The 72,089-nt window shown below is 39.4% G+C and overlaps 2 protein-coding genes and 1 long non-coding RNA gene across 9 annotated transcripts; 1 reads left to right on the plus strand and 2 right to left on the minus strand.

Moving 5' to 3' along the window:
- Nucleotides 1-7,832: 7,832 nt before the first annotated feature.
- LOC127106979 (uncharacterized) lies at nt 7,833-11,185 on the minus strand. 7 transcript variants are annotated; one of them, XR_007795588.1, is made up of 9 exons: nt 10,933-11,184; nt 10,695-10,790; nt 10,146-10,593; nt 9,835-9,973; nt 9,252-9,645; nt 8,959-9,116; nt 8,562-8,750; nt 8,304-8,350; nt 7,833-8,163 (listed from the first exon to the last, which is right to left on the minus strand). It is a non-coding gene; the product is annotated as an uncharacterized LOC127106979 (long non-coding RNA). The 7 variants fall into 7 exon arrangements; XR_007795587.1 differs by having other exon boundaries at nt 8,304-8,750; nt 10,933-11,185; XR_007795585.1 differs by having other exon boundaries at nt 7,833-8,750; nt 10,146-10,426; nt 10,532-10,593.
- A 28,388-nt stretch (nt 11,186-39,573) lies between these two features.
- On the plus strand, nt 39,574-41,897 carry LOC127107678 (L-Ala-D/L-amino acid epimerase). The gene is made up of 6 exons (XM_051044992.1): nt 39,574-40,205; nt 40,336-40,446; nt 40,521-40,737; nt 40,892-41,225; nt 41,360-41,421; nt 41,500-41,897. The coding sequence occupies exons 1-6, from the start codon at nt 39,708-39,710 to the stop codon at nt 41,571-41,573; spliced, it is 1,296 nt and encodes a 431-aa protein (XP_050900949.1). The 5' UTR covers nt 39,574-39,707; the 3' UTR covers nt 41,574-41,897.
- Nucleotides 41,898-42,016: 119 nt separating this feature from the next.
- LOC127107679 (uncharacterized) lies at nt 42,017-45,221 on the minus strand. Its single transcript, XM_051044993.1, has 5 exons — nt 44,896-45,221; nt 44,402-44,797; nt 42,765-43,179; nt 42,446-42,648; nt 42,017-42,339 (listed from the first exon to the last, which is right to left on the minus strand). Exons 1-4 carry the CDS (start codon nt 45,086-45,088, stop codon nt 42,447-42,449), a joined length of 1,206 nt encoding a protein of 401 aa, XP_050900950.1. The 5' UTR covers nt 45,089-45,221; the 3' UTR covers nt 42,017-42,339; nt 42,446.
- Nucleotides 45,222-72,089: the final 26,868 nt, after the last annotated feature.

The raw sequence follows: 72,089 nt of genomic DNA on the forward strand, positions 1-72,089 counted from the left end.
ATCCCAATACTTGTATCAGATGAAAGCTCAAATCACAATAGCTTGGTTTCAGAAATGTTAGCATTGGCCAAGTCCTTTTGCATAGGGAATGTTGCCTAATTCTAAGTCCAAAGCTCAGATCAAATCCAACAGTCCACACAAACATTTTTTAGGGTTTTTTGTTGTTTATTAAGTATTTTAAGGTCCTAAGACCACAAACACAAACAAGATACACAAACAAATATATACAATCACAATATATGGCTCAAGTGAGCAAAGTGAAAATGGCATAAACATAAACAAGTTAAATGATATGTAAAATGGAAAATGGAATGGTAAATGACTTGAATTTAAATTGCATAAAGTAAATGACTTGAAATTAAAAGCAATAATAATAAAAGTTAGTCAAATGTTAGTTGATTAGAAGTTAGTGGAGTTTTGCTTTTCAATTGATTAAGTCATTATTTGGAGAACACTCAACCCTCTATTCACAAGCATGGATCCTTGAACCAAGACATCTTCCAAAGCAAGGAAAAAATGTCAAGTTTCCACACAATACCATAAAAGGGGGGATACTTACAATCTCACTTACTAGAATGCTATGCCTTTCGGTCAAAATTTAGCGTTATGTTAAGAAATCATAATTGAACTTATGTAGAAGTCACAACTATCTGAGGTCGGACAATAAATTTTTTGGTGTTAATGCATGTTAGAGATATGGTATAATGAACCATATTCCTAAAATATACCACACACAAAAAGAAAATGATCAAAGGATGGACCTAATCTCATTCCATACTTGTATTGGTTCATCTAACATGAAGTTATTGATGAACCAATTAGCCTTAGGATATTGAGACTTCATTGGTCAATGGAAGGGATGAGATAGAATGGGATTGAAGATGAAGAGGGAGGGGAGATGAGATAAAAACAAATTGGTCATGGGAGGAATTTTATCAAATTAAAATCATTCATTCATTTTGGGAGATGAAATGTACATTTGATAATCCAATGATTTTAATCCAACAAAAATCAAATCAACCTTGACCAAGGTCCAAACACATAGTCAAACTTCACAAGTCAATAAAAATGGCTCAACATAATTTCTACACAATTAATCAATTAAAAATCAAATTAAAATGCATTTAAATTAAATTATGTTTGATCAAAAACCTAAAACCTCTTCAAAGCACCAAATAAATGGCCAAGAGATTTATCATAGGTCAAACAAGGTCAAAGGACCTCGGACAAAAATTTTCGTAATTTTTGAAAAGTCAGAAGTATTTTTAAACAATTAAAAATATGCACAAAAACAATTAATTCACGAAAAATATCAAAATTAATCCAAAAAATAATTTTAATTCAAAAAATGAAAGTGGAAAATATTTGATTTTTTTTGGTGAAAGTCCCATATTCGTTGGATTAAAAATAAAATTAATATGAATTAACTAAAAATAATGGATTAAATGAAATATTCAGAAATTCAAAAAAAGGAGAGTCATCTGATCTCCCTCATTAATTGAGGTGGCAGATCAGATGGATGGAAACACGCGTTCCACATGCGCTTCAGTCAACTGTCCCACACACGTGGTAATCAAAAGCAATACACAAGATTAAAACAATCCAGTTGGATCATATGGCTGAGATGCATGACAACACATTACCGGAGCTATGGCTCCGGTCTTCTTCTCCGGTGGACCTCACCGGACTGGTCCACCATCAACCATCACCAAAATGAAAAACAAGGACATGATTTAAAGAAAAAATGCTCAGGACTCGAATCTGGCCTCAATTTTGTCCAATTCCAAGTATATAAAAAGATACAGGGATTTGAAATTTGAGGATCATGAACTGAGTTGCTTCAATTTGACCTCAAAGCAACTCAACCTTCTTGCCTACATTGATAGGACTTCAGACAACCAAAAATCACAAAAATTGATAGAGAATTGAGAGAGAATCAAAGAGATGAAGTTTCTGAAAAATCACCTTCGAGTTGATCCAATTCCACTTGATCTTGATCTGGATTTGATTTCTTTCTATTCCTCTTACTTGCAAGAACCAAATGAGATGAAAAGGGAAGTGAATTTCTGGAGTTTAAACTTCCAAACAGAAGATGAAGTTCAAACTCGATTTCAAGAGAAATCTTCAGAAATTCTATGGAAGTGAGGGTTTGAATTAGTCTAGCAAAGCTTGGGCAAGGTGTTGATGAAGTTCTAATCACATCGCTTCTCTATTTATAGCCAATGCAATTGATTTCTACACACTTCCATTCAAATGCCAAAAATAGCAATTCAAGTGTGCATACTTGCATGGGCATGTACAAAGCCCAAAGAATGATTGGCAAAGGTCCAAAAGTCTTCACATGTCATACTAAAGGTGTTGCATTAAGCCATGCATTGTTGAATTGAATTGGATCATGACATTCTTCCAAATGGTACCTCATATTGCACCCATGCGCAAGTCCTTTAATTTTGATCCAAATGGGATGATCTAGGACTTTTTGGAAAGGTGAGATCAAGGGGAACAACTTCCATGTTGAACACTTTTTAATTTGAAGCTTGGATCATGATGAATTTTGAGGTGGAAGTTTGGGAAATCAAACATATTTGAAAAATTTCTAAGTCCCAAGTCAAATGTTCACTTCTTCCACCTTGCATAACTTTTTCTATGGACTTCAAATGATAAAGGTTCCTTTATCAAAGTTGTACATCTTTAAAACATCTTCAATTTGGTAACAAATTTGACTCATTTGGATTTGGAATGAAGGAGTTATGCATTTTAGAAGTTGAGGAAAATCACTTGTTCAATGGTATTGGTCCAAAGTGACCTATAATGTTTCCTCTTGGCACATGCATTTGCAAGTTGAATTTGCACTTCATCCAAACATAAAAGTTGAGGTATATATATTAAATTTAATCATGCAATTTTAATGGCTTACATCTCATAAAAATTGAGCAAGTTATGGTCTTAGGAAGTTGACCTCCAAACTAGGGTTCAGACAAAATGACCTGTACTCTTTCACCATTAAAAATAACTTTCCAAGCAAAACTATCTATTTACCTAAATATGAAAGTTTTTTGGAATGTCATTTTAAGTAACGTTTCTCTTGGAATTATTTTCATATGACAAAAAGTGTAGGAGATAGGGTCTAGGGAACCCCAGGTTTGATTAGTTGACTTTCTCTGATCAACCACCATGAACCATCTCGCTAGCTTGGTATTATATTGAATTTTGGGACACATGGAGGATCATATATGCATAAGATGATGTAATGTGAAGTATCCCTTGAAATATTTGATCAATTGTTGAAGAAACTTGTTGAAGAAGTCACACAAGATACCTAAATGAACTAGGGTTTCCAAGGCAAACCAACTTCAAACTCTTGATGATTTCTTGATCAAAATAACATGTGAAGATCATAGGGATCCATATATGATTCTTAGAGCCAATGTGAACCATTTCTTGATTTATCTCCTTGCATTGAGGGTCTCAAACCCTATATATGAGCTTGATAAAGCATAGGTGAGCATGCATACTACCTACAAAAGCAACAAACTATACATTGATATATTTTTGGTATTTTGGTTAGTAAATAAAGAAAAATGAAGTATGATACAATCAAATGTGATTGGTGATATCTCCCAATGCAGACCCAATGAAGGAAGGGTAAAGAGGATGTCAAGGTGTGATCCCAAAGTCAATGCATATGATAAGATAACATGAGGGATCTTAGGGTCAAAATTGGGGTCTTACAGATGGGTAATATCTTTTTCATCACTAATTCAACTTCTTTGAACCGATGAGGACATACTTTCTTGTTGAACACTTTCTTGAGCCTATACTGATATAATTTCTTGTGACACAATGCAGTCATACACTTTTTTCTATGAGGTTCAGTTGGTCAAACCTTGTTTGTACCCATTCCGCCTCTTCCAGTTTGGTCTCCATCGGGATTCTCAAGGAGGGGATCTCAACTTCAATGGAAAGTACTGCCTCTTTGCCATATACCAGAGAGAAAGGGGTTACCCATGTAGAAGTATGAATTGAAGTTCTATAGCCATGTAGTGCAAAAGGGAGCATCCCGTGCTAGTCTTTGTAGGTCTTCACCATCTTCTGGATGATATTCTTGATATTCTTGTTGGTTTCTTCTACGGTGATGTTCATCTTTGGCCTGTAAGGTTACGAGTTATGATGTTCAATTTTAAAACTCTCGCATAACTCCTTCATCATCTTGTTATTCAGATTCAACTCGTTATCAGTGATAATGTTGTTGGGAATGCCGTAGCGACAAATTATCTCTTTCTTGATAAACTGAATGATCACTTGTTTTGTCACGTTGATGTAGGAAGCAACCTATACCCACTTGGTGAAGCAATCGATGGCAACCAGTATGAACTGGTTTCCGTTTGCAGCTTTTGGCTCAATCATCCCAATCACGTCTATGTCTCACATAGAGAAATGCCATGGAGCAGACAAGATATTTAGGGGATTAGGCGGCACATGAACTTTATCTGCATAGATTTGACATTTTTGGCACTTCTTGACATATTTGAAATAATCGTTTTCCATAGTCAACCAATATTAACCTACTCTGAGAATTTTCTTGGCCATTGTGTGTCAATTGGCATGGGTTTCTAAGGACCCCTCATGGATTTCCTTGATGAGCATGTCTGCTTCGTGTCTATCCAAGCATCTGAGCAGAACCATGTCATGATTTCTCTTGTAGAGCACATCCCTGTTGAGGAAGAAATTGGAGGTCAATCTTCAGAGGGTTTTCGTATCCCCACTTGAAGCACCTGCAGGTTACTCTTGTTTTTAAGGTAACACTTAATATCATGGAACCAAGGATTGTTGTCAGGCCCCTCTTCAACTGTTGTGCATCATACTGGTTCATTTCTTCGACCTATTTTTATGATCGGGACTTCATCATGGGATTTCACCTCGTACATTGATGATAATGTAGCCAAAACATCTGCCATCTTATTTTCTCCTCTAGGAATGTGGTAAAAGGTAATCTCCTAGAAATTCTCCTGGAAATTCTCCATCAATTCCAAAACTCGATCACGATAGGGAATCAACTTATGGTCACAGGTTTCCCATTCTTTTTTCACTTGACAAATGACTAGTGTTAAGTCTCCATACACCTCTAGGATCTTGATCTTGAGATCTATAACAACTTCAATGCCCATGATACTCGTATTCTACCATATTTTTGTGCAGTTGAAGCATAATCTTGCTGTGAAGAATGTGTAACCATTCTCTGGAGAGATTAAGACAACCCCAATTCCATGCCCTATGGCATTTGATGCACCATCAAACACAAGCTTCCATTGAGATTTCGGTCCAGTTTCTTCGTTGTTACTTATGACCTCCTTGTTATGTATAACCATAATATCTTCATCTGGAAAATCAAACTATATCGGGTGATAATCCTCTATTGGTTAGTGGGCAAGATATTCTGATAATACACTTCCTTTTATCACTTTTTAGGTAACATATTGGATGTCTTATTCAAATAACAACATTAGTTAGCGGGTGATCCTTCCAGTGAGAGTCAGTTTTCGAAGATATATTTAATGGTACCCATATTTGATATCAACCACGTGGTATGGGTCAACATGTATTGTCTTAGGCGTCAGGCGGCCCATGCTAGTGAACAAAAGGTCTTCTCAAGTAGGGAATATCTAGGTTTACAATCGATGAATTTCTTACTCAAGTAGTAAATAACATGTTCCTTCTTGTCGGTGTCATCATGTTGCCCCAACATATATCCTATCAAACCATCCAGCACTGTTATGTACATAATGAATGGTATCCCTGGAACTAGAGGTACTAAGATAGATGGCTCTTGGAAGTATTCCTTGATTCTATTGAGGCCTTTTAAAAACCTCCATTCCATTCAATAGCTTGATCCTTCCTTAGTAATTTGAAGATCGACTGACAAGTGGCCGTAAGGTGCGAGATGAACCTAGCAATGTAGTTCAATCTCCCTAGGAACCTACAAACTTCTTTTTCCATCCTCGGAACTGGCATATCTTTAATGGATTTTACTTTGTCGAGATTAACTTTAATTCCTCTCTGGATGACTATGAACCCCAACAATTTTCCTGATTTGACTCCAAAAGTGCACTTTGCGGGATTCAGATGTAACTTGAATCTCCTCAGATGATCAAACAGCTTATGCAAGTTGACTATGTGGTCTTCTTCAGTTAATGACTTGACAATAATATCGTCGACGTAAATCTCTATCTCTATATGAATCATATCATGAAAGAGAGTCACCATTTCCCTTTGGTATGGTTCCCTAGTGTTTTTTAGTTCGAATTGTAACAGAAGGTTCCCTAGGGAGTGATAAACGTGGTTTTCTCCATGTCTGCGAGAGCCGTCTTTATCTGGTTATAACTAGAGAATCCGTCCATGAATGAGAAGACCGAAAATTGAGTGGTGTTATCTACCAACACATCAATGTGAGGCAGAGGGAAGACGCCTTTAGGACTGATTATATTCAGATCGATAGTCCATACACATTCTGACTTTACCACCTTTCTTTTGGGACTGACATGATGTTAGAAACCCACTATGGATATTTCTCAATGGCTAAGAACCTTGTATCGAACTGCTTTCTAACTTCCTCTCTGGGTTCTTAGCCATTAGAGAGGAAGTTAGAAAACATCTTGGCATATATTGGTATGACCAAGAAAACATCTTTGCATACTCATGTAGGAGTTCTACTAATCTTGTCTTGATTTCCTTATTTAAGGAAGCTTCGACCTTAACCTCTTTCTTGTTTTCTTCAGTTCTCAGATTGATCACCTACATTGGTTCCTAATGAGGTTGAATTACTTTATTCTCTTGTTTCAACAGTATGGCTAACTCTTCAGGAAGCTCACAATCGTCCTCGTCACCTTATTCCGCTTGGTTAACCAGAAATTCGAAGTTGTAAGGAATTGTAGCAGTGTTGTTTTCAATAGGTTCATTTATTAATCCGCATAAGGAAATTTTTTATTTTTTATTATTTTTAAAATGAAGTGCTAGGAATGAGAGTGTATGAAAGAATGTCGCCACATTTGGAAAACTTGAAATGAAAGAAAATGAAGCTCAATTGAAAACAAAATACAATTTTATTGATAAATAAGTCATTGAAACAAAAAAGGCCCCTACAAAGCTTATCCATTTTCCTTGGGCAGAGCATAAGACTTATTATTATTTTATTTAGAAAACAGTAAATTACATTGCACTAGAAATTATCTCAGGAATCTCGACGGACTTCCAATTGTTGAGAGTAGTATCTGGTAACCAATGACACACCAAGTTGAGCATCTATTCACTTTATTCTTCAACTGCAACCACATGATCTTCACTTCCATACCTAACACTGTGGAAAATTTATTGGAGAGTGTAGACCTTTGTCATACCCCAATTTTGACCCTGAAATTTTTTCATTTTTTTTCATTTTTTATTTGGCACTTGGCCTAAAGTTCATTTGCATACATTCATTCCTAAATCCATATTTTGTGATAAACATTGGTTATTATTTAGCTTTTTGATCATGGTGCTTTGTGATTACAAAATGGATTTTAGTTATTTGATTTTAGTTTTCAATTTTAATTTAATTTCAAAGTAAATCTAATTCCAAATTTCAAGTTAATCTTAATTGTGTTTTTACTAATGATTCAAACTCTAATTGATTTTAATTTCCAAATAAATGTTAGAGTTGATATCAAAGTAATTTTAACGAATTATAAATTAATTTGATTTTAATTGGTTTTATTTGGTTTTTTTTATTTTAACTTGACATTTTGATTAGTCTCAGATTATTTCTAAAATCCATATCCATTTTTTATAACCAAGCATGATCCCATAAACATGTCCATATGCATTGCATTACATGAAATTTGGCATTGTGTGAATCATTTTACATAAGCTAAATACTATTACAACTTATTATATCCTAGTGACTAATACATATTACAATAATTGGTTGGAATTAAAAGGAAATATGGAGGAAAAATTCCACAACAAAAAAAAACTCTTCAACCTTTTCCCTCACCGTCTCCCTCCACCATCATCATGCACAAGACTCACCCGTCACTCCTTGAACCAATCTTCAACAGTCCAGAAATATGTAACATCAGCCAAAACAATCCAACACAACAGCTGATTCATTTTCTTCCGACAAACTTCCTGCACAATATTAACCATAACAATATCAGCAGCGAGCAGCAAAGACAACAGAGGAGACATTCAAACACCGACGGCAACCGCAGAAACAGCCGCAGTCATCTCAACATGATATTATAAATAACGGTGTCATTGCTTCTAACCAGATCTCAAATCAATTTGTTCAGCTTTCGGTTGATACACAAGAACCCTGCAACAAAGCCATAGTGAAATCACAGCAGCATCAACCAAAATCATGACCAAACAGGCTTTGAAATTATTTTATCAGATGGCTAATGATTGTGATACTAAGCCTAACAATGTAACTTTTATCTCAATTCTATCTTCTTGAAGTCATTCAGGTTTAATTAAAGAAGGGATACAAATGTTTGATATCATGATTAGCGAGTATCAATTGGTACCAAACTCAGAGCATTATGCGATAACGGTTGATCTTCTTGGTCGAATGGGAGAGTTGAATACGGCTTCGGACGTAATTAACGACATTCCAATGCAAGCTGGGCCTGATATATGGGGAGCCTCACTCGACGCCTGTCGCCGACATCAAAATATGAAGATGTAATCTGCCTTAACCTCTTCTTTAAGGAGTCCTGAGAAATTCAAACTCAAACCATAAAAAAGGAGAATAAGAGGATCAACAAGCAGAAGAAGCAAATTAAAAAAAATTTGAATGGTTTTGAAGGCTGGGTAGATCCCAAAATCGTTTCTAGTAGTACTAGAAAAAAAATCCAAAAAGAAAATATCACAGTGTATTCCGTAAAAAAAGGAAAAGCCACAAATGACTCAGAGGAGGATTACCTTTCGTTTAAGTGATGGGTCGTTTGAATCAGCTTTGAAGGACCTTTAGTTTTCACAATAGAAAGTCTTCGAAGCTTGCACTGCCGACAATCTCTTGTGGACAACCGGTGAAGCATTGAGAATTGAGAAAGAATAACTTGATGCCGTTGTTAATTTTGCTGTCAAATGCAAGACATAATAACAGTACGACAATTTCTCAGAAGCCTACAATTGTTATAAAGGAATTGCAAATTATTATGAAGCTTACAATTCGAATGTGCATCGGGGCATACTTTTCTGGAGATCATGCTTACCGTTGTTGAACATTACAGTGCAATTGTTCCATGGCAATTAGTAGCTCAGAAGGTTGATGGCTCTTTGGTTGACGAAAGACCCTGGTGTTCATCCTGAAACTTACAACAAAAGATGATAATTACAAACATGTGGCCCAACAAAATCAACCAAACAGTTCCAGACTCGCGACAAAAAGTATGTTTTCGAGATGTGTCGGAATGACTTGTTGGTTGGTTCTCAATTTTCTCTAGAAATGAGGCATGGGTTTTGCGGGATTGTTATCTGCTTGTTGTTAATTTAAGAGTGCTAGCAATGTCTCGTGCATTTGGCAACCGTATGCTGAAGCCATTTGCTGTAGCAGAACCTGAGATCCAGGAGCAGAAAATAGAGAAGAAACCGGGTGAGAGCAATATCCTGCCAAAACAACAACAAATAATGTCAAATTGTTACAAAATTAAGGAAACCTCAGTGGAAGAAAGCAATTTCAATATTTTCAAAGAGAACAATTTCGAGGCAAAAAATGTGATCCTTGGAGACAGAGTCCCATTTATTATGTTTATTACTATAATAATCATAAACCTCAGAAGTTGCTGTGTCGCATACCAAATGGCACCAGTTTGGTCCTCATGCTCAAACCATTTTGTTGTCGCAGCAACCAAACTCCAATCTCACATTTGTTTCACTGCCGCCATTGCCATTCATCACTATAGCACATCTCCTCACCAAATTACCCAACCATAACCTGCAAAAAAATTAAACCAAATCACATTGGTCACTATCAAAACCGCACATTCAACAAGTCAGAGTAAAACAACAGGAACGAGCCATCCAGAGGAAGAAACAGGAACAATTGCAGATATAAGATCCTCAAAAACATGCTTTGAATGACTGTTAATCTGTGTAACAGCTGATACCTCAATAGCTGGAAGAATATCAAGTATATGCTCGAAAACTTTTTCTGGCCAGACTTTAATAACAGCAGAAAGCAGAGAAAATATATGGTTGCGGAAGCTGTAATGGTTCATTCACCTACAACAACAGTTATTGCAAAATCCAATCTGGTCGATTATTCTGTTGATAAAAGTGGGCTTGAGACGGGTTGCACTCATGACTCTAGATTACATTCCAAAGGACTTGATAATAGATGGATTGGGATGCCTTTTACAAACTTGTGCTCAGTCAACGAAACTTCAGCCTTCAATACACAGAAGCTTGATTACAACCTTGTCTACGTTTTATCATTCTGAGAGTTACACCAATGGGCTATCCAATTGAGCCATATTCCGTTTAGAACTCGTACCTGTCACCAAAATTTTATCAGCAGCTACATTGAAACCAGAGAAGCTTTTGCTCCAAATTTCACTGCAGTAACACAAATTAATTAGTCAAAGCTGCAGAATTTCGAAAAATTCCCAAATTGGAATAGAGACAAAACTCAAAGAGAAAGTTTGAGCTCAAATTACCTTTTCCAAATTGTAGCATCAAACAGGATAATTCGAATTCTGAGCCCGGAAAGGAGTTCGCAGGGATGCTTCTTTCACCAAAGACCAAACGAAACCCTAAACATAAATAGGAAAAGCGAATCAGTGAGAAAGGGGACAAAAAATTTAGCGGCGAAAAACTTCAAAAGCGAAAACCCTAACCCCCAAACCAGAAAAGAAATCGATTGAAAGAGGCGAAGGAAGGAGATTCGGTCGTTACCTGAGCTACTGATTCACCACAAAGGTGAGCTTTCTTTCAAAGTTTCACGCGATTGGGAGAGAGACGAGTTGTGAGAGGGATTTGGTGTGAGATTTGTAGAGGGAAGCGAGAGAGAAAAACGGAGATTGTGAGTTTTGATTTCGTGAAAGGGAGATTGGGAGAGAGGAGGACGATGAAGCAATTCGTTGCTGTTGCTTTTATTTTTTTTGTTTTATTTTATTTAGTTCAAGCCAAACAAACCTTTAAGTTATTAAAAAGAAAAACCAATTTTTTTTTAATATGTTTAGTATTTCTTTTTTTATATAGTGTATATTAATGCTGGTTAATTTTGTTTAGAGTTCCCAACCCATTAACCTCTAGAACCCAACAGCCAGGTGGCTGGGTTTCTTTTGGGTAATCCAATAGGTCTTTTTATTATTATTTAGTTTTTATTTTTAATATTTTTTGTTCCAATCCTTTCTGGTTTATATACTCAAAGGGTTATGGTAAATAATAACTAATGATAAATGGTCTAGTGGAGAGAGGGTAGTTTCTAGGTTTTAGTGGATTGAGTTCGATACTCGTATCTAGCATTTTATTTCCTTTTGGCATTTTTTTCATGTTTATGTTTTATATTAATTTCTCTTATACTCATAGTTTTTATTATTGTTTAATAACGCAAATTTGATTTCTTTTAATTTCATCATTCATTCAAAACCATTTTAAAACTATTAAAATCACATTTTTCTCGATTCAATATCGAGCCCATTTTCACACCCTTGTAAGTCGATTGCTTTTTTAAGCATCGCCATCAACCTCACATAGCTTACTCTTGGGCTTTCTTACAATGAGCCGGTTCTCTTGCAATTACACTCATGCATTACATTATTTGTTGTTTGGGCCCGATTTAATTATTTCATGATTTTTTAATCCCCATTTAACAAGATGTACCTCACTCCCCCGATGTGTAATAATTTGGTACTGTTTTATTTCTTTATTACTTGACTGTTTAGCTAGATACTAACACAAGAATAAAATCAACAAATTCCAAAAAAATACAAAAATATGACTCGATCCAACGTCGAGTATTTTCTCAATAAACAAGTCAATTCACTTCTCCCCCCAATTCTATTCCACTTATTTTTCAAACTTTCATCAAACGCTTGATTTAATGTCAAGCCATTTTTCCTGATAAAAACTCAAAAAAAATATATATTAATTCATAGTCAAGACTTTTCCAATAAAGATGGAAGTGGAACCTGGTGTATACCACGCACTCCTGAGACTAGGATTCGAGATGTATATCTCGCCAATCCTAGCTCTCGCCATCATCTAAATTTATCCACTTTGCTCTCTCAAACACTCATTCAAATTTCTCTTAAACGTCCATCAATACTTGATCTAGGTCAAGTCATTTTCACAACAAAACTCAAGATACATAATTCTTATTTAACACTTTTCCAGTAAAGGTGGAAATGGAACATGGTGTATACCATGCACTCCTGAGGTTAAGATTCGAGACGTATGCCTCGCCAATCTTAACTCTCGCCATCGTCTAAAATTGTCAATATGGTTTCGTCAAACCCTTTCTCAATTAAATCTAAAACACCTAATTCTTATTTAAACACTTTTCTCAATAAAGGTGGAAATGGAACATGATGTATATCATGCACTCCTGAGGTTAAGATTCGAGACGTATGCCTCGCCAATCTTAACTCTCGCCATCGCCTAAATTTGTCAATGCGGTTTCTTCAAACCCTCTTTCTCAATCAAATTCCAAAATACTTAATTCCTATCTTAACTTTTTTTTTAATAAAGATGGAAATGGAACATGGTGTATACCATGCACTCCTGAGGCTAGGATTCGAGATGTATATCTCGCTCATCCAAGTTCTCGCCATCACTCAAAACACATCCAACCAATCAAACTCTTTTCTCGCCGCCGTGCGACTAATCAAAAAACCTTTTTTCATAAATGAAAGATATATTGTCTTAAGTGATACAAAATAATGTTTCGGCCACGATTGTTGAGTAGAGATAAATGACGCTTTTCCGAATGTAGATTTATAAATCCGTTCGATGTGTGGTATGCGTCCACTCCTCATCTGTTTTGGGTAAAACAATGTTTTCGTCGATTAATACAGTATAACTTTCGCTAAAGTCGACCAACAAACAAACATTTTTCTACCCAGAACTACGTAAGCCTTGATTTCTCTTTTGAGATACGTAGGAGCAGGATTTGTAAATCTTGTCAGGCCCACTAATAAAAAACTTAGGTTTAGTCCTTCGTTAAAAAATCCAAAAACATTTCTCCTCTCTTCTATTCTTTCTTTCCTACCTAATAACTGAAAAGCCTAACACTTCAAACTAACATTAATGCACACAACTGACCTAATGGTTCCCGTTGAGTACAACGGACGTGAGGGGTGCTAATACCTTCCCCTTGCGTAATCGACTCCCGAACCCGGATATTGGTTGCGATGACCATATCTTATCCTTTCTTTTGTCTTGGGTTTTATCGATATTTCCCCTTTCCTTTTTAGGAATAAATAAAGTTCGGTGGCGACTCTGTTCAGTCCATCATTGCGAGCGTGCGATCGCGCTTCGCTTTGAAGTCGTATCCCCATATTTTTTTCGAGGTGCGACAACTTTCTTCTGATTGGTCTTTTGAACCTCTTTATTGACTGATTTGTAACCCAGTCCAAACCGATCCTTCTTCTCATGTATCTCCAATAGGTTTCCCCAACCCAATGTATCTCCGCTTTTAATCAGATCTAAAACTCTCTCCCGTGAAGAAACTGACTTCTCATTCTTTAGAGCGCCTTGTTTTCGACTGACCGCCATAATTTTCAAGGCCTGGAAATGTATTTCTAGGGTTTCTCCATCCACTTCAATATACCTGAACGACAAGAGGTGGCTGATAAACATGTCCTCCCTACCTTCAATAATTGTTAGCTTATCACCCACTATGAATTTCAGCAATTCGTGAAACATGGAAGTGACCGCCCCTGCAACATGGATCCAAGGTCGTCTCAGAAAACAACTATAAGATGGGTTGATGTCCATCACTTAGAAAGTAGTCATAAACGCATGTGGCCCAACCATTATTGGTAGATCGACTTCCCCAATTACCATTCTCTTTGAACCGTTAAAAGCTTTGACAACCAACGTGCTAGTTTTCATGAAAGTTCTCACAATGTTTAGTTTCATGAGAGTGTTTTTAGGCATGACATCCAGAGATGAGCTTGTGTACACTAATACTCTTGAGAGGATACTATCTTGGCATTTTATTGATATATGTAAGGCCTTATTATGGGCCTTCCCTTTTGGAGGTAATTCGTCACTACTGAACCCCAAGCAACTACTGGAAGTAATATTGGCTATTACTCCATCAAATTGATCCATGGTTATGTCCTTGGTGACATGTGCCTCGTTCAGGATTTTTAATAGAGCTTCCATATGATCCTCATAACTTAGTAATAGAGACAACATAGAGATCTTATAAGGTGTTTAGTTCAACTGATCCACCACTATATAGTCACTCTTTTTGATAAGTCTTAAAAATTCCTCTGCCTCCTTCTGAGGTACAGTCTTCTTGGGGGGTCCCTCTTCTGAACTTATGGCCTATTTTCCCTTTGAAATCTCGGGGATGTTCTTCCTTGGTTTTGTTCGGGGGCAAACACTCTTCCACTACGAGTCATGCCTCTGATACCAATTATATTACTAACTGATGGTTCCATAACTAGTGGTTTCTCTCCCACATACTTCGTGGTATTATAGTTCCATGGTACTGATTTAGTGCTTTCAAAAGGGAATGATGGAGGAACATGGAAGATAATACGGTTTGCCGACAACACTAGTATTTGAACTGGTAAGTTGGAATCTGAAAATTTATTGGAACAAGTATCTGAATCAGTGTCTAAACCTCTCTTCTTTGATAAGGGATCTCAATGGATATGTTCCCCTGACATTCTATGCCTAAAATATCCTCCCTTTTCTTCGAGTATATGTTTTGAACCAAACTTTGGTCCATCATCTGCTTAAGACACTTTTTTTCTCACATTTGTCCAGATTAACAAGAAAAACTTTACAGTCTACGTGCAACTCTTTAAACAACTTGTAGCCAATCAACTTTTTGCGTATCCTAGCCATAGGAGTTTTTACTTGATCTACCTCCCTGATTAGGACATTGTCTTATGATCCTTCAATAACATTGAAAGTCGGACCATTATGCCTTAACATCAGGTTATTCTTTAGGTTCAAATTTTCCTCAGTGAAAGAGATAATCTTACGATCAAGCAAATCTTGTACCTTAAATTTGAGAGCCAAACATTTCTTGGAAGTGTGCCCCGAAGAACCAACGTGGTAGTCGTAACTGGTGTTGGCATCATAGTTATGAGGGTGTGGCATTGGTGCAGGTGGGAGGGGTTTAATATCCACCAACCCTATTTGGATTAAATAAAGCAATATCTGAGCATATGTCATAGGTATATGGGGTCTAACTCCTTCCTGGGCCTATGCTGACTCCTTTGCAGATACCCATTATATTGCTGCTGATTTTGTGGAGGCAGCGTTCTGGGTTGCTGGGATTGAGGCCTAGGGTATGCCTGTAGCGAATATTAACTTAGGTATACCACCTCCACATAAGGGTATGGGTATTAAGGAATCTAAGAGGACCTGGTAGCTATGACAATATTGGCTCCACTCTTCTTCGGGTTATTATTGTTGGATAACTTATTGGCATTATTTTAACTAGCAAATGGTTCTTCGATTTTGCCACTTTTCAAACCGTTTTCGATTCTTTCTCCAATTATTACTAGGTCAGCAAACCCCATTGATAATGTCATATCATCTTCTTATAATATGGGCCTTATAGTGTGCTCATGAACATATCGACCAGATTGTACTTGTATTACTTTAGGAAAGCATTAGCAAGGTATTCCCAGGTTTTGACATGAGTTCTTTCCAACTGCATATACCAGTCTAAGGATGCCCCACTTAAACTATCTTGAAAACAATGCATCATCAGCTTCTCATTTGCCGCATAGGTAGCCATCTTTTTGACAAACATATGTAGGTGGCTACTAGGACAACTGACACCTTTATACTTATCGAATTCTGGTGCTTTGAATTTCGAGGGTATGACTACATCAGGAACTAAGCACATTTCCTGAGCATCAACTCCAAAGACATTGAAGGCTTCTACTTCCCTTAGTATTTATTTCAGAATTTTATACTTATTATTGACCCTTGTTTACCTAATGATAGTGATTGGGTGACTTTCTGGCTTAGGTTGAGCTATGTACCTCAAACCTTCATCTTCGTACTGATGGCTTAGGTCTATGTAATTTTTATATGGAACTGGTATCTGTGTAGGACAAGGTGCCCCATTCTAGACCAGAGTAGGAACAAGCCCTTCAGGAGGAGGGACGTTCGTCTTCAGTTGACTGGTGTCAGTCTTAGTGCCTTGGATATCAGAGATGAATCCTAGTAGAAGGTTATTATCCCTAGGTGGAGGAATATAAGTGGAAGTGTTCCCTCTATTATTAGCCTCGTTACCTCTTGCCAATGTGCTAGTAATGGCGTGTGTGACCTGGTCCATCTTGTCTTTCATACCTTTGATGTTCCCTTTCACTAAGTCTATGTATTTTGTGATAGCGGCCTAATTCTGCTCAAGTTGTTCCACGGTCTTCTTGCGGTGAGCTCGAGTTTGATATGGTGGTCGGAGAGTCAGGTTGTCTCGTTCAATGATTCTGAGAAAGAGAGGAAACATGATTTTATTTTATTTTATGAATGTTGAGATGTATATGTATATGAATGCATGAGTATGTATGTGAAAATAGTTTTACTTTTATTTGCATAAATCTCAATCATATAGTTATTGCAAAGAAAAAAATCTAACAGTGTCTCTTTATTCTAGCCCTAACCTCATCCACCATGTGTCTGCATAATTTGATGAAGTCATAAATCTCCTTCGGGGGTCTGAGCATATCCATTATGGCTTTTGTTTCCCTAAAGCTTCTAGGTATTTCATCAATTAAGTCATTTGACAGTACGACTAACTTAAAAAATTCTTCCCTATGATGGTTTGACTTCCTTTAGAGCTCCAACATGATGCCTTTGTCTTCTTTAATGGTTTCAGACATATCTTGGTTATGGTTCTCCATGTAGGTCCCCCACTCCCTCATCTCTTTGTATGCTTCATCCAAGAGATCCTTTTGTCTTTTGACTTCTCTGTATGCTTCTTTATAATCATACGGGCGTATAAAGAGTAATCTTTTTACATCCCTTCTTCGGATTTGTTCATCTAAGGCCTGAGTCCTAACTTCCTGAGGCACAATAACGAGACTTTGGACTTCCGCTTCCAAACCTTGGACGTGAGCTTCAAACCCTTCCCTCATTTCTTTATAGGCATTAGTAAAATTCATCCAAATTTGCTTCCATTAATCGCTTTGATGCCAAGCTTTATCTAACTCCACCTTATGTGTCTTGAGGCTTGAACTGACAACCTCAAGCTCAGTGTATACTCGTTAGTTCTTGTCTTCCTCCCTCCTAGTTTCTTTCTTGCTCCTATCAAGTTATTCCAGAGATTGATCGAGGTATCTACTTAGAGTTCTCTTCTCACACGAGATATGGTAAAAAAAATCCTTCTAGTTCTTTGTTTTCCCTTCTAAGTTGAAGGATAGTTGCGTTAAGTGCCTCCATTTATTCCATGCTGATTGGTTCGGGGGACCTTATTATAACTGGACGTTCGAGAGCAAAAGGTAATTTCACTTTGCATACTTTTTCCTTAATCCCCTCATCATAGGATATGGCAGACTCATCCCTAGGCCTTTTTAAGTTACTTCTTCCTTCGTTGATCTACTTCCAAGAGTGGATAACCTTCAAAATAGTTGGATCTTTTATAGTTACACCTTACAGAACAAAACCCTTCAATGATTTATCATCAGGTTTGTAAGCCAGTGGGTAGCCAAGTTGTCTTATGGCCAAGATATGGTTGTAAGTTATACATCCCCTTGTACATATGAGGGGTACGTTTGGGAAGTTCCCACAGCTCATAATCATGTTATCACGGTGAAGGATTTGTGGATACCATATGATATTTTTATCGGTGAGTGAGACCAAATATTGGGCCCACTTATGTCCACTCATATCTTCAATAGTAGTCATATCCTTTTCTAAGTGGATATGAGCCATTCGTAGAGCAGGGGAGCACATCATAACATCAAACCTCCCTTCTTTGCATGTCTTTGATAAATGGTATAGTAGACGTCAGTAAGGAGAGCAGGTGTAGGATCCTCATCCCCAACTTTTTTAGCCAAGAACATGTTCACCACTTTTAACGCCCCAAAATTTTCTTCACTGGGGAAAAGAATTAACCCAAAGATGAGAAGGATCATGATATTGTCAATCCCAACTCATGGAGGTTGCAAAGTTAGCAACCTTCTTTTCTAGATAGTCTCTTGGAAAACCTTTGAAAACCCCACAGACCCTTAAGTTGGCCTTCAAATCAGCAGCACAAATTCCAAGATAGTTAGCCATTTCTTCTACTGTAGGATTGTATCCTATCGTTTTGAAAGGACCACTTGTAGGCTTAAGAGTCCATATAGTTTTACTAAATTCTTCAATAGTAGGAGCTATCTGAAAATTTTGAAATTGGAAACATCTCAACGCAGAGTCATGAAATTGTGCCAACGCTATTATGACATCCTTTTGCATTGGGACACTTAAAAGATCCAAGACTCTTCCATACTTGTAGGTGATGGAGTTTCTTCTGTTTCTAGTCAGTCCCAAGTTGTAAGCCTCCATGTTCTCTGTATTTGATTCCCTTTCCTTGATTTGGAGATTTTTTCTTCGCTTGGATTCCATTTTTCTCAAGATGCTTAGCAATAAATGATTAACATGCCCTACAATGATTGGATGCAAAATATATTAATAATATGTGAAGCTACGCGAAATATGCCCGAACGCATCGCACGCTCGAAGATACAACAAAGTCGCCACCGAACTTTATTTATCCCAAAAGAGGGAAGGGAAAATATCGATAAAACCCAAGGGAAAGAGAAACAGGTAAGGAAGTCGGTTATGCAAGGGGAAGGTATTAACACCCCTCACATCCTTGGTACTCCATGGGAACCGTTTTTAATTATCTTGCTTGGGTGGGTGTTTATATCTTCATGTACATGCAAAACATAAAATGGGTTAGAAAAGGAGTGCTCGAGGAGGATTGGGACTCTCATGCCTAAGTATTCTCATGGTGCAATGAGAAAGTTATAGCCTCATAGTTCTTAGAACCAGAGAAAGGAAAAAGGGGAAAGAAAAGAAAGTGCTCGCCAAGGATTCACATCTTTGTGCCTACGTATCCTCATAATGCAATAAAGAAGTTAGAGCTCCATAGTTCAGAGGACTAAGACTGAAAGAAAGATAAGATTGGGGGTGGTGTTTGTCATACCCCAAAATTTGCCCTCCCCTTTTTGCTTTTCATCTAAACCATGACTTGAGGTTCATCTATACTCATGTATATCTCATTCATGTGCAGCATTCATGCATGATCAACATTTGCTAACAAGCATCATAGATTTAAGGTTGATGGTTGATGAAAATCAGGTTCTTGCTTGAAGATTATGGTATTGCACACCTTATGGGTTGAAACCCAAATTCTTGGCTTTGATCATAAGGGATCTTGTGTTTGACCTTCTGCGTAATTGATTTGACTTCTAAACCCTAATTGTGGGTCCATGGTTGAATATGTTGCATGTGGAGCTTTGTGCTCTATTAGAAACCCTAAGGTTGGTTCATGGCATTGATAAATTGTTTGTGTTGACTACTTCTTGGTTTGAGGTCTTGGTTGTTGCTTGAATTTGAGCTTTAACTACAAAACTCTAGTCCATGGATTATTTTGATTGGTTTAAGGAATGTTTGCATTCATATTCCACAACATATTGTCATTAGTCTCATTTGATCTAAGTCACTTCATCCATTGATTCCATTGATCCAAGTTTCATTAATTCATCTTGGTCAAGCTATGGCATGATCATTAGGTTTCACTATCATTCATTTAAGACATTGGTTTCAATTGGTTAGTGGTTCCATTTGAACATGCATTTTTAATCAGAGGGGTCCATTTCACCACCTTTTGGTCAACTGTTGACTTTTTGGTCAATCAGTTAACCAAAGTCAACTTACCAGGCTTTCATCCTTAAATCACCATGGTCTTGTTTGTGATTACCATCACCCACCTAAGATCCAAGTCCATATAATCCATGACCATTTCAACTTTATTGATTTTAAATCTAGTTCATGTTCTAATTGATAGTCCATGTCCATTTACAAACCATTTCCATTTAAACTCCCATGAATAATTTTCAATCATTTGCATTCAACCATTGATTTTAATCCATTTCTACAATCCAATCCCAAATAAATTCATTTTCCTTCAATTCTTGACTATTTCCAAGTTTTGCCCATTTTCCTATGTTAGACCATTTTAAATCATGTCCTTTCCAAATAATCTAAGCCAATCACTTAATTTCCATTCAAACAATTCCATGTACAATTCAAACCACTCATTCACATCACAATTTTAAACCAAATTTATACATTACACAATAGTAAACCATCCGATTACAACATTTTGATTACAATGTTCAAGCGAACCACAAATTCAAGCCAATGCAATTTCAACTACAAGTTACATCTTCCAACTAATACACAATTTAGTTTCTAAGATCATTCTAATGCATAAACCATACCTACCTAGTTCGTTCAATCATGTTACAACAAACTATTAAAATTTTAAATTTACATCATGTACTCTAGTAGCCAATCCAAATCCAACAACCCATCCCACCTTACACCAATCCCCACAACCGGTTTCCGCGAGAGGAATTTCAACAATGTGAAGATCCCAAATGATCCTGGGAGTAGAATCGTTGCTTCGTTTAAAGTTAGCACTATCGTTGGACTTATTGTGTATGGGGGCTACAAACACTTTGTATAATATTGAGGGTGGTCATCAAGCTATTGTCTTTAACCGTCTTGTTGGTGTCAAAGATGAGGTCCATCCTGAAGGAACGCTTATTACTGATCCCATGGTTTAAGAGGAATGTGATCCATGATGGTCATGCACGACTTCACTCAGTGGAGAGCACTTCAGGAAATCGTGACCTCCAAATGGTGAAAACTGGACTTAGAATTCTTATTCATCCTGTGCCAGATCAATTCCCATCAGTTTATCCAACTTTGGGTGATAATTATAGTGAGAGGCCATGCCTCCTATGACACACAAAACTCAAATCTATGGTTGCAGTAAAATTCCATCAGCTTGCATTTCAATTCCCAACCTGTATTTTTCTTTCTAATAGAACTAACCAGTTTCACTAATTAATTTCCAAATTAATAACTTTGACCAGCAAATTTAATAGAATGAAATTAACAAAATGACTCTAATTGAATCCTACACACCAACTAACCAAATTCCAAATAACATTCAACAATTTCACAAGTCAATTTCATAACTAAAAGCTAACAAGACTTACGACGCATTTCAATTTTCCACCATAAACAACTCAAAACGCAAACCAAATTAAAACAAACTGGATTTGAATCACTATAACTAATGCTAACAAAATTTCTCATGTCCAACTAACTCTGCATTTCATGATGAATTTCATGTGAGTTTGAAAACAGAAATCACATCCTATATAACCCCTGCTTCAGTTCAAAATGAGGGAAGAGAATTCATTTTTTTACAGCATAACAGAAAATCTCAAACGAATGCAAATCAGAAATCACTCTTCATTACATATAAAAAAATTGTTTTTCATTCACTTTTTCACAACAGAAAAGTTCAGAAGAGAAGAAAGCAAGAACGCAACAATTCACGCATCAAGCATACAAATGAGCAAAATCACAATTGGTACATGTTGTTGACGCCGCGTCGAAACCGGTAAGTCTTTGTTCTGCTTGTTTCAATCCGAAATTTGTTTAGATCTCGCATCGACGCTGTTTCATTTTCGATCGCTGATGTGTTGAATTCGGAAGCTTGAACCGTCGACTCGAGATGACCATGGAGACGCGATGTTGTTGATGAACGCAATCCATAATTGAATTTGCAAAGATGAGTTGTTAATCACGTTGCCGTTGCAACTTATTTACATAAGCAATTTCCTTTCCTTATGTTTTTTGATTCTCTGGACATCCGGTTAAGAGATGAAGGGGAGCGCAGAATCACGAGACGCGCTGATGAAAATTCGAAAACGCGATGCGGAGGCTAACACCCGTTGCTGCTCTGGCTTATGAGAAGCATGTTTCTAATTCTTTTGGTCTTGCACGGTGAAGTCCCTATGTGATGCTCTGATATGGGTTTGGGCCTAAGTCCCAATGGATCGCTTCCTGCACCATTCATATGCTTCTTGCACCCCCCACTGGACCAGGTCCATTCTCATCTTTTTGGGGCAATTTGTATTTTTTGTATGATTTGGAATATGATTAGTTGATTAGATTTGTTAATTAGGACTTAGATTTTCATTAGTTTTTTTAGAATTAGATTTGGCTTATTAGGTTTTAAAATTTGATTAGTCTAATAGGACTTTTTAGAATATTAAAAATTTGATTAGATTTAGAGTATTAGTTTTATAAATCAATTAGGATTTTAGAATTTAGAATAGATTAGAAATATTAGAAATATTAGTTTAATTAGGTGATTAGAATTTTTAGAAATATTGGGTTTTGATTAGTAATAGAATTTTCAGAAATGTTGATAATTAGTTTTAATTAGATTTTTAGGAAATTAGAACTAATTAGTTTTGATTAGATTTAATGGAGTTTAATTAGGATTTTCATGATTAGAAATTAATTCAATATCAATAATTTGTGAATGACCATTTTACCCTTAGGGGTTTATTTTGTTGTTTTAGCCACATAAATGCATGCTTCTTTGGGACAAATCTTTGAATTAGAATATTAGATAGTTTTAATCAAGTTTTTTATTAACATAACATTCTCCCCTAGGAATAGTTTCTGAATAATATTAACCCTTAAATTAGGCTAATCAAGTTTCAAGCTAATTCAAACCCTCGATTCAAGTTGATTAAAAGTAATTTTGATCAACTAAATCATTTGATCTTGTATAATCCCACAGTCTATTCAAGTGATCAAAAGATCCTTGATCACTTGATAAGACTATTATTGTAAGTTATGGATATCAAGGCCTCAAATTCAGACTCTCAATCAAGGCATCTCAGTCATATCAAGCAAAGATCATACAAGGCACGTCAAAGGTGGTTCTTCAAGAGCTTGTTAATCAAGATTAAAATTATGTGGCATGAGCCTTAAGCAATAGAGAAGGGATGAGTGTGGAGAATTCATATCCTCATTCTGAATATCTTTGAGTACGGGATGAATGACCTAGTTGCTCATCGTATTCACCTCTATTCATAGACTTTAGCACAATTCAAATCATATGATTGTCAAGTCTCTCTCCAGCAAGCAACATTAACTCAAGGAGTAGTAAAAATTCTTCTCAAATAACGAAAATTATAATGAGAATCATATGCTACAAGCCTTAAGTAGTAAAGAATGATTGAGAGTGGAGAATTCTTATCCTCATTCTGAATATCTTTGGGTACAAGACGAATGACCCAGTTGCTCATCATACTCACCTTTACTTATAGAATTTAGTGTGATTCCCATCCATTAACTGCCAAGGCTCCTTCATATTCCATTATCAATCATTTCTTTTGCCTCAATCATCTTGATGTCAACCCTAGTGGGTTGAACTACGAAAGCTCTAACTTTTTCATTGCACAGTGAGAATACATAGGCACGAGAATTCAGATTCTCTACAAGCTACCCTATTTATTGCTACCTTATTTATTAACCTATCTTATTCATTTCTTCATCAATAAATACCATCTCTTTGAGATCAAATACATTTTCCCTTGGATTCCATAATCAATGACTTTGTTTGAACTAAGAGATGTTTGCCTTGATGTCAAACACTTAATTCTCTTTATTTCAGGTTATGATAAGAGTGGGTATGCCTAGTTTCCTCCACATCTTAGTCTGTACTTTTTTTACTCTTCGGTTCAGAGTTTCTTTCCTTCATGGGTCTAATATACCATTATTCTTTGGTTTCAGATTGTTTGTTCCCCAGCAAGTGATATGTTGCTCCTTGTATCCAAACAACACTTTCTTGTGGGTCTCATACCCTTCCTTTTAGGATATTTGTCCATCTTGTGAACCAAGAGATGTTTGCCTTGATGCCAAACACCTAATTCATTCTTTTTGGTAAGACAATACAGTGGGTATGCCTTTGTCCATCCACATATTAGTCTGTACCTATTTACTCTTGGGTTCAAAGCTAGTTTGTTTGTATGGGTTCCCATGCTACCATTCTGTTGGTATAAGTTATTTTGCTCATCACTTAAATCATACCCTTGAAGTTGTTTGTCTTGTTAGTCCTAGTTTCCTAGGAAAACACTTCCTTATGTTTCCCTTTGTTTTCGTAGTTCCACAAACTACGAATGCTCTTACTTTCTCATTGCATAGTGAGAATACGTAGGCACGAGGATGTGAATCCTTGGCGAGCATAATCCTAATTATTCCCCTGTCTTCCCATTCATATCCACGATGCATTCATATTCTACCTTCATTCACTTCATGTGATATATTTTATCTTTGAGCCAAATACACTATCTCTTTGAGCTCCATCTTGTGTTAGCTTGTGAACCAAGAAATGTTAGCCTAGAAGCCAAACACCTAATTCCTTCTTTTTCGGTATGACAATACAGTGGGTATGCCTTTGTCCCTCCACGCCTTAGTCTATATCTGTTTTACTCTTGGGTTCAGTTTTATTCCCTTTTTGGAGTTTAAATCATATAATCCTTTGGTACAGACTATACCTTTATCACAACTTCTTTTCACCTCCCACCACCAATTTTGTGAACTACAGAGCTCTGAATTTCTCATTGCACTATGAGAATATGTAGGCATGAAAGCCCCAATCCTCATCAAGCACTTTATCTATTCTTTCCTTTCCCTCATTCTTTCGCGAGTAATCATTGGATATAACACCCATTCGAGCAGGAACAATCAAAATGGTCCCCATGGAGTACCATGGATGTTAGGGGTGCTAATACATTCCCTTGCATAACATGACAAAGATCTTACCACTGGGTCTAACATGGTGAGGTAATGTTGTTTGAACCAGGAGTTAGATAGGGGGTTAACCATAGAGGTGTGTCCCAGAAATGTGGTGTCAAAACTAAGAAAAGAGGTGTATAACCATGAAGGTGTGTCCCAAATAAAATGATAGGGGGTTAATCATAGAGGTGTGTCCCTAAAAGTAGGTGTATAACCATAAAGGTGTCAACCTAAATTGTGGTGTTTAAACCAAGAGCAAAAGGAAAGTGATGTCAAAACCACGGAGGCAGTAGTACATGTCTGTTAATATAGTAAGAACCAAATTCTTAGCCAAGAATACACTGATGGTAGGTAGATCTATAAAGTCGTCATCATTAGGGAACATGACGACCCCATAGATAATAAGAGTTATAACAACAATCAAAGGCTCTCAGTTTTCTTCTTTATCTAATGCCCTAGCCTTTTCTTCTAAGAACTTCCTTGAGAACCCTCTAGGTCCCAAACCAGATGTTATTTCTCTAACAGTAAGGTGCAATGCTTCTGCTACCATTCTGGTGTTAGTTATTCCACTAAAAATGTAAACGGAGCATGATCCTTCAGATGCCAACCCAAAAGTCTCTCAAACTCTTCGATGGTCGGAGCTAGCTAGAAGTCTCAGAAAGTAAAGCAATGGAGATGAGGGTCATAATATTGAGCCAAAGCAACTAAGACCCCCACATCTACACTTGCGGTCAATAACTTCAGTATCTGCCCATATCTTCCTATGAAGTTGTTCTTTTAGCATGGCTTTATTTTGCCACTCAAGGCTATAAGATTGTTTGTCTCGGGTAGCTTGAGCTTGAGAGGAAGTGTGTTTCTTCTGTCTGAACATATCTTTCAAATGCTCACTACACAATGTAAATCTTTAAGATTCCCTGAGAATAAGGCTCAAATGCAAATGCATGGAATGTAATGTTATGCATATTTTAGGTTCAGAGGTTCGACGTATTCTAGATAATTTGCGTATGATTCTCAAGGTAGGTTGAGTTTTAAGTTTCCTACAAAAAAAACATATCCCCTCACATGTAGGTTCTAAATCTTTATGAAGGTTCTTAAAGTCATTGATCATTGGATGAGAATGTTGTTATCATCGCAAAATGACTCACGGTCCAACGATACCCTCAAGAGGATTTACTCTAATTGAGGTTAATCCTTGACTTCTAAAGCCACGAGTTTACTAAAGGTCTCTAGAGTCACAGATCCCTCCTTGAAAGTATTATCGTCACGCAAAATAACTTACGAGCCAACTGTAACACCCCGATTAAAATAAGAGAATTATTTAATTGAGTTAATATTATTTTATTAATTTAATTAAATAAAGTTGAATTATTGGATTATTTTTATTATTATTATAGATGTTATTTATTTAATAATAATTAAATAAATAAAATAAATGGAATATGAAGAGTGGAAGGGTAAAAGTGGAAATTGGATAAAAGAGGCCAAAGTGAGGACTCAGGTTGTTTCACGTGTTTTGCCTCAGAGTCAGAGAAAGGGGGAGAAACGCTGAAGAGAAAGAGAAGGAAGAGGAAAAGGCCAAAGATTGCTCAGAGCTTCCTTCAATCCAAAGAGGTAAGGGGTCTGAACCTTATTAAACAATAATATGCTGAAAATGGTGAAATATTGGATGAACGAAATTGGGATTTTAATCGAAGGAATTCGTAGAAATTATATGCAATGATGTTAGGATTTGTGAAATCGAATAGGGGACTATTTGTATTAGATGATATGAGTGATTTTGTGTGAAATTTGGACTGTGGAAGGATGAAGTTGGATAGATCTCGTAGCAGAAAAAGCCATTGCAGATCTGGAAATCTGGTTTCTGGTCATACGCGTATGGCACTAGGCAATACGCGTATGAGATTGCTGGTACGCGTATGGCACTAGGCAATACGCGTATGGATGAGGAAGATGATGTTTTGAACGTGTTTTGGTCTCTGTTGGTACGCGTATGGGAATGTGATACGCGTAGCATACGCGTATGGACATGGGCAATACGCGTATGGATTTGGTCAGGCGTGGGTAATACGCGTATGAGCATAGGCAATACGCGTATGGGCAGACTGTGGTCTTTCCGGGGCTGTTGTTGTGCAGTTTTGGTTGTTTAGGCTGAGCGAGGTAACTTAGCTGATGCATGGTATACGAGGGATCATTTCCCGTTGCTTTGAGTGGTATAGATATTAGTAGAGTGTGATAATACTGTGTTTGATTATGTGGCATGATGTGATATGCTTTTGTGATAGAATGTGTTAATGATGATGATAACATGACTATATGATGCTGTTGTTGCTATGTTGATTATGATGCATGCTTGGTGTGCATGCATTCATGAAAGGCCGATGCCTAGTGATGAACGGACTGAGTTCCAATGATGTTGTTGACTCCGGGCTTGTTGAGAGGCTTGGTTCCTTGCGGGGAACTCGGATTCTATGGTGATGAATCTGGGAGTGGTGATCCTGTAGTTGGTCACAAAATGGGTATACCGAGTCGTGTTGAGTCATGCATGGGTGTGTGCATTGCATTTGATATGTTGTTTTATTGATGTTCATGAATATGTTGATTATGAGGATTATAATGAGTTGTGTTGGCATATGTGAAATATATTTATGTTTATATTTCTGTCGTTATATTATTATTTAATAATGTAATTCTCACCCCTTCTGCATGTGTTTATGTTCATCTATGATGAGCAATGTGCAGATAAAGAGGAGTAGCTATTGTTGAGGTTTGAAGAATAAGTGTAGAGTTATTCTACAGAGTCGAGTCAAATGCTCTGGTCATGTGACACCGGGGTTATGGGATTCGATAGATAATTGATTATTATTTACGTTGTTTATGATGACTAACATGTTGAGATGTTTTGTTGAGATAATGTTGAACCATTATTATGAATTGTTATATGATGAATGATAATATTAATGTTGTTGTCCGCTGCGAAGTTTTAATAAAATAAATAATATGTTTTATGTTGTGATGCGATAATTGTTATGTTGTAAGAAATGTAAACTCTTCTACATGTTGTACTCTGATAATCTATTTAAATATGTCGTTTGGGTAGAAGGGTGTTAAATTAGTGGTATCAGAGCATGGTCAGTCCAGTCGAGTCATAATGTGATGTTTTCCCTGTTGGTCGATTAGTGTAAATGACACTGTCGATATTTAACGGTTGTAGTTGTGTCGTGCAGAGTATGGCTGGAGAAAATGACCGTGCGATTGCTGAGGCTTTGGCTGCTATGGCGCAGGCTATGCAGGCGCAGCAGAATCCGCCGGTCGACGAGTTTAGGAATTTGGGAAGGTTTCTGAAGAATAACCCTCCTACATTCAAGGGGCGCTATGACCCAGATGGTGCTCAGATTTGGCTGAAGGAAATTGAGAAGATTTTCCAGGTGATGACGTGTACTGAAGCACAGAAGGTGCAGTTTGGTACGCATATGTTATCTGAAGAGGCTGAAAACTGGTGGGATAACACTCGACAGAGGATTGAAGTACCAGGTGCTAAGGTGACTTGGGAAAGGTTCAAGACGGCCTTTCTGGAGAAATATTTTCCTGCTGATGTGCGATGTAAGAAGGAGATGGAATTTCTGGGACTGAAGCAGGGTAACATGTCTGTTGCTGATTACGCTTCGAAGTTTGAGGAGCTGGTACAGTATTGTCCTCATTATAATAATGCTGATGCTGAGGAATCCAAGTGTGTCAAGTTTGAGAACGGGTTGCGTCCCGAGATCAAACAAGGCATTGGTTATCAGGAGATTCGTAGGTTTCCTACACTGGTTAACAAGTGCAGGATATTTGATGAAGATAGCAAGGCTAGGACTGCTCACTACAAGAGTCTTAGTGAGAAGAAGAATAAGGATCGTGGTAGTCCTTATGCATCTCCGAATGGTAAAGGTAAGCAGAAAGTGGTAGATGTGAAGAAGCCAAGTGGGGGAGGATCTCCCGTAGCTGGTAAATGTTTCAAGTGTGGCGAGCCAGGCCACCGTGCTGATAGCTGTACCAAGAAAGTGCTGAGATGTTTCCGATGCGGTCAGGCTGGTCATAGAGTTACGGAATGTAAGGATGCTGGTCCGACATGTTTTAATTGTGGCGAGAAAGGCCATATCAGTTTGCAGTGCTCGAAACCGAAGAAGGCGGCTACTGCAGCTCATACTACTGGTAGGGTGTTTGCTCTGAGTGGGGCTGAAGCTCCTAAAGAAGATAATCTGATTAAAGGTACTTGCTTGATTAATAATGTTGAATTGCTTGCTATTGTTGACACTGGTGCTACTCATTCGTTTATTTCGTATGAGTGTGCGACCAGGATTGGTGTGATTATGTCGTCCCTAGGCGGAAGTATGGTGATAGATACTCCTGCTAATGGTTCTGTGAAGACTTCTGTTGTCTGTCGAGGTTGTCGTTTGACGATCTTTGAGAGAGAGTTCGTAGTTGATTTGGTGTGCTTACCCTTGCACCAAATTGATATTATTCTGGGAATGAATTGGCTAGAATTCTATGGCGTGTTTATCAACTGCTATAGTAAGACGGTGCGGTTTTTCTGAAGTTGGTGAGAATGATGAGGCAAGATTTCTATCTGCTAGGCAGGTGGGGGAATTTGTGAAAGATGAAGCTCAGATATTCGCTTTATTTGCGTCTCTGCAAGCGAATAAGAAAGTGGTGAGTGTAGATTTGCCTGTTGTCTGTGAATTTCAGGATGTGTTTCCGGAGGATGTAAATGAATTACCTCCAGAACGTGAAGTCGAATTTGCCATTGACTTAGTACCAGGTACGAGTCCAGTGTCGATGTCTCCTTATAGAATGTCGGCAACTGAATTAGTTGAATTGAAGAAGCAACTTGAAGAATTGCTTGAGAAGAAGTTTGTGCGTCCAAGTGTTTCTCCTTGGGGTGCACCAGTATTGTTAGTGAAGAAGAAAGAAGGTACGATGAGGTTGTGTGTCGATTATCGGCAGTTGAATAAGGTGACTATCAAGAATCGGTATCCATTGTCGAGGATTGATGATTTGATGGACCAGTTGGTTGGAGCTCATGTTTTCAGTAAGATTGATTTGCGGTCGGGTTATCATCAGATCCGAGTGAAGTCAGATGATATTGCGAAGACTGCTTTCCGTACGAGGTATGGTCATTATGAATACACTGTGATGCCGTTCGGTGTGTCTAATGCCCCAGGTGTGTTTATGGAATATATGAATCGTATATTTCATCCGTACCTTGATAATTTTGTTGTGGTGTTCATAGATGATATATTGATATATTCTAAGACGGAAGAAGAGCATGCAGGACATCTGAGAATTGTTTTGCAGGTGTTAAGAGAAAAGAAATTATATGCAAAGTTATCTAAATGTGAGTTCTGGTTGAAGGAAGTGAGTTTCCTTGGCCATGTGATTTCGAGTGGTGGGATTTCTGTTGATCCGGCTAAAGTTGATGCTGTATTACAGTGGGAGACTCCGAAGTCTGCTACTGAGATACGCAGCTTTCTGGGGTTAGCTGGTTATTATCGCAGATTTATTGAGGGCTTCTCTAAGTTGGCATTGCCGTTGACGCAGTTGACTAAGAAGGGTCAAGTATGTGTGGGATGCAGCTTGTGAAGCGAGTTTTGTGGAGTTGAAGAGGCGGTTGACCAGCGCTCCAGTGTTGATCTTGCCTAATCCTGGTGAGTCCTTCGTTGTCTATTGTGATGCTTCTTTGATGGGTCTTGGTGGTGTTTTGATGCAGAATGGTAAAGTTGTAGCTTATGCTTCTAGACAGTTGAAAGTTCATGAGAGGAATTATCCTACGCATGATCTAGAACTTGCAGCTGTTGTATTTGTGTTGAAAATGTGGAGGCATTATCTGTATGGTTCCAGATTTGAAGTGTTCAGTGATCACAAGAGTCTGAAGTATCTGTTTGATCAGAAAGAGTTAAATATGAGGCAGAGAAGGTGGTTAGAATTACTGAAGGATTTTGACTTTGAATTGAGTTATCATCCCGGTAAGGCTAATGTAGTTGCAGATGCGCTGAGTAGAAAGTCTCTACATATGTCTATGATGATGGTTCGGGAGCTTGAGTTAATTGAACAGTTCCGTGATATGAGTTTGGGTTGTGAAGTTTCCGCTGATAGTGTAAAGTTGGGTATGCTGAAGTTGACTAGTGGAATTCTGGAAGATATTCGGAATGGTCAGCAAGTTGATGTCGCTCTAGTTGATCATATTACTATGGTTAACCAGGGTAATGGTGGTAATTTTGAGATTGATAAGAATGGCATCCTGCGATTTAAAGGTAGAGTTTGTGTTCCTGAGGTGTCTGAATTGAAAAAGAGTATTCTTGAAGAGGGCCACAGGAGTGGATTGAGTATCCATCCAGGTGCAACTAAAATGTATCAAGATTTGAAGAAGTTGTTTTGGTGGGCTGGTATGAAAAGAGATGTTGCTAAGTTTGTGTATGCCTGTTTGACTTGTCAGAAGTCAAAGATTGAACATCAGAAACCGGCAGGTATGATGCAACCTTTGAAGATTCCTGAATGGAAGTGGGATAGCATTTCCATGGATTTTGTGACGGGATTGCCGAGGACGACGAAAGGTAATGATTCTATTTGGGTGATTGTGGATCGATTGACTAAGTCGGCGCATTTCTTGCCGATGAAGATTAATCACTCTTTAGAGAAGTTGGCAGAGTTGTATATTGAGGAGATAGTGAGGCTGCATGGTATTCCATCCAGTATTGTGTCTGATAGAGATCCCAGATTTACTTCTAGATTTTGGGAAAGTTTGCAGAAAGCGTTGGGGACTAAGTTGAGGTTGAGTTCAGCTTATCATCCTCAGACTGATGGTCAGACTGAAAGAACTATCCAATCCTTGGAGGATTTGTTGAGAGCTTGTGTGTTGGAGCAGAGTGGTTCTTGGGATAGTTATTTGCCGTTGGTGGAGTTTACTTATAATAATAGTTTTCATGCTAGTATCGGTATGGCTCCATATGAAGCATTGTATGGTAGGAGGTGTAGAACTCCATTGTGTTGGTATGAATCAGGTGAGAGTGTTGTACTCGGACCTGAGATTGTGCAGCAGACGACTGAAAGGGTTAAGATGATTCAGGAGAAAATGAAGATTTCTCAGAGTCGTCAGAAGAGTTATCATGATAACAGGAGAAAGGCACTTGAGTTCCAAGAGGGAGATCATGTGTTCTTGAGAGTTACTCCGACGACAGGTGTGGGTAGAGCTTTAAAGTCTAAAAAGCTTACTCCGAGGTTTGTGGGTCCGTATCAGATTTTGAAGAGGGTTGGGGAAGTGGCGTATCGGATAGCTTTACCGCCGTCGCTTTCTAATCTGCATGATGTGTTTCATGTATCTCAGTTGAGAAAATATATTGCGGATCCTTCGCATGTTGTTCAGTTGGATGATATCCAGGTGAGGGATAATTTGACCGTTGAGGTGTTGCCAATTCGGATAGATGACCGAGAAGAGAAGACCCTGAGAGGTAAGAAGATTGCTCTAGTGAAAGTTGTTTGGGGAGGTCCAGCTGGTGAGAGCTTGACTTGGGAGCGTGAAGATCAGATGAAGGAGTCGTATCCGGCTCTATTTACTTGAGGTATGTTTTCGAGGACGAAAACTCTTTTAGTGGGGGAGAGTTGTAACACCCCGATTAAAATAAGAGAATTATTTAATTGAGTTAATATTATTTTATTAATTTAATTAATAAAGTTGAATTATTGGATTATTTTTATTATTATTATAGATGTTATTTATTTAATAATAATTAAATAAATAAAATAAATGGAATATGAAGAGTGGAAGGGTAAAAGTGGAAATTGGATAAAAGAGGCCAAAGTGAGGACTCAGGTTGTTTCACGTGTTTTGCCTCAGAGTCAGAGAAGGGGGAGAAACGCTGAAGAGAAAGAGAAGGAAGAGGAAAAGGCCAAAGATTGCTCAGAGCTTCCTTCAATCCAAAGAGGTAAGGGGTCTGAACCTTATTAAACAATAATATGCTGAAAATGGTGAAATATTGGATGAACGAAATTGGGATTTTAATCGAAGGAATTCGTAGAAATTATATGCAATGATGTTAGGATTTGTGAAATCGAATAGGGGACTATTTGTATTAGATGATATGAGTGATTTTGTGTGAAATTTGGACTGTGGAAGGATGAAGTTGGATAGATCTCGTAGCAGAAAAAGCCATTGCAGATCTGGAAATCTGGTTTCTGGTCATACGCGTATGGCACTAGGCAATACGCGTATGAGATTGCTGGTACGCGTATGGCACTAGGCAATACGCGTATGGATGAGGAAGATGATGTTTTGAACGTGTTTTGGTCTCTGTTGGTACGCGTATGGGAATGTGATACGCGTAGCATACGCGTATGGACATGGGCAATACGCGTATGGATTTGGTCAGGCGTGGGTAATACGCGTATGAGCATAGGCAATACGCGTATGGGCAGACTGTGGTCTTTCCGGGGCTGTTGTTGTGCAGTTTTGGTTGTTTAGGCTGAGCGAGGTAACTTAGCTGATGCATGGTATACGAGGGATCATTTCCCGTTGCTTTGAGTGGTATAGATATTAGTAGAGTGTGGTAATACTGTGTTTGATTATGTGGCATGATGTGATATGCTTTTGTGATAGAATGTGTTAATGATGATGATAACATGACTATATGATGCTGTTGTTGCTATGTTGATTATGATGCATGCTTGGTGTGCATGCATTCATGAAAGGCCGATGCCTAGTGATGAACGGACTGAGTTCCAATGATGTTGTTGACTCCGGGCTTGTTGAGAGGCTTGGTTCCTTGCGGGGAACTCGGATTCTATGGTGATGAATCTGGGAGTGGTGATCCTGTAGTTGGTCACAAAATGGGTATACCGAGTCGTGTTGAGTCATGCATGGGTGTGTGCATTGCATTTGATATGTTGTTTTGTTGATGTTCATGAATATGTTGATTATGAGGATTATAATGAGCTGTGTTGGCATATGTGAAATATATTTATGTTTATATTTCTGTCGTTATATTATTATTTAATAATGTAATTCTCACCCCTTCTGCATGTGTTTATGTTCATCTATGATGAGCAATGTGCAGATAAAGAGGAGTAGCTATTGTTGAGGTTTGAAGAATAAGTGTAGAGTTATTCTACAGAGTCGAGTCAAATGCTCTGGTCATGTGACACCGGGGTTATGGGATTCGATAGATAATTGATTATTATTTACGTTGTTTATGATGACTAACATGTTGAGATGTTTTGTTGAGATAATGTTGAACCATTATTATGAATTGTTATATGATGAATGATAATATTAATGTTGTTGTCCGCTGCGAAGTTTTAATAAAATAAATAATATGTTTTATGTTGTGATGCGATAATTGTTATGTTGTAAGAAATGTAAACTCTTCTACATGTTGTACTCTGATAATCTATTTAAATATGTCGTTTGGGTAGAAGGGTGTTACACCAACAACACTTCATGAGGAATCTACTCTAGGTAGGGACTTCGCATTAACCCATCAAGACAACTATGACCGACAAGTCAGTACTACGCGACCATCATACTATCTTAGGTGTTTTATCCAAGCCTGGGTAGTGGGCTTATCAAAAACTAATCCCACAATAGAGAATACAACAAATATATCTAGAATATATGAACTATAAAAAGCAATAGATACAATAAAAGAAATCAAGTAAAATAAAGATAAACACCCAAACCACATAAAGAAAACAAACAAAGGTGGGCTTGACTCGCTTAGGAGTCCCCAACAGAGTCGTTAATTATCTCTCCGAGAAAAATACAGAGTCACCACCGAACTTTATTTATCCCATAGGAAAAGTAAAATGTCGATAAAACCCCTTTAAAAGTAGAGAAAATGGTTGTCGCAACCAAATTCGGGTTTGGGAGTCGATTGTGCTAGGGGGAGGTCACTAGTGGAGAAAACGGTTGTTAAGTCGGTTCTGAGATCGACCTAAGAATTGCCTACATAAGAAGTTTTGACTTCTTAAGTCGGTTTTAGACCTGACTTAAGAAATCGTTGTTAGGTCGGGTACGAATTAACCGACTTTATAAGTCTAAGCTTTAAGAAGCTCGTATGGCCTTTATGACTGACTTAAGAATTATTTTCTTAAACCGGATAAATCTAACCGACCTAAAAGGTTGAATTTTTTTAATATCATTCCAGCTCTAATGTGTCCATACCCTTCACATTCATGGCACTGAATTCCTTTGCCCTGTTTGGATTTTTCATCAGATTTTGTTCTTCTTCCAGCATCATTGGACCTACTGATGTCAAATGAGTTGTTCTTGACATTAGACTTTGACCTTACATCCATCCTCTTCAGGAGTTTGTTGAATTGTCTCCCAAGTAAGGCTACATCATTTTCCAGATCTTCATCAGTATCCTGACTACTGTCTTCCTCTTTCTCTTCAGTGTTTGACATAAAGGCTATGCTTTTGACTTTCTTTTCAGATCCATCACTTATTCCCAACTCGAATGTTTGGAGGGATCCAATTAGCTCATCCACTCTCATCTTGCAAATATCTTGAGATTCTTCTATGGTTGTCATTTTCATGGCAAATCTCTTGGGAAGTGACCTGAGAATTTTCCTCACAAGCTTTTTATCTGACATCTTCTTACCCAGGGCTCCTGAGGCATTAGCAATTTCAAGGATATTCATATGGAAGTCATGAATACTTTCATCTTCTTTCATCCTCAAATTCTCAAACTTAGTAGTAAGAAGCTGCAATCTAGACATCTTCACTCTAGAGGTACCTTCATGAGTGGTTTTGAGAATATTCCAAGCATCTTTAGCCACCTTACAGTTGTTCACCAGTCTGAAGATGTTCTTATCAAACCCATTGAATATAGCATTCTATGCTTTAGAGTTTCCAAGAGCTAGTTCATCCTCCTCCTTGGTCCATTCTTCCTCAGGCTTCTTATTTGTTGTAACTTCTCCTTCCTTAGTAGTGAAGTGATGTTCCCAGCCTGTTAGAACAGCCTTCCAAGCCTTATTATCCAAAGATTTCAAGAAGGATACCATTCGAGGTTCCCAGTAGTCATAGTTAGATCCATCAAGAATTGGTGGTCTGTGTACAGATCCTCCGTCTCTATCCATAGTACCAGAAAGTAACGTCCCAAGATCTCACCCAGAACCAGAGCAGGATGCCTGCTCTGATACCAATTGAAATTTTGGTATTAGATATGAGATGTCGAAGGTAATGTCACGACACTAATATCCGAACAACAACTAAAATATAAACAAGATAAAAACAAAGAAATAATTAAACAAGTGACACAAGCAATTGTTAACCTAGTTCGGTGCAAACTCACCTACGTCTGGGGGCTACCAAGTCAGGAAGGAAATCCACTAAACAGAATTAGTTCAAAGACTCTCAGTAAACAACTTCAAGTTACAGTCTTTTCACCTAATCTCTACCCGTGTGACTTCTATCTAAGAACTCTTAGATATGAGACCCTACTCACTCCCCCTCAATCACAGCAGTGATATAAAAACAAATACAAAAGAAAGAAGACACACTTCAAGGACACATACTTGATCTTGCTTAAAAGATTCAACCAAGTAAACACACACTCATACTTCAAAGCTTAGAGTGGACAAAATACAACACAAAAGTCAGTCCAATTCATACATCAATAAGATGAATGAATGTCTCACAATACACAAGCTTACACAAGACTAAAACCCTAAAACTCTCTCACTCTTTCGTTCATTTCTTGTGTCTTTAAACCAGGTTTTACATGGCCTTTAAATAGAAGCTTTTGAATGGGCCTGGGCAGCATAAAACCCTAATTCTATTTTCCTTGTGTATCTTCTAAGAAACAACAGTTAATCATCCCTTATTGGGAAATAGATCATTCTGGTTTTAAATCAAATTACTCATTGAATAGCGCATTCAATCTCCACATAAGCACACACAGATTTGCATGAAAAGCGCAATCTCAAGATACATAACATTCAGACTGAATATTCTGTATACTCATGTCTTAACATCGGGTCTGACATCTTAGCTAAATCCTGCAGAACCATATTTAAACATCCTGCAGGAAGCTGATATCACATGTCAAGGCAACACGCGTGACAACTTGTGGTAACTCTAAGTTTTACCAAAATTGATGCCAACACATAGAACCAACACTCTTTTTGTAAGAGTAAATATTTTCTTCTCTTTATTGATGATTATTCTAAAAAATTATGGGTTTATTTCTTGAAGGAGAAGTCAGAAGTGTTTGAAAATTTTAAGAAGTTCAAAGCCCTTATGGAGAAAGAAAGTGGTTTTTCCATTAACGCCATGAGATCTGACCGAGGAGGAGAGTTCACTTCTAATGAGTTCTATAAATATTGTGAAGACCATGAAACCCTCCACCCACTGATAGTGTTAAGATCTCCACAATAAAATGGAGTAGCTGAGAGAAAGAACCGGACCATACTTAACTGGTGTGAAGTATGCTTAAGAGCAAGAAGATGTCGAAGGTGTTTTAGGCCGAAGTAGTGGATGTGCGGTTTACCTGACAAACCATTCTCCAACAAGAAGTGTGCATGAGAAGACACCACAAGAAGCAAGGAGTGGAAAGAAGCATGTGATCTCTCACCTAAAAGTGTTTGAAAGCATTGCATATGCCAAGTTCCAGACGAAAGGAGAACAAATCTCGATGATAAAAGTGAGAAGTATGTGTTTGTGGGTTACGACTCAAGCTCTAAAGGGTACAAGCTCTATAATCCAAATAGTTGAAATATTGTTATAAGTCGTGATGTAGATTTCTAAGAAGAAGATTGTTGGGATTGAAGTGTTCAAGAAGACGGGTATGATTTTCTTCCTTACTTTGAAGAAGAAAACTAAATGCAACAACCAATGATAGAGGAACATATTAGACCACATGCCTCACCGACATCAAAGTTGGATGAAAGACATTTTTGTTTCTTAGTTGGAATTTAGTATCTTTTTGTAATTTCATTGATAATTCTCGTGTGTCACCCACGAGTCTGCTGCAGTCAAACAATAACGCAGATTTTTCAAATAAATCATGTCTTTCATGCAACTTATTTACTTCAAATGAATCACGAGTGGTGAAGTTGCAAACATGTCCACATTGCAGACATGATTGTTTTTATTAGTCCCACATTATTTTCTTTTAAAAAAATTAATGTTTATAAAAGCTAATTCATTCAACAGATTTTAAATTGAAAAGTGACTGTGGCCAAAAGGACTAGGTTCCAAAATGTTTCATTCAAGTATTTTAACTAATTAATTAAAAAAACATAATTATAATTATTGATAAATTTATTAGTTATTTTCTCCGTTCCTTTTTAAGTGTCATTTTTTTGACTGTTTACACATACCAAGGAAACTAATCATTATTGTTATTTTTCAAACTATAATTCTTCTTTTACCTATAATATCCTTAATTATTTATTACGTTCACTTTATTTTTTCTCTCTTTGTAATAATTATCTAGGGGTAATGTTGACAAAATTGCAATTAATACTAGGGTAACTTTACAAGTGACAATTAAAAAGAAATAATTTTTTTTTGCAGGAAAGTGACACTTATAAAGAAACGGAGGGAGTAATAAAAATAATAATTAATATATTAACCCCACTGATGTCACATGATTAAAAAAAAATCATCTGAATCATTACTGATACGTATGTAAAATTGGAGGGGATCAATCAAATCTCAAATGATACAAACTTTGATATCAAAAAATTGCTTTTTAAAATTTGGAAACTAAAAATAAAAAAACATCAAAATAGAGAAACAAAAATACATTGAAAAATTAATATTTTTTTTAGTGCTACATCGTTGCAAACATATTTATGAAAATGATCTCGTACCAAATTACTCCAAAATTTTAATAAAAAGTGAAAAGAGAAAATAGAGATAATCTCTTTTCAGTAGAATACAAATGAATGCTATAAATCGAATTTTCTCCTTGGATCTTTATCCATGTATCTTTATCAAACACTAAAATTTAGTTAATTTAATCTTAAATTAAACAACTACAAATGTACTGAAATCCTGATTCCATTGAATAATATTACTCTGGTTGAATTTGAATTTGAATTTGAAATTGAAATTGCACTTGCAAATGAAATCACCACTGATCACACTTATAACTAAAACAACAAAGATACAAAAATAGCATATTAGTCTAATTATGATATTTATTACAAAACTTGTACGAAAGGTTTGTGGAAGAATCTTTAAGTGGCCACCATTTGTTTTCTTACTTAATAATTCAGCTATAGTACATTGAAATCTTTCATTTTTTATAGTTATATTGCACATCATGAAAATACTACTCCAATAAAGTAATGATAATATCATATACAGTTTTATCTAAGCATTGTGATATGAATTATTGATTTCAAAACCGGCTAACTCCATGACTTTATGTTGAAGTTAAAAATAATATTTTTTTTGTGAAAATGATATTTTATTTTATGTTAAAGTTAAAAAATAATATTCCAAAAATATAAACTTGTCACCATCATACATGTAAAACATGAAACAAGCATAGAGCATAGAAGGTTTGGGATTCTATATAAAGAATTATAGATAAAAGGAATTAAAAATGGAAGTTGTTAATTAAGATAGATTTCTTCATAATTCAATCGCAAATTTACACAAAGTTTCAATGGATTTGAAATTGCAATTGAAATCACCACTATCACAGAGTTTCTTACTACGTTCTTCTCCAACCCATTTCACCTACAGCTCCAATTCAATCCATTTCACCAAAAAGTTTGCTTCTTTTTCCACAGTCATGGCTACTTCTGCTGCATCAGCGGCGAAACCAATCGCTTATGGTTTCAAAACTTTGTTGGAAACTTTCACTGTTGATGTTCATAGAGCAGAGAATAGGCCACTGAATGTGCCCTTGATTTCACCTTTTACAATTGCTTCTTCAAAGTTGGAGAAAGTTGAGAACGTTGCTATTAGGGTTGAATTGAGTAACGGTGCTGTTGGGTGGGGTGAAGCACCGATTTTGCCTTTTGTTACTGCGGAGGATCAACACACGGCTATGGTTAAAGCTTCTGAAGCTTGTGATTTCTTGCTGAAATGTCCTGCGTTAACATTGGGTTCTATGTTGGGGAAAATTGGTGATATTCTTCCCGGGCATCAATTTGCTTCGGTGAGTGATGTTTGATCATAGTTAACCCTTTTAACTAGTGTTTCTGTTGTTTGTTATTCTGATTCTAATCATTTTGTAGTTCTTCTGTTTGTGGATATGATGTTTGTTTTTATGCTATTGAAAATTGAAGGTTAGGGCTGGAGTGGAGATGGCAGTAATCGACGCTGTTGCGAATAGTATTCGTGTGCCATTGTGGAGGCTTTTTGGTGGTGCTTCAAATACCATAACCACTGATATAACAGTTAAGATCTTATATAATCTTAGATGAATGCTTACGAAGAATATAATAGTTTTCTGAGCTCATTATATATGCAGATCCCGATTGTTTCTTCAGCTGAAGCAGCTGAATTGGCTTCTAAGTACTATAAACAAGGATTCAAGACATTAAAGCTGAAAGTGGGAAAGAATCTGAATGCAGATATAGAAGTGCTTCAAGCGATACGTGTTGCTCACCCCGAGTGTCAGTTTATTCTCGATGCTAATGAAGGGTATAACTCTGACGAAGCAGTGGAAGTCCTCGAAAAATTACACGGTTATAACCTTTACCTACGCAATATTGGATTTTCTTTCTCCGTCCTTCACATATGATCCAAATGATTGTTTCTGTCAGACTAGAAAATGCATACGTGCACCTTTATTGCATTATTTTTGCTGATAGAACCTTAGTTTGTTTTGTTTTATTACAGAAATGGGGTTGACCCCTATTCTATTTGAGCAACCAGTTCACAGAGATGATTGGGATGGTCTTGGTTACGTGAGTAACATAGCGAGAGAAAAGTATGGAGTATCTGTTGCAGCTGATGAGAGTTGCAGAAGTTTAGTAGATGTTTACAAAATAGTTGAAGGGAATATTGTAGATGTGATTAACATTAAGCTTGCTAAAGTTGGAGTTATAGGTGCAATAGATATTATTGAAAAAGCAAGATCAGCAGGATTGGATTTGATGATTGGTGGTATGGTTGAGACAAGACTTGCTATGGGATTTGCTGGTCATCTTGCTGCTGGCCTTGGATGTTTTAAGTAAGTACTATTGTTATTGCATTTGAAAAGTTTGAGATTTTCTTCTCAGTTTTTGCTGGTTTATATTGTTTTCCTTATGTAGTGTTCATTTTCTGTTTTACGATATCATTTCAATATTGCAAACTCTTCTGCAGGTTTATTGACCTAGACACACCACTTCTACTATCAGATGATCCAGTTCTCGAAGGCTATGAAGGTATATATCCTATAATACCCTATTGTTGCTTCTTTGTAGATTTTCAATATGATGACATTAGAGTATTTCATTGAACAGTTTCAGGTGCCACTTACACATTCACAAATGCTAGGGGACATGGTGGATTCCTTCATTGGGACAACCTTGCTTAGCAAGTTATGATTTTCTTGCACAATAACTCCACTTCAATAAAGGAGGCGGTCACTTGTCTCAGTAACTTGTCTCAAATTGTGTTTGTGTACAAAGTACAGTCCTTATCTTCACTTAGGAACAAATATTGTTGGAGAGAAATTGTACCTCCAAGAGTGACTCAGCCACTACCTCTTTTACTTCATTGAAAAACATTTCAGGTCACATGCAAATATTTGGTAGTTGCAATATTTGATCATGTTCATATAGTATGCATTGTTTGAACATTTGTATGCAAAACTTCTGGGAATGTTTTTTTTGTTCAACAATATCATGTTTTTCTCAAAGTGTGTTGTGTTGTTTTTCTTCAGTTTCTTGATTTCTTATCATTAAACGAATATTGGATAGAAACAAGCCAATATTTGAGATAAGTCACGGAGAAAGACCTTGTACACAATTAACCAAATTGATCAGCCAAACATGTGCTCAATGATTTACTATCTTTTAACTGTCAGTAATCAGCACTGCAGTGAAAATCACTTATGTACATTAAATGATATTATTGGCAAAAAAGACAAGTAACTCTCCAAAGCATGTCTAAAAGTCAGCCAGCATAAACCACCGGTTAAAGGTAAAAACAACATCAGCAACGCTAACACTAAACACGAAAGATATGACTAAATATTGGGCCATTTGTGAGCCTCCTGAGATTTTGGGGGTGAGGATCAGATCTTCGCAGCCTTGCCCCAGTATGCAGAGTTGTTTCTGAAACTAGAATCCAGATTGCAACTAAAAAGATAAAGATAAAAATCATAAAAGAAAACAAAAATCTGGGGAGCAATAATGAATTTTGGCAGTTGAAATGTTATAAAACTCCTGCATCAATCATGAAAACCTCAAGCAGGAACTTGATTGGATTCTCTTAATCTCAGGGACTTAGCATGCAGCCTCTCCATGAAAGCTGGATTGCCTCGAAGTCTCTCTTTCACATATGAAGTTCGAGCATCATCTACTAATTTATTAGCTTTGCCGGCTTCTTCAATGAGTGAGAGAAGAGTCCTCAAGCAGTCCTTTCTGTTTTCTTCACGATGCTCAAACCTTCAAAATATGGAGAAGAAAAGATTAAATACAGATGTGGCTACCTCAAGGTTTTCCGATCAAGTTTTATAAAATTGAATAATGCATAAGACAGCTTTTGTTTATATTGCAATTACCTCTCACTAGTAATTGTGAGCTCATCTTTCCCGGGATGATAACGCTTTCCAACTAATTCTCTAAGACGGCGAAATTGGTATTTTGAAAGTCCAAGCTCCTTCACCGTTACAGATAGTTTCACTTTCCTGTTTTTGGGATGCCATGCATCACCACCAGGGGCAAATACTACTCGAGTTTGCCACCGGAGAATTGGGCCTTCACCAGGTGGATCATCGGAATCCTTCTTCTTGTCTGGCACAGAAGTATCAACAGACTGCATGGCCGCTTCTTTTTCCGCCGTCTTCATATATTCCATCACAAGCTCATCCTCAAACTTCTTAAACTGTTCATAAGCAGCTTCAGGTTCAAGTTCCCCTCTTTCACACATTTCCCCGAGCTCATTAAATTTTGTTTCCACCTTCTGTTTTATCTCATCTAAATAAGATACCAAAACAAAGAAACTAATCAAAAGGAGTACTCAAACTGCAAGGTGATGATCACTAGAATTCAATTCAATCATCATACCAATAAAACACAAATTTTATGTTGAGGCCTAAACATGCAATAAATGTCAAGCACGAGTATCAAACCCTTAACAACCAGCCTTGCACATTGAAATTGAATGGATTCCAAAAAAAGCAGACTGATAGCCAATCTATAATCAGGAATATTCTTTCAAAAATGGCTATTTCCTACAACCAGTGCCACAGATTAAAAGAAAAACCCCTATTCCCTCAGATTCTCCTCTAACCAATAATGAACAATTTCTACACTACTGCACCACAACATAGAATATCAATCAATAATAATCCAATCACACAAATTTAATACGCTACCTAGCAATAGCATAGCAATGGATGACAAACCAACTATGGAGATTATGAGTGCGCTTGGAAGGCCTTTACTTGAGTTTACCTCATGGCATAAGTACTATCATAAGTGTCTGGGAGAATTCACATGTTACAAAAATATCTTATGATGTTTCAATAATCTCCCAAAATAAGCTAACGCGGACAGCTTACAACTTATATGAAGACAGTTCAAGCACAATTTCTCTCTTATTTGATAAACACTTGATTATTCTAAATACCCAAATGCACCATACATATATTTTCCCAAATTCATTTAACCTTCAAAGTCAGTAAAACCAACCAGAACCAAATTTTCAAAGATATACAATCCTACCTATGCTAGCCTTGCTGTGCATAGCAGGTCACATACAACAACAACCAAGCCTTATCCCACTACATGGGCTACATGGATCAACTTTCTCCGTAATGTTCTATCTAGGACCCTGCGTCCCTGCTTCTATCCAAATCGTTAATCTCGAGATCTTTCTTAATAACTTATCTTGTAGTTTTTCTAGATCTTCCTCTACCCCTAGTTGTTTGACTACTCTCCATTTGATCTACTCTCCTTACCACAAAATCTACATGTCCAAAACACCTAAGTCACATGTCCACATAAAAGGATAGGTTTGTGTTTAAGACGCCCAATGTAAAACTTAGTCAAATCTCTATGACATTCATTAGCCGAACCCGCTTAGTGGGATAAGCCTTGTTGTTGATGTATACAAATACAAATAACTAACAAAGTAATGTAAAGTATAACTTAAAGATATGAAAATTGGATTGTGATATGTGTGTAGTATATATACCTGGTAGAAGTTTGTCCCAGCTAAGCATATCTTCAAGAATCTCCTCACACTCCTTAGTATCCATAAGAAAACCATGCTTAACACCATCTTCAACAATGTCATCCCATTTCTTGTCATCCATATTAAAGTACTGATCTTTAACCATTCTCTTCATGACAATATCTCTAGCATTATACAAATCATCAATCTCCTCATCAGTTTCATGTAAATCCTCAAAATCAGATTCAAAATCCTTATCATCCACATCATCAATAGGTTCCATGCTGAGTTCTTCCATCAACTCATCATCAGTATCTTCGTGCTTCCCTGATAACTTCCTCTGCATAATCGCCTCCATGATCGAAGGAAGCATCTGCTCGTCGCCTTTTAGGTATTTATCAATCCGCGACTTCAGCTCTGAAACAAAACAACAACAACAACAACAACAACAACAATAATTATCAGATTCAAATTCAAAATTCGCATTGTGTGTGATAATTGAAATGAAGAGAAACCTTTGTTGTCGACGTCTTCAATTTCGACGGGGGCGGTGTCTTTGATGGAGGGAACTGGAGAGGGTTTTTCATCGGAGGAGAAGAGTCTGAATCGGGAGTGAGATGAAACGGCGAGTGGGACGGTGGAGGAAGAGTGGTGGTGAAGAAGATTGCGAGTGAAGAGAGAAGCATTTCGAAGCAGAGTTCGTCTCATGGTTTCTTCACTCTCTCTGGTTCTAGGGTTCCGAGTTTCAAGCTGTGCTCCCTCGCTTCGTTTCTTGGTTTCGTGTTAACTTTTGATTATTACCATTTTCTCGGTTAAGCTCTAAAAATTTTAACATGTAAATAAAATTAAATAACAATAAAAATTAGGATTAAATATGTTGGTGGTGTTTTTAATATTTTAAATTTTATTTTAAATTTTTTTTAAAGGAGATTTTTCTAAAATTTTACATTTATGTTTTTAATTTTTAATACTAAAACTGTCATTATTATCGTTAATTCAGTCGTTAATTTTGTCTCTAGATTGAAAAAATTGTCGCTAAGTTGTAGGAAGAACCAAAAGTGTAGATGAAAAAATTTAAGAGGATCATTATTTAAAGAAAATATTTTGAGGGACTAAAAACGAAATTTGAGATATTTAGAAGTAGCACAAACATATTAAACCCTAAAAATTATTATTACTCTGCTCAACATAAATAAAAGAAACACATGTTTCGCTAAATTGGTATTGTTGAAGAAATACAACATTGTAACAACAGATTTTTATTATTTTGATTTAGAACTACATATTATCAGTGAAACAATGAGATAGCGTTTTGCTACAATGAATTTGAGCTTTTGATACCGTGGAGAGAAACTGATAGCAAAACTAATACTTTAGGTCAAGTATATAAGAGATTAATGAGTATTGTATGAATGAAGTTCGAATCATACATTTTTCTTCACTTTCAATCATTTATGTATGAGAGTTATTTTGAGCATTTTACATTTGGATCATATGTGGGTTTCCTCTCATTAGACCTTTGGACGGCCATATCAATTGTCTCTAAGGAGTCTTGTGGCATGATAGCAAGAACCCTTTTAAAGAATTGAGTTAGGTTTCCTACACCTAGGTCGTTGCTTGGAGAATTGGAAGAGGTTTGGCGGCTATCGTGGGTATCCTAGAAAATATGTGCATTATATGTTAGTCTTATAATTGAAATATTTCGCAAGATTTCATTGACATGTGACCCTAGGTTTTTGAATCAAAATTGGATGCTTTTAAGGCGGTAAAGGCACGATGTCTTTCCACTAATCTTTTCTTTTTTTATCAATAATATGCTCTAAGTAATTCCACGTATCTATTATATTTCTTTATTAAAAAAAACATGTTTGGTACAACATGACAACACTTGTACCTAGGAAATTTAAAGACAAGTCACACAACACCATCACATTGTCATGCTCATGTCGTCGACATTTTCAATATGCGCCGATGTTGGTCTGTCACTTTGCAACCTAGCCATCGTTGATCACCACCTACCACGAACCTATGTTGTTTTCTTTTTCTTCTATTTGATTGTTTTGTTTTCTTTCATAAAAATAATGATCTATTGTTTGTAATTACAAGTATTGTAGAGCAACAACATCAAACCATCTCTGTTGGATAAAAAAAATCACAAACATATCATACAATAAATCTGCGGAAGAAAAAAAATTGTTTAGCATCAACCATAGGAAGAAGATTTGGAAGTGGAAAACCATTGAACGGGTGGAGACGATTACAGGTTTGTCATCGTGCATGCAACATTTTCATATTTAAAGGCAACAATGCAAACCCATACTTGTTCTTGATTCTCACTTTATTCAGTTGTCAATAATTAACACACAACCTCATGCTACCGTCTTTCCACTTGACTAGCAACACCGACGCTCCCCGTGGCGAAACACTCGTTCGAACAAATTTTTTATCAAGAAATTCTTTCAATTGTTTCTTCAGCTCACCCAACTCTAAAGCAAACATTCTATTAGGAGTCATCGACACAGGACTAGTACCAAGTACTAAGTCCATGACAAACTCAACCTCACACTCCAGCGGCAAATCACTCATATCATCTGGAAACACTTATGGAAAAATGCATATTGCGGATAATTCACCAATCACAGCTTTGTTTTTAGCCTTCGTAGAAGCTAATATCATAACACCGCATCCTCATCCTTCAAGAACTTATCCACTTTCTTAGTAGACATAAACAACTCATCATTTGCATCAAATTCTGGAAATAACACCGACTTGTCAAAACAGTTGATATGAAAATGGTTGAAATTCAACCAGATTATTCTAAGGATAACATCGAGTTTATTCAGCGGTGTAGCACCTCAAATTTGCACCCTACCATTGTGTACATTCATTTCATACTAGGTCATAGCATTAACAATGTCCATTGCATAACATTGCATTGTCCATATGCCCGAGTGCAAGCTCAGTTGATGAATCAGGACAAACTGATCAGGAGAATCAGTCAGTCAAGCAAGCAAGTGCCATTTTTATTGAGACAAAGCCTTGGGGTTGATTTTTCAAGCTCATATGGTCCAAGGATCATTTTGAAGTGGTTGGGCCAAAGATTGGATGCTCAGAAGTCACCATTCATTGTTCAGTCAACCAGAAACCCTAGAAAGTCAACTGTGGTCAACTGTGCCCGATTCTATGGATTGGAAAGTGGGAAATGGTTTGAAAGGCCTTATTCATGTCCATACAAGTCTCATTTGACATATCAAAGACCAAGGTTGAAGGAATTGAGCTCAGACAGAAAGTTTCCAAAAATAGCAGTGGACCTGCAATCTCAGCTGCCCAAAATGGAAAGTTTTGACCTCAAAAACAGAAGTCCAAGGAAGCTTCAAATGAAAAATTGTTCAACATGACAGTTGTAGATCTTGCTCTCACCTTTCCAAAAAGTCCAAGAACTTGAAAATCCAATGTACGGTTTGCAAGATATGGCTCAGTGAATTTCAGAAAGGACCCGTAATCAGGAGGCCATAACTACCACATACTTTGTCCGAATTGCAAGTTCTTTATATGCACAGACTCCATTTGACATGTACTTCCAGTGTGCATCATTGGATTTTTCCAAAAATGGCCAAGGCAAAAAGTCACTTTTCAACTGGACAGCTGAATTGGACCAGGGGCAAAATCGTCCAAATGTCAAAATATTTGGAATTTTGGAATGGGACCTTTTGTAACACCTCAGGAATGACATTTAGAGTGTGTTTGAATCCTCATTTCATGGCTAGGCCTCATAATTTGAGTTTTGGCACGAAAAATGGAAATGCAAATTGGACTTTTTTCTACCACATAGTGAAATTGCAAGATACTTGGCCAATTGAAGTGAAAATGATTTCTACACATTGCATATGGCATTTTGGACTTGTGAGAACCAAACTTGGGCTGATATCTTGACTGGTTTAGAGAAAGAGCAAAAGAGGCCAATTGCACATACAAGCTCACTTATGCTAATCACCATTTTTTTATTATTAATTGAGATTTAGAACTTGGATTAGTGTTTCCATATAAATACTTAATTATAACAGAATTTTGGCTCTCTCTAATCACACTAAGCACAATTCTCATAATTGCTTTTGCTGCAAAAATCACAATTGGCAAAAAAACCATTTTTCTGCAGAATCACTTTTTGAACTAACAGAAAAATCTCTCTCTGCAAAATCACAATTCATTACTCTCTCACAATTACTCTCACAATCACTCTCACAATCATAATTCACAATCACTTTTTTGGATCTAACAGAAATAACAGAATTTTCACTCTCTCTCTGGTTTTCATTTTTCGCTCAAAACTTTGGAGAAATTTTGTGAAGAATTCATCAAGAATTCATCAATTGGAAGCAATTTCTGTTGGATTCTGAATTTTGCAGGTTGTCTTGAAGTGCTGTTGATGAAGAACAAAAGGAATTAGCTACCGATTCGAGCTACTGCAGAAAAGCTGCGATTTCCATAACAGTCCAAGAAGATTGAGCTATCGAGAGTGCTGGAGCTACGAGCATCATCCTCCACCTTCCACGCCGTTCTACTGCGTCTGTTTCGCATCACCGGAGCTCAAACCGCCACGGCATCGCAACTGTCTTCAAGAAAAAGGTTGGATTTCGCATCGTGTAGAAGCTTAAATTGTGATAGGGATTCGTTAGATTGCTGAGTGTAGATCGTGTATCAATTTGTAGAGTTACGTTTCGTTCAGAATTGGTTGAGTTCTTGTAAATTGAAATTTCGTCGCATTTCCCTTTCGCCTTCGATTCTTGCTATGTGTTGTTCGATTGATGAAATTGACTGCATAATCGTGCTCGTGACGTGAATCCGGTTCGACCGGTGCGTATTTTATTGATTTCCATGGCCGTCCGTTCGAACCCTAGCGTCCAGCTGAAGAACTGTGAAGAAGACGATGAAGATGTTGATGAACATCAACAATTTCTGGAAAATGCCTTTGCTTTGATCCGCGATTCCGCGTTTGCCTTGCATCTTCGCGTTTCCGCGCCCAGAAGCAATCTGGACCGTCCATCCGTTATAACCAAAACGGTGGCGTTTTTGGCTAGGCCTTAAATATTACCGTTTTGCCATCAGCTGTATAATTAATTAAATACATCCAATTAATTCTAATTAATTGTTAAATAATTATTTAAAACCTTAAAAAATTCACATAATACTCAGATTTAATCCAAAAAATGCCACACTTTTTTTGTTAATCATAATTTTTTCCCTACTATTTTATAAAAAATGAAAACAAATATGTGCTTGGGGAATTTTTTAGAATTGACTTAGATGTGTTTTAATGTACATATTTTTCATACATGGTACCAATTTAATTCTATAGTCCACATGCCATGTCCAAATTGATTGAAAATTGAGACACTAATTCTTGACTCCTTTCTGGTTTTTTGGTATAGGTCTTGTATCTTTTTAGCCTATGGTTTGATACATATGAATTATTGAAATTGGACATGTATATATGTGACATAATTAGATATGCTGGATTCCCCAAATATTTTGCCATACTTCCCATTGGCCAATGGCCCTAAAATTTTGCAGGGAACTCATTTGACATGTTAGCTACCACTGAGATTTTTTGTGGATTTTTGCAATCCATTTTCGATTTAATTCCTATTTTTTCTTGCTGCCTAGCATGTTAGGGTCCCATAGGTGTAACCTTTACCATTTATGTTGCCATATGCACATAATTAATCCAATGGCCATGAAACTTGGTAGGATAGTTCTTGACACATTAATGTAGCTTTTGGCTTTGGTCCCATGAATTTTTAATAAACCATTGCTGTTTACCATTAGATGGAAGTTGATGCATAATTTTTGACTTCATTTGGTGTTGTTTTGCATGCTGTACCATGTTTAATTAATTCCCATTGATCTACTAGTCCAAATCCCTTGAAATTTAATATGCAACTTGTGGAATACCTTCTGGTTGAGATGTAATTTTTGTGGATTTTTTGGATCCTTTTTGACATGTAATTGGATGTGATCTTGCTGGTTGTTTGTATGAGACTCAATATTGTTTCATTTGCCTTATATGTTGCATAATTTGAAATAGGGATATAGTTTGGATATGGGACCAATTGGGATCCCTTTGTTATTGATCTAACTTGATTTTAATCATGAATTGGTTGCTGTCTTAGGATTTTTCCATCCTTTTGACCCTAGGCTAGTCCTAGTGGTCATGTTACTTACCTTTGAGTGTGATTGTGCCTTTTCAGGTTAAAGATAATGATTAAGGAGATTTGCCACATTTTGGATTTGTTACTTGACTTATACACTAACCAATTTGTTTTGTAGGGTGTTTGGTACATATGAGCCTTGTGCTATGCACATTATTGTATGATTGAATATTGTTAATTGAACATTGTGTTGTTGTCTGTTTATGTTGGGATGCTGATGTTACTTGATTGTTTCCAGGTACCCTTTAGTCGCTCAGTTCTCTTAAGAACTTGCTTTGCTTTGCTTGCTTAAGCAATTTGCATTGAGGTAGGACTCCTAAACTCCATGTAGTCTGGAGACCCGGCTGTTACCGGGCCGGGCAAAACTGTCTGAAGTCCTCCTTAAGAGGCAATGCTTGTGTATGTTTATATTTGTCCTAAGCAGGGAAAGTCCTCATTTGAGGCAATTGGTGGAAGGTAGGGATAAGCAATCTATCCCCCACTATTCTGTGAGTCTTCTCCTTGCTCCCATTACATGGTTGTAGCATCGAGATCCAAGCCCAAGATCTTGTGCATTGTACAGTCGAGTCTATGTCCTGAGCGTAGAAGGGTCCCCCCATTCTGGACCCACGCTCCCTTGTCTGATGCTCTCTCTGACTTGAGATAGAAGCAATGAGGCACACCCCTCATCACCTTTCATCTGGCTTCACCTTAGCCCCTCAATGGCAAGGTTAAGAGCTATCCTGACCCCGATACAGAGGCTTGTTTGTTGAGGTTGATATGACCCCTCGACTAAAGCCTAACCCTGATGTTTGAGCCCCTTGTTGGTGTGTTTATTTTCATGCTGTATATGTTTGTGTGGTGTGATCATCTCTCCTAGGTTGCTAGACTCCGCGTAGTCTCGTTTGCATGTCAATTAAGGTAGCACGGTTCCTTCGTATAGGACTTCCTTTCTTGCTTGAGCTTTCCTAAAACACAAACAAACATTATCCCCTCTTAAGGATACGTCCACTCCTTCTACTACAGGTGAGTAAGTCTCCAAAGGTCGAGCATCCGGTAGATTGCGTAGTGACGTTGTCCACTTAAAAAACACAAACCAACAGGAATAGTTTAGCCGAACTACGGCAACTCTGATTCTCATGTCCGGATGAGATACGTAGGCACGAGATGCGATGTCTTGTCGAGTTTGACTAACGACTAACACTAATTCTTTTCTCTCGCCCTCGTTGCGATTGAGACCTCCCCTTTCTCTTGCCCTGGTTGCAATCGAGACCCTTCTTCTTGTTACATGCTGTTGTGTTTTTGGGTTCGGATGCTGACATAATTCCATCAATTGGTTGTCGGGCTCCATGTTTGCCCTTTTGAGTGTGTTTTGGGTTCGGATGCTGACATAATTCCATCAATTGGTTGTCGGGCTCCATGTTTGCCCTTTTGAGTGTGCTTTGGTTCGGATGCCGACATAATTCCATCATTTGGTTGTCGGGCTCCACGTTTGCCTTTGCCTGTTCCCGTTTGTGTGCGTGTTAGCCGAGCTACGAATGCTCTGATTCTTCTTCGTCCAAGAAGATACGTATGCATAGGATGCGACATCCTAGCGAGCATGTGTCGTTTCCCCAGTCCGAACTACTTTGACTCTGATGTCTATGCTTGATAGACTAAGTAGGCCCAGGATACGATATCCTGCCGAGTCAGTTTCAGTCTGTTTTCTTGTGTCTCCTTCAGCCAGTGTGTGTGTGTGAGCAGTGTTTTAGCAACCATTTTCCTTCCTATTGTGCGTGGATCCCGTCGAGTACGACGGATGCGTAGGGGTGCTAATACCTTCCCTCCGCATAACCGACTCCCGATCCCATTCTCTTTGGTCGCGAGACCATGTCTTTTCCAGGTTTACTCTGAGCGTTTCCTTTCCCTCTTTTGGGATAAATAACGCACGGTGGCGGCTCTGTTGTTCTTGTTTTCCCGCCGGTTTTTCGCGTAATGCGACAGCTGGCGACTCTGCTGGGGACATCTAGAGAAGTTGACCTGTGCTGGTCCTTCTTCCCTAAGCGAGTCTCTCCTAGCGCTCTCTAGGTTAGAGCTTTGGTTGTTATATGCTGCTTTATTTATTGCATTCATTTGTATGTATGTGCATTTATTGTTTGCATTTATTGTGTGCATTAATGTTTGCATTCATTCATTTCATCTGTTGTGCTGGCTGTGTTTTTTCTGATTGGGGGTGGGAGTTACTCGAGGTAAAAGGCCCAATACCCAGGCTATGAGTGCAATCTAGGAAACCTAGGAATAGAGTGATTCATGGGAAGCGGGTGGTGTACGCCACTTAGCGGAACATTGATATCACGAGCAGTTCAGACTCTGATGGGGTATTATCGGTGCATACATCTGGTGTGCACAGGATGATATTCTTGAAAGGGTTGTTTATCCTGCGTTTCTCTCGACCTTACCCTGGCCTAGATGACACCCGTGAGTGGGGAGGGAATGATCATTTTAACAGGTACAGATGGTGATTGTTGGTGACTGATGGTGACTGTTGGTGACTCAGTGTGTTCTTGTTGGTGACTCAGTTCCTCAGATTGGGTTCAGACGACAGTTGACCAGTTGACTTTGGGTTTCAGACGATTGTGATCAGAATTCAAGCCGAAGTTTTGATCCTGTGTTCAGAGATGCACAGCTTGCCAGTCGTGTCTGCATCATGTGCATCATAGCATGTTTATTTTTCAAAAGAAATGCAATGAAAAAAAAATGAAAAAAAAGAAAAAAGAGGAAACTAATCCTTGCATGCATATCATTTCTCAGGTACATTCCAGAGCTTGATTCATTGATAGAGATGGCAACAGTCCCCGAGCCGAAGCGGAAGACTTGTTCCTACATTTTCCACCGTGAGCCTTTGACATCTCTGATTGAGTTGAGTAGTCTTGTGACCAGTGATCGTCTGAGGGGGTTTGTGGATCAGTATGGGGATATTCTGACTCTGTTAAAGATGGTAGTTGACCCGGTGCCGTTACAGACGCTTCTTCAGTTCTATGACCCAGAGCTTAGATGTTTCACTTTCCAGGACTATCAGTTGGCGCCTACTCTCGAGGAGTACTCCATTCTGTTGGGTGTCCCGATTCAGCATCAGATTCCTTTCTTGGACGTCCCGAAGGAAGTTGATTTCAGGGTTGTTGCTAGGGCTTTGCATCTGAGTGTCCGGGATGTCAGTGATAGTTGGAAGACCAATGGAGATGATGTAGGTATGCCATTGAAGTTTCTGCTGAGAGTTGCTAGAGGAGAAGCAGAGAAGGGGAATTGGGGAGCTTTTCATGCCCAGCTTGCTGCAATGATCTATGGGATCGTCCTGTTTCCTAGTATGCCCAACTTTATTGACTATGCTGCAGTCTGCATCTTCATTGGAAGGAATCCAGTTCCTACTCTGTTAGCTGACACTTACTATGCTATCCACAGTAGGCATAGTAAGGGTGGGGCCATCAGGTGTTGTCTCCCACTGTTGCTCAGATGGTTCATGGCTCTCCTACCAGTCAGTGGGCCGTTTGTCGATGCTCAGAGCACTTATAGGTGGACTCAGAGGGTGATGTCTCTCACTTCATATGATATCAGATGGCAGTCATACCGGATGGATGTACGAGAGGTTATTATGAGTTGTGGGGAATTCCGGAACGTGCCACTTGTGGGGACCAAGGGTTGCATCAATTACAACCCAGTTCTTTCCCTTCGCCAGTTGGGATTCATTATGAGTAGGAGGCCACTTGAAGCTGAGATAGCTGAGAGCGTGTATTTTGAGAAGAAAAATGACCCTGTTAGATTGGAGCAGGTTGGAAGAGCCTGGAAGTCCATTGGTGTCAGAGATGGATCCATTTTGGGGAAGAAGTTTGCCATTGCTATGCCTGATTACACAGATTGGGTGAAGAAGAGAGTGGAAACTTTATTGCTGCCCTATGATAGGATGAATCCGTTGCAAGTGCAACCACCCTTGATTCTTGCTGATACTGTGCCCGCTGAGCAGTACAAGCAAGCTCTGATGGAGAGCCGTCGCCTGAAGGAGAAAGAGCAAGATGCCCAGATGGAGTTGTACCAAGCCAAAGCTGAAAAGCTGAACCTGTCTCATCAACTCAAAGACATCCAGAGTGCAGATGTTGGGGGAGTAAGGAGCAAAAAGAGGTCTTATTCAGAGATGGAGACTTTGTTAGATGCAGAGCACAGAGAGTGTTTGAGATTGCAGAGGGCTGAGGCCGGTTATCTGAAGAAGATCAGAGACTTGGAGAAGCAACTCAAAGCCAAAGATATCCAGATGAAGAAGGAAGTCGACCAGAGACTTGCATCAGAGACCCAGCTTGGGGCAGAGGTTATTGAGCTTAGAAGACAGTTGAAGGAGAAGATCACTCCCTTACCAGAATGTTCAGAGTGTGAACTGTTGATAGACCAGTGTCACTACTTGAAGACGCTCATTCCTGGAAGTAGCTTGTCTTAGCTTGTATTTTCCTGATGTTATGTTTCGAATCACCCCCAGGCTTGTTGGGTGGGATTCATTTGTTGTACTTTGTTGGATATTTGGATCTTTGTTGTATGATCCAGTTGCTCATTTATAGATGAGATTTTGGTTTCACTCTGTATTCATTACTCAGTTGTATGATGTCTCTATATCTCCCTGTTGCTTTTGCGTTGTTGCAGGTTGTCATTTCTTGAGATGAATCAGGCTCTTTGAATGCCTGAGGAATGATCATTATCATGTGCATCATATGCATTAGCATCATACTCATATCATATTGCATAACAGGTGTTCTAGCTCCGACTTCTCACTCTGGTTCCTGTGTCAGGCAGGATAGCTGATCAGCGACCACACCGGTACTCCACAAGACTCAATCAGCGAAGAAGTATGGATCAGGTTCAGGCTGAGATGGCTGAGATGAGGGCGAACATGGCCCAATTTTTGACGATGATGCAAGGGGTTGCTCAGGGTCAGGAGGAGCTCCGTGCTTTGGTTCAGAGACAGGAAACGGTTATTCAGGCGTCTAACCATGGTTCACCTATTGCTCCACCTGGTTATGAGAATGTCAACGTTGCTGCTGCTCCCGGCTATGGTTACGCCACTGGAGAAGAACTCAGGGGTATAAGGGTTGATGGTCAGCCTCTTGCTGCAGAGGTTAATGCCAGAGCTACCAGGGTTCCGGCGCGTCATCCAGCTCCTTTTGTTGATAGACAAGAGGACATGTTCACAATGATGGGAGAGGACGATGGTGATGTTGCTAGAAACGAGGATAGGGATCGTAAGGTCGATGCCCTGGCTGAAAAGATAAGGGCAATGGAATGCCAGAACTCTCTTGGGTTCGATGTCACAAACATGGGGTTGGTGGAAGGTCTGAGGATTCCCCACAAATTCAAAGCGCCCACCTTTGACAAGTACAACGGTACTTCTTGCCCTCGCACTCACGTGCAGGCTTATTATCGGAAGATCTCGGCATATACAGATGACGAGAAAATGTGGATGTACTTCTTTCAAGATAGCCTATCTGGGGCATCTTTAGATTGGTACATGGAACTCAAACGAGACTCTATCCGATGCTGGAGGGATCTGGGAGAAACTTTTCTCAGACAATACAAACACAACATGGACATGGCACCGAGCAGGACTCAGCTGCAGAGTCTGTGCCAGAAAAATAACGAAAGCTTCAAGGAATACGCCCAGAGGTGGCGTGAACTTGCTGCCAGAGTCCAACCCCCTATGCTGGAGAAGGAGTTAACGAACATGTTCATTGGCACACTGCAGGGAGTGTTCATGGACCGGATGGGGAGTTGCCCATTCGGAAGCTTCTCTGACGTTGTTATATGTGGTGAAAGAACCGAGAGCTTGATCAAGGCTGGAAAGATCAATGATGCGGGTTCTTCATCATCCAAGAAGCCTTTCTCTGGGGCACCTCGCCGGAGAGAAGGTGAAACCAACGCTGTTCAATACCGCCGAGGTCAGAACAGAAATCAACATCAATACAGACAGGTTGCTGCAGTGACCATCCCCGCACCGCAACAACGTCCACCTCCTCAACAACCAAGACAACAACAACAACAGCAACAACGTCCTTATCAGCCGAGGCAGAGGCTGCAATCGGATAGAAGGTTTGACCCGCTACCTATGTCATATGCTGAGCTTCTACCTGAGTTGCTCAGATTGGGTTTCGTGGAGTTGAGAACTATGGCTCCACCAACTGTTCTACCACCTGGGTACGATGCAAATGTCCGGTGCGATTTCCATTCTGGGGCACCAGGACATCATATAGAGAAATGTCGGGCTTTTCAGCATAAAGTCCAAGACCTGATCGATTCTAAGACGATCAATTTCTCCCCTGTGCCGAATGTTGTGAACAACCCTATGCCTGCGCATGGTGCTCATAGGGTAAACTGTATCGAAGGGGTCGAATCCGAAGATCTGGTGATCAGCGTGGATGAGATTCAGACTTCTTTGCTGATAGTTAAAGACCGTCTGCTGAATAGTGGTACTCATCCGGGCTGTGATAGAGACTGTTTGGGCTGTGAAGAGTCAGAGGACGGGTGTGGTCTACTGAGGGCTGGTATCCAGGGTTTGATCGATCGAGGCTGTGTGCAGTTTGGTAGGGCTGATAACAGAGATCATGGGGCAGTGTCTACTGTCACAATTTTCTTCAAGCCGTCTGAAGGGCGTGCGCCTACAACCAGTGGTAATCCAGTTACCATCTCCACACCAGTTTCCACCAATATTCCGACAACAATCGTCGCTCCGGTTAGAAGGGCCGAGAATAATAGTGTTGTGCCTTGGAGGTATGACAATGCCTACCGAAGCAACAGGAGGGCTGAGAACAGGGTCAAGCCTTCGAATCAAGCGCCCGTGACAATTTATGCACCTGCTAGTAAAGCTCCGGTCGTTGCGAGTCCTGCTGTGGACAACGTGGGTGGACCAGGAGGCTTTACCCGTAGTGGTCGGCTGTTTGCGCCTCAACAGTTGAGGGATGCCAATGCTGAGGCATCTGTTAAAGCTAAGGGCAAACAGGCCGTTGTTGATGAAGTTCCTGCTCAAGCGAATGTGCCTGGTGGCTCGTTTGAAAAGGATGTGGAGGAATTTATGCGGATTATAAAGAAGAGTGACTACAAGATTGTAGATCAACTCAATCAAACTCCCTCCAAAATCTCTATCCTTTCTCTGCTGTTGTGCTCTGAGGCACATAGGGACGCCTTGCTGAAGATGTTAAACATGGCGTATGTACCTCAGGAGATTTCTGTCAATCAGCTTGAAGGTGTAATTGCTAACGTGACTACCCGACACGGCGTGGGGTTCACAGATCTTGATTTAACACCTGAGGGGAGGAATCACAACAAGGCCTTGCACATCACCATGGAGTGTAAGGGGGCTGTGCTGTCTCACGTCCTGGTGGACACCGGTTCTTCGTTGAACGTGCTGCCGAAGCAAATCCTGGAGAAGATACCGGTTGAAGGGGTTGTACTGACGCCAAGTGACCTAGTGGTTCGTGCATTTGATGGATCCAAGCGTTCCGTCTTTGGTGAAATCACTCTGCCTATAAGGATCGGTCCGGAGGAGTTTGACATTGTCTTCTATGTCATGGACATCCAGCCTGCGTATAGCTGTCTTCTGGGGCGTCCATGGATCCATGCAGCAGGAGCAGTCTCATCGACTCTCCACCAGAAGCTCAAATATGTCTGGAACGGTCAGATTGTGACCGTGTGCGGTGAAGAGGATATCTTGGTGAGTCATCTGTCCTCGTTTAAATATGTCGAGGTGGATGGCGAGATCCACGAGACTTTATGCCAGGCGTTCGAGACCGTGGCGCTCGAGAAGGTTGCCTACGCTGAGCAGAGGAAGCCAGGTGCTTCAATCACTTCTTATAAGCAAGCTAAGGAGGTGGTTAACTCTGGTAGGGCTGAAGGCTGGGGCAAGATGGTGGACTTGCCTGTCAAAGAAGACAAATTTGGCATTGGTTATGAACCTCTCCGAGCAGAACAGGGGGCAGCAGGTCCAAGTACCTTCACCAGCGCTGGGCTGATGAATCATGGTGATGTCTTTGCTACTGAGGGTGAAGATGTCGACAGCGATTGTGATCTCGACTGCTGGGTCCGCCCAAGTGCGCCAGGGGAAGTGATCAACAACTGGACTGCCGAGGATATAGTCCAAGTTACTCTTCAGACAGAGTAATTTTCTTTTGTTTTTTCTCATTCTGCACATAACCCTACGTTCTGCCCAAGACGTAGTGGTTCATTGTAGGGCCACATGTTTTCATTGTTTATCATTAATAAAGGACGTTTTGCAAACAATTTTGTGATCCCTGTCTTTCTATTTTGTTTTTCATTTTTCAAAAAAAATAAAAATGGCAATGTTTTTGTTTTTGTGACTTTCTTGAACTCTTTTTCTAAAATAAAGCATTAAACATGCAGAAATGATCTTATGGCATCCACTATGAACAAATCTGTTATGGCCCAGTATGACTTCGCCAATCCCATCTACCAAGCTGAAGAGGAGAGTGATGAAGACAGTGAACTCCCGAAAGAATTGGCTAGATTGTTGAAGCAGGAGGAAAGGGTCATCCAACCTCATCAGGAGGAATTGGAGACTGTGAATCTTGGTACTGAGGACGCCAGAAGAGATATTAAGATCGGGGCCGCTTTGAAACCTGAAGTCAAGAGCAGGTTGATTGAGATGCTGAGAGAGTATATTGAGATATTCGCCTGGTCTTATCAAGATATGCCCGGGCTGAATACTGATATTGTGGTTCATAGACTACCTCTCAGAGAAGATTGTCCTTCGGTCAAGCAGAAGCTTCGTAGAACGAGTCCTGATATGGCAGTGAAGATCAAGGAAGAGGTTCAGAAGCAGTTCGATGCTGGTTTCTTGTCAGTAACAACTTACCCGCCGTGGGTAGCCAACATCGTTCCTGTGCCGAAGAAGGATGGCAAAGTCAGGATGTGTGTCGATTACCGGGACTTGAACAGGGCGAGCCCGAAAGATGATTTCCCATTACCTCACATTGATGTATTGGTTGATAATACGGCTCAATCCTCGGTATTCTCTTTCATGGATGGCTTCTCGGGCTATAATCAGATTAAGATGGCGCCAGAGGACATGGAAAAGACGACATTCATTACACCTTGGGGCACGTTCTGCTATAAGGTGATGCCATTTGGGTTGAAGAATGCCGGTGCTACCTATCAGAGGGCCATGACGACTCTCTTTCATGACATGATGCACAAAGAGATTGAAGTGTACGTGGATGATATGATTGCGAAGTCGCAGACAGAAGAGGAGCACCTGGTTAATCTGCAGAAGTTGTTTGACAGATTGGTCAAGTTCAAACTGAGGCTGAACCCAAGCAAGTGTACGTTTGGTGTGAGATCAGGGAAGCTATTAGGCTTTATTGTCAGTGAGAAAGGGATTGAGGTTGATCCAGCGAAAGTCAAAGCTATTCAGGAGATGCCTGAACCGAAAACCGAAAAGCAGGTTCGTGGGTTTTTAGGGAGATTGAATTACATCGCAAGGTTCGTATCTCACCTAACCGCCACATGTGAACCGATATTCAAATTGCTTAGGAAGAATCAGGCGATCAAGTGGAATGATGATTGTCAGAAGGCTTTTGACAAGATTAAAGAGTATTTACAGCAACCTCCGATCCTGATCCCTCCAGTTCCAGGGAGACCATTGATAATGTACCTGTCAGTTACAGAGACTTCGATGGGGTGTGTATTGGGACAGCATGACGAGTCTGGTCGAAAAGAGCATGCCATATACTACCTTAGCAAAAAGTTTACCGACTGTGAAACAAGATATTCACTGCTCGAGAAAACTTGCTGTGCTTTGGCCTGGGCTGCTCGCCGACTGAGGCAGTATATGTTGAACCATACTACCTTGTTGATTTCTAAGATGGATCCAGTCAAGTACATCTTTGAGAAGCCAGCTCTCACTGGACGTGTGGCCCGTTGGCAAATGATCTTAACTGAGTATGATATCCAGTACACGTCTCAGAAGGCCATCAAAGGTAGTGTTTTGTCAGACTATCTCGCCGAACAACCAATCGACGACTATCAGCCTATGATGTTTGAATTCCCTGATGAAGACATCATGTATCTAAAGATGAAAGATTGTGAAGAGCCTCTTGCCGAGGAAGGACCGGATCCTGATGACAAGTGGACATTGATGTTTGATGGGGCTGTGAATGTGAATGGTAATGGTGTTGGTGCAGTGCTGATCAATCCTAAAGGTGCTCATATGCCTTTTTCTGCCAGATTGACTTTTGATGTCACCAATAATGAAGCTGAGTATGAGGCTTGTATCATGGGGATAGAAGAAGCCATTGATCTGAGGATCAAAACTCTTGACATATTTGGAGATTCAGCTCTAGTGATCAATCAGGTCAATGGAGATTGGAATACGAACCAGCCACATTTGATTCCGTATAGAGATTACACCAGAAGAATACTGACGTTCTTCAAGAAGGTGAAGTTGTATCATGTCCCTCGGGATGAGAATCAAATGGCTGATGCTTTGGCTACTTTATCGTCCATGATAAAAGTTCATTGGTGGAATCATGTGCCACATATTGAGGTAAATCGACTCGAGAGGCCTGCGTATGTGTTTGCAGCCGAGTCTGTTGATGCCATTGATGATAAACCGTGGTATTATGACATCAAGAACTTCCTCAAGACTCAGGAGTATCCTGAAGGTGCATCAAAGAATGACAAGAAAACCCTGAGAAGGCTAGCTGGAAGCTTTTACTTGAATCAGGATGATGTGCTGTACAAGCGGAACTTTGACATGGTCTTGCTCAGATGCGTGGATAGACACGAAGCAGACATGTTGATGCAAGAAGTGCACGAGGGTTCGTTTGGTACCCACGCTGGTGGTCATGCGATGTCGAAGAAATTATTGAGAGCCGGTTATTACTGGATGACTATGGAATCCGATTGCTTCAAATACGCTCGGAAATGCCATAAGTGCCAAATTTATGCTGACAAGATGCATGTACCACCAAGCCCGTTGAATGTCATGAACTCACCTTGGCCGTTCGCCATGTGGGGCATTGATATGATTGGAAGGATTGAGCCTACTACTTCGAATGGACATCGCTTCATCTTGGTTGCGATTGATTACTTCACCAAATGGGTGGAAGCAGCTTCCTATGCTAAAGTTACCAAACAAGTGGTTGCCCGGTTCATCAAGAAAGAAATCATCTGTCGTTACGGAGTTCCTGAGAGAATCATCACTGACAATGGTTCGAATCTCAACAACAAGATGATGAAGGAACTGTGTAAAGATTTCAAGATTGAACATCACAATTCTTCTCCTTACAGACCAAAGATGAATGGTGCTGTAGAGGCAGCTAATAAAAACATCAAGAAGATTGTGCAAAAGATGGTCGTCACGTACAAGGATTGGCACGAGATGCTGCCTTTCGCTTTGCATGGGTACCGTACCTCAGTGCGTACGTCGACCGGGGCAACCCCGTACTCCCTTGTGTATGGTATGGAAGCAGTCCTGCCTGTTGAAGTGGAGATCCCTTCTCTGAGGGTGTTATTGGACGTCAAGTTGGACGAAGCCGAGTGGATTCGTACGAGGTTTAATGAGTTAAGCCTTATCGAAGAGAGACGGCTAGCAGCTGTGTGCCACGGGCAGTTATATCAGAGAAGGATGAAGCGAGCCTTTGATCAGAAAGTGCGTCCTCGGACATTTCAAACTGGTGATCTAGTTTTGAAGAGGATCCTTCCTCCTGGTACAGATAACAGGGGAAAGTGGACTCCTAATTACGAAGGTCCGTATGTTGTGAAGAAGGTTTTCTCCGGTGGAGCCTTGATGCTTACAACAATGGATGGTGAAGATTTTCCTTCCCCTGTCAACTCAGATGTAGTCAAAAAATACTTCGCATAAATTGACCCGCTGGACAAAAAGAACAAAAGAGTCCAGGCAAAAATGGGCATCCCGGCGAACCAAAAAACAGAAAGAAAGGTTCGGGCAAAAATTAGGGATATAAATGAAAAGAATTTGTACACCCGGTAAGTCGAAAACCCACAATGGGCGGCTTAGGCAAAAATGGGTATCCCGGTGGATTGAAACCCGAAAGGGCGATCCAGCCAAAAGAGGGATTAAAGCGAAGACTACAGTCTGAGTTATCTGTACTTCATCGTGCTTCGTCAGCTGCCATCTCGAAAGATGTGATCGGTCCAGTCATTCTTCTCAGAAAGCAAGGAGTTGGGAGGAAAACTGATGATCTGTGGTTAGTTATAACAGGATTGGGAAATAGTGGGTGCCGTATTCACATTGCCATTAGGATAGTTTATTTTCCTGTTGTGCGCAATTACCTCTTTCTAGGAATTGCATCCCCTTGTATTTGCCTTTTCAGGCACATTTTCAATCAATAAAAGTCGTTATTCAGATAAATAACTCTCTTGTTTTTATTTTTACTGTTTTGTTTGCAAAAACGTCCGAATTTTTGATAAACATTGCATATAATAAAACATGAAGGCGTAACAATGACTTGCAGAAGGATAAAACATTTGAAAATCATTTTTGATGTTGAGGACACTTGAGCATGTCTTGTCCATGTACCCCTGGGGCATTGTGTTGTACTTTACAGGTCGTCTTCTGTGATCATCTCCCCAGCGGTTTTTCTCCGAGCAAGTTTGAGAGCTGTCAGAGCCGTGTTCCCTTGCAGAGGTGCCTGTGGATGGTATATTCTTTCCCCAGCAGATCTAAGGATTGCCTACCTCCAGCAGGCTTGTGTTGGCAGGTTCCCCAGCTAAGATCCCCGCTGAGTGCCTGGCGGACGTTTCCCCAGGAATTCCCCCCGGCGGAGTTTGTCATGAGAATGTTGTTCCCCAGCAGTTGGGTTTGTGATACGTTATCCCCAGCACGGCCGTGAGTGCTTCTCCCCAGCAGGGTTTGTGAAGGTCTATCTCCAGTATGATATGATGTGCTATCATCCCCACCAGAGTTGTTCTCCTCAGCAGAGTGGTGTGGGTTTGTTCTTCAGCAAGTTCCCCGAGTGGAGCGGGTTTCACAGAAATATTTCTCCAGCAGAGTTCATCCCACCAGTGGAGTGGACAAGTTTCCGTGACAGATCGGTATTGGCGTCCCCAGCTGAGTTTAGTCTTCCTGTGGTTTGTGTGGGTCGTCCCCAGTGGAGTAGAAGTTATTCCCCGAAGCAGAGTTGTCCTACCTGAGGTTTGGTTAAGTCTTCCCCAGTGAAGTGCTATATCATTCTCCAGTAAGGTGATCTTATTACTCCAGAGAGTACTTTCCCCGAAGAGTTGCTTGGTGTTATCTTCCCCAGCGGAGTATGGAGTGCTTCCCCAAGTGGAGTCCCCTAGCGGATTGGATCCTGCGAAGGACGTCCCCAGCGAAGTCTATCCAGTTCCCGGTAGCAGTGTTGTTTCTCCTGCAGGAGTGAGAAGTCGGTGCTTTCCCCGCAAAGCATTCCTAGATGAAGGCTCTCCCCGCAGAGTATTCCTCAGTCAGAGTCTTCCCGCAGAGTTGGAGTATCTGATCTTTTGGCTCCATAGCCAGGGTTCATTCGCATTTTGCATGTAGTAATCATTGCATCCTCAAAACGCGTAGCATTTCCATTCAATATGGAGCATTACGCCATAGAAAAATTCAGACATATGCATTCATGTGTTCGAAACCAATCAGACGGTATCCCCGGCAGAGGCGGATGTTTGTTCAACCAGTACAGCACGCTTGCTACAGTTGCTCCTGATGTCGTTCAGGGTAATCCCCACAGAGGTTTATTTCCTCATCCGTTGGAAAGAAAAGATTGTTTCTCCCCAGTGAGACCCCCCTGCAAGTGTCAAGCCTTGCCCTGTCATCTGGTAGATGTCAGTATACCGTCAGCACCCGCGTGTGTTGTTTCTTTGGTGTCGGTAAACACCATCTTTCGGTGATTTCCGGTCATGCGTAGTGTCTGGTCTTCTTTGGTGTCGGTAAACACCATCTTTCGGTGCTTTCCCAGTCATGCGTAGTGTCTGGTTTGCCTTTGATGTCTGTAAACATCCTCTTTCGATGTTCGTAACGTCGTCCCTTCCCTAGTGAAGTTTCCTCCTCTCCGTTGGTGTCGATAAACGTCGAGTTTTTCCCAATTATCCGTTGATGATTTGGTTGTGTTCTCACTCTCCTTAGAAGAGTTTACTCCTCTCCGTTGGTGTCGATAAACGTCGAGTTTCTCCTATGCGTCCGTTGGCGTATAGTTGATATCATTCCCCACAGGGTCGTCCCCAGTTGAACCTCCTCTCCGTTGGTGTCGATAAACGTCGAGTTTTTCCTGTGCGTCTGTTGACGTATAGTTGTTTATTCCCCACAGATCATTTGGTAATGCCATATGATTCTCCTCAGAGTCCTCCTCTCCGTTGGTGTCGATAAACGTCGAGTTTTTCCTATTCGTCCTATGATGTCTAGTTGTACCCTTCCCCAAGTGGATTTACCTCCTCGTTGGTTTCGATAAACGTTGTGTTTTTCTCATTCGTCCACGAACGTTTGATTGTATACCCCATTCCCAGTCATTCATTAATGTCTGGTTGACTTCCCAACCAGAATTCCCAGTAGACGTCCTATTCGGTTTCCGGTTGTGGTGCCTTTCCCTCGTGAAGTGGCTTTCTCCTTCTCCCTTTCGTCCTATGACGTCTGGCTGAGTTTCCTCCTTCTCCGTTGGTGTCGATAAACGTTGAGTCTCCCTTTCGTCCTATGACGTCTGGCTGAGTTTCCTCCTTCTCCGTTGGTGTCGATAAACGTTGAGTCTCCCTTTCGTCCTATGACGTCTGGCTGAGTTTCCTCCTTCTCCGTTGGTGTCGATAAACGTTGAGTCTCCCTTTCGTCCTATGACGTCTTGGCTGAGTTTTCTCCTTCTCCGTTGGTGTCGATAAACGTCGAGCTTCTCCCTTTCGTCCTATGACGTCTGGTCGAGTCTTCCCATTCATCCTATGATGTTTGGTTACCTCTCCGTTGGTTTTGGTAAACGTTGAGTTTTTCCCCATTACGTCCGCTGACGTATGGTTGTATCTCTCCTTCCATTCATTCATTAATGTCTGGTTACCTCTCCGTTGGTCTTGGTAAACGTTGAGTTTTTCCCATTCCGTCCGCTGACGTATGGTGGTGTATCCCTTTCCATTCATCCTATGACGTCTGTTTACCTCTCCGTTGGTCTTGGTAAACGTTGAGTTTTTCCCACTGCGTCCGCTGACGTATGGTTGTATCCTTTCCTGGTTATCCCCAGTAGAGTTGATTTACCTCTCCGTTGGTCTTGGTAAACGTTGAGTGTTTCCTAGTTGTCCGTTGGCATCTAGCTGAGATGATTCCTGTTCCCATGCATCGTGTGTCGATGTCTGGATGTGGTTGTACCTCTGAAGCAGAAGAAAGCAAAAAAAAAAAATCCCAGCAGTGTGCAAATTCTACGGTTCTTGGTATTCAATCCCTGTTTACCCTGAAAGTCTGACAGCCGTCGCTCTCATCCGTTCGGGTTCCCAGTTGATTGAATAGGGGCAGCTGTAGCACCTCAAATTTGCACCCTACCATTGTGTACATTCATTTCATACTAGGTCATAGCATTAACAATGTCCATTGCATAACATTGCATTGTCCATATGCCCGAGTGCAAGCTCAGTTGATGAATCAGGACAAACTGATCAGGAGAATCAGTCAGTCAAGCAAGCAAGTGCCATTTTTATTGAGACAAAGCCTTGGGGTTGATTTTTCAAGCTCATATGGTCCAAGGATCATTTTGAAGTGGTTGGGCCAAAGATTGGATGCTCAGAAGTCACCATTCATTGTTCAGTCAACCAGAAACCCTAGAAAGTCAACTGTGGTCAACTGTGCCCGATTCTATGGATTGGAAAGTGGGAAATGGTTTGAAAGGCCTTATTCATGTCCATACAAGTCTCATTTGACATATCAAAGCCCAAGGTTGAAGGAATTGAGCTCAGACAGAAAGTTTCCAAAAATAGCAGTGGACCTGCAATCTCAGCTGCCCAAAATGGAAAGTTTTGACCTCAAAAACAGAAGTCCAAGGAAGCTTCAAATGAAAAATTGTTCAACATGACAGTTGTAGATCTTGCTCTCACCTTTCCAAAAAGTCCAAGAACTTGAAAATCCAATGTACGGTTTGCAAGATATGGCTCAGTGAATTTCAGAAAGGACCCGTAATCAGGAGGCCATAACTACCACATACTTTGTCCGAATTGCAAGTTCTTTATATGCACAGACTCCATTTGACATGTACTTCCAGTGTGCATCATTGGATTTTTCCAAAAATGGCCAAGGCAAAAAGTCACTTTTCAACTGGACAGCTGAATTGGACCAGGGGCAAAATCGTCCAAATGTCAAAATATTTGGAATTTTGGAATGGGACCTTTTGTAACACCTCAGGAATGACATTTAGAGTGTGTTTGAATCCTCATTTCATGGCTAGGCCTCATAATTTGAGTTTTGGCACGAAAAATGGAAATGCAAATTGGACTTTTTTCTACCACATAGTGAAATTGCAAGATACTTGGCCAATTGAAGTGAAAATGATTTCTACACATTGCATATGGCATTTTGGACTTGTGAGAACCAAACTTGGGCTGATATCTTGACTGGTTTAGAGAAAGAGCAAAAGAGGCCAATTGCACATACAAGCTCACTTATGCTAATCACCATTTTTTTATTAAATTGAGATTTAGAACTTGGATTAGTGTTTCCATATAAATACTTAATTATAACAGAATTTTGGCTCTCTCTAATCACACTAAGCACAATTCTCATAATTGCTTTTGCTGCAAAAATCACAATTGGCAAAAAAACCATTTTTCTGCAGAATCACTTTTTGAACTAACAGAAAAATCTCTCTCTGCAAAATCACAATTCATTACTCTCTCACAATTACTCTCACAATCACTCTCACAATCATAATTCACAATCACTTTTTTGGATCTAACAGAAATAACAGAATTTTCACTCTCTCTCTGGTTTTCATTTTTCGCTCAAAACTTTGGAGAAATTTTGTGAAGAATTCATCAAGAATTCATCAATTGGAAGCAATTTCTGTTGGATTCTGAATTTTGCAGGTTGTCTTGAAGTGCTGTTGATGAAGAACAAAAGGAATTAGCTACCGATTCGAGCTACTGCAGAAAAGCTGCGATTTCCATAACAGTCCAAGAAGATTGAGCTATCGAGAGTGCTGGAGCTACGAGCATCATCCTCCACCTTCCACGCCGTTCTACTGCGTCTGTTTCGCATCACCGGAGCTCAAACCGCCACGGCATCGCAACTGTCTTCAAGAAAAAGGTTGGATTTCGCATCGTGTAGAAGCTTAAATTGTGATAGGGATTCGTTAGATTGCTGAGTGTAGATCGTGTATCAATTTGTAGAGTTACGTTTCGTTCAGAATTGGTTGAGTTCTTGTAAATTGAAATTTCGTCGCATTTCCCTTTCGCCTTCGATTCTTGCTATGTGTTGTTCGATTGATGAAATTGACTGCATAATCGTGCTCGTGACGTGAATCCGGTTCGACCGGTGCGTATTTTATTGATTTCCATGGCCGTCCGTTCGAACCCTAGCGTCCAGCTGAAGAACTGTGAAGAAGACGATGAAGATGTTGATGAACATCAACAATTTCTGGAAAATGCCTTTGCTTTGATCCGCGATTCCGCGTTTGCCTTGCATCTTCGCGTTTCCGCGCCCAGAAGCAATCTGGACCGTCCATCCGTTATAACCAAAACGGTGGCGTTTTTGGCTAGGCCTTAAATATTACCGTTTTGCCATCAGCTGTATAATTAATTAAATACATCCAATTAATTCTAATTAATTGTTAAATAATTATTTAAAACCTTAAAAAATTCACATAATACTCAGATTTAATCCAAAAAATGCCACACTTTTTTTGTTAATCATAATTTTTTCCCTACTATTTTATAAAAAATGAAAACAAATATGTGCTTGGGGAATTTTTTAGAATTGACTTAGATGTGTTTTAATGTACATATTTTTCATACATGGTACCAATTTAATTCTATAGTCCACATGCCATGTCCAAATTGATTGAAAATTGAGACACTAATTCTTGACTCCTTTCTGGTTTTTTGGTATAGGTCTTGTATCTTTTTAGCCTATGGTTTGATACATATGAATTATTGAAATTGGACATGTATATATGTGACATAATTAGATATGCTGGATTCCCCAAATATTTTGCCATACTTCCCATTGGCCAATGGCCCTAAAATTTTGCAGGGAACTCATTTGACATGTTAGCTACCACTGAGATTTTTTGTGGATTTTTGCAATCCATTTTCGATTTAATTCCTATTTTTTCTTGCTGCCTAGCATGTTAGGGTCCCATAGGTGTAACCTTTACCATTTATGTTGCCATATGCACATAATTAATCCAATGGCCATGAAACTTGGTAGGATAGTTCTTGACACATTAATGTAGCTTTTGGCTTTGGTCCCATGAATTTTTAATAAACCATTGCTGTTTACCATTAGATGGAAGTTGATGCATAATTTTTGACTTCATTTGGTGTTGTTTTGCATGCTGTACCATGTTTAATTAATTCCCATTGATCTACTAGTCCAAATCCCTTGAAATTTAATATGCAACTTGTGGAATACCTTCTGGTTGAGATGTAATTTTTGTGGATTTTTTGGATCCTTTTTGACATGTAATTGGATGTGATCTTGCTGGTTGTTTGTATGAGACTCAATATTGTTTCATTTGCCTTATATGTTGCATAATTTGAAATAGGGATATAGTTTGGATATGGGACCAATTGGGATCCCTTTGTTATTGATCTAACTTGATTTTAATCATGAATTGGTTGCTGTCTTAGGATTTTTCCATCCTTTTGACCCTAGGCTAGTCCTAGTGGTCATGTTACTTACCTTTGAGTGTGATTGTGCCTTTTCAGGTTAAAGATAATGATTAAGGAGATTTGCCACATTTTGGATTTGTTACTTGACTTATACACTAACCAATTTGTTTTGTAGGGTGTTTGGTACATATGAGCCTTGTGCTATGCACATTATTGTATGATTGAATATTGTTAATTGAACATTGTGTTGTTGTCTGTTTATGTTGGGATGCTGATGTTACTTGATTGTTTCCAGGTACCCTTTAGTCGCTCAGTTCTCTTAAGAACTTGCTTTGCTTTGCTTGCTTAAGCAATTTGCATTGAGGTAGGACTCCTAAACTCCATGTAGTCTGGAGACCCGGCTGTTACCGGGGCCGGGCAAAACTGTCTGAAGTCCTCCTTAAGAGGCAATGCTTGTGTATGTTTATATTTGTCCTAAGCAGGGAAAGTCCTCATTTGAGGCAATTGGTGGAAGGTAGGGATAAGCAATCTATCCCCCACTATTCTGTGAGTCTTCTCCTTGCTCCCATTACATGGTTGTAGCATCGAGATCCAAGCCCAAGATCTTGTGCATTGTACAGTCGAGTCTATGTCCTGAGCGTAGAAGGGTCCCCCCATTCTGGACCCACGCTCCCTTGTCTGATGCTCTCTCTGACTTGAGATAGAAGCAATGAGGCACACCCCTCATCACCTTTCATCTGGCTTCACCTTAGCCCCTCAATGGCAAGGTTAAGAGCTATCCTGACCCCGATACAGAGGCTTGTTTGTTGAGGTTGATATGACCCCTCGACTAAAGCCTAACCCTGATGTTTGAGCCCCTTGTTGGTGTGTTTATTTTCATGCTGTATATGTTTGTGTGGTGTGATCATCTCTCCTAGGTTGCTAGACTCCGCGTAGTCTCGTTTGCATGTCAATTAAGGTAGCACGGTTCCTTCGTATAGGACTTCCTTTCTTGCTTGAGCTTTCCTAAAACACAAACAAACATTATCCCCTCTTAAGGATACGTCCACTCCTTCTACTACAGGTGAGTAAGTCTCCAAAGGTCGAGCATCCGGTAGATTGCGTAGTGACGTTGTCCACTTAAAAAACACAAACCAACAGGAATAGTTTAGCCGAACTACGGCAACTCTGATTCTCATGTCCGGATGAGATACGTAGGCACGAGATGCGATGTCTTGTCGAGTTTGACTAACGACTAACACTAATTCTTTTCTCTCGCCCTCGTTGCGATTGAGACCTCCCCTTTCTCTTGCCCTGGTTGCAATCGAGACCCTTCTTCTTGTTACATGCTGTTGTGTGTTTTGGGTTCGGATGCTGACATAATTCCATCAATTGGTTGTCGGGCTCCATGTTTGCCCTTTTGAGTGTGTTTTGGGTTCGGATGCTGACATAATTCCATCAATTGGTTGTCGGGCTCCATGTTTGCCCTTTTGAGTGTGCTTTGGTTCGGATGCCGACATAATTCCATCATTTGGTTGTCGGGCTCCACGTTTGCCTTTGCCTGTTCCCGTTTGTGTGCGTGTTAGCCGAGCTACGAATGCTCTGATTCTTCTTCGTCCAAGAAGATACGTATGCATAGGATGCGACATCCTAGCGAGCATGTGTCGTTTCCCCAGTCCGAACTACTTTGACTCTGATGTCTATGCTTGATAGACTAAGTAGGCCCAGGATACGATATCCTGCCGAGTCAGTTTCAGTCTGTTTTCTTGTGTCTCCTTCAGCCAGTGTGTGTGTGTGAGCAGTGTTTTAGCAACCATTTTCCTTCCTATTGTGCGTGGATCCCGTCGAGTACGACGGATGCGTAGGGGTGCTAATACCTTCCCTCCGCATAACCGACTCCCGATCCCATTCTCTTTGGTCGCGAGACCATGTCTTTTCCAGGTTTACTCTGAGCGTTTCCTTTCCCTCTTTTGGGATAAATAACGCACGGTGGCGGCTCTGTTGTTCTTGTTTTCCCGCCGGTTTTTCGCGTAATGCGACAAGCGGTAGATAGACTAAGTCCATTCCAAAAATCTTACCATAATTAGTCAGTAGACAGTTCAAACACACCCACGAAGTAGTCACCGAACCATTAGTTGGGGTATCAATAATCATACTTTCAACCATAGTGTCGCATCCGCGAAAAACAACCGACGGGAAAAACAAAACAAACAGAGCCGCCACCGTGCGTTATTTATCCCAAAAGAGGGAAAGGAAACGCTCGAAGTAAACCTGGAAAAGACATGGTCTTGCGACCAAAGAGAGATGGGATCGAGAGTTGGTTATGCGAAGGGAAGGTATTAGCACCCCTACGCATCCGTCGTACTCGACGGGATCCACGCTCAAAAGGATAGGATAAAGGTTGCTAAACACTGCTCAAAAGAATGCACACACACACTGGAATAAGACACAGGTGGAAGAAGAGGGGAACAGGCTCGCTAGGATATCGCATCATATGCCTACGTATCTCATCTGGAATGAGAATCAGAGCTACCGTAGTTCGGCTCACGCACACCGAAACAAAACACACACACAAGAAACCGACTGCCAATCGTTGGGCTTACGTCAGACTCCACACAAACAGGCAAACATGGAAACTGAATGTCAATCGCTGGACTTACATCAGACTCCGAACCAACAAACACACACAGGAAACCAACTGCCAATCGCTGGACTTACGTCAGACTCCAAGAAAACAAGAGGTT

This window comes from Lathyrus oleraceus, chromosome 7 (assembly GCF_024323335.1).
Source record: "Lathyrus oleraceus cultivar Zhongwan6 chromosome 7, CAAS_Psat_ZW6_1.0, whole genome shotgun sequence".
NCBI classification, from domain to species: Eukaryota; Viridiplantae; Streptophyta; class Magnoliopsida; order Fabales; family Fabaceae; genus Lathyrus; species Lathyrus oleraceus.

What these genes read in the sequence shown, in the direction of transcription:
- LOC127107678 (XM_051044992.1), top strand. Translation starts at nt 39,708, where the DNA reads ATGGATTTGAAATTGCAATTGAAATCACCACTATCACAGAGTTTCTTA. An exon ending in CCATAACCACTGATATAACA is followed by an intron (nt 40,447 to 40,520) that starts GTTAAGATCTTA and finishes TTATATATGCAG; the next exon opens with ATCCCGATTGTTTCTTCAGC. An exon ending in AGTCCTCGAAAAATTACACG is followed by an intron (nt 40,738 to 40,891) that starts GTTATAACCTTT and finishes GTTTTATTACAG; the next exon opens with AAATGGGGTTGACCCCTATT.
- LOC127107679 (XM_051044993.1), bottom strand. Translation starts at nt 45,088, where the DNA reads ATGAGACGAACTCTGCTTCGAAATGCTTCTCTCTTCACTCGCAATCTT. An exon ending in TGAAGACGTCGACAACAAAG is followed by an intron (nt 44,798 to 44,895) that starts GTTTCTCTTCAT and finishes GTTTTGTTTCAG; the next exon opens with AGCTGAAGTCGCGGATTGAT. An exon ending in CTCACAATTACTAGTGAGAG is followed by an intron (nt 42,649 to 42,764) that starts GTAATTGCAATA and finishes CATATTTTGAAG; the next exon opens with GTTTGAGCATCGTGAAGAAA.